We start from the raw sequence: 72,089 nt of genomic DNA, 5'->3' as shown, positions 1-72,089 counted from the left end.
GCGAAGGGCAGCGCTGCAAGTCTTCTCGCTACGTTGCCCTATACTACTGTGAAAGGGTTTGGAATGCATGGTATTTATGAAATACTATGCATTTCTGTCCTTTTCCCTTATGTTGGTGCACAAATTGCTGCACAGCACCAATATAGGCAGGATGTTTTTGTACAGGAAGGCACACCTTCCTTCACAAAAGCAATCCTGAGTGACCTTTTCCTCTTTCTATGTGAGCTGCAGAATGCAGCACACATGGAAAGAGAAACAAACGAGGAGAAATGAAAACACTTTTTTCTTGTTACACCTCCACTGTGGAGGCATCCGTTTTTGGAGCTGCCCCAGGTTTACTTCATTTTGTAAATATGGGTCAGCATCAAAATACATGGGTATTGCGTGGGAACCCCACGCAAAGCCCATGGAACTCCTCCTTGACGCAGAGTAAGGCAACACAGTTACTTGCGCTGCTATGTCTTTCTCCATATCAATAAAGCCATGCAGGGTGACTTTTCACCGCCTTATAGGTATGGTTGAGACGCTTGCGCCGCCGGAGCGTCAAAAAAGTGATGCTCTGGCGATGCAAGCCTCTCATAAATAAGCCCCAAAATATTCTATACGTTTTTTTAGATCTTTCACCATCAGATATCTTCCTATAAAATATTGGGCAGCATAATGAAAAATACATTCAAAAAGTTGTTACTCAGTGGGAAATTTTCTGTAGTACCTTGTGAAACCTCTATTAGTTAATGCATTACAGAGGTCTGTGTGTAACCAGAGAGCCACAGAATTAAATCTTGATTGATGCAGTGGAGAATAGTGGCGTGTATTTTTAGTCCTGTGTCAAAGCTGATGACAGAAAACACTGTGAATATGCAAGTCATTATTTTATACTTGCATTACACACAGTGTAAGATAGTGCTACAAAACGTGCAAATAGTTTTACAATAAAATAGTGCTTCAAAAATGTAGATTATAGTAATACCAGATTGTATGTATTGAAATATATTTTTTTACATAACTGTTCCTTCAACACCTCTTTAGGGATACTGGAGGCTGTGTAAATGCAGTTAAAATTAAAAGCAAGCACTTCACAGCCCAGATGTTATCTCTTTGCACTACCACTCAAAAAACAAATCTTTGTCATCACAAAGCTTGGAGTTATTTAACCAATTAAAGCCAGAACCAGCTCCCAAATACCCTTTACCCTTACATATTCACTGATAGCCACATTTGCATTTCATTCAGGCAAGCAGGCATGAAAGATTTTCACAGCACTAAAGACTCAAGGATAAAACTTCAGCTGATAACGATCTGAATTAGCTGTCTCAAATGCAAAAATTTTGGATTGCAGGCACAGGTGAAGCTGTGAAATGCACGACCCCTTTTCCAGGACTCCATGGCCCCACTGGGGGTCGCGCCCCACAGATTGAAGACCTCTGCTCTAGAGAGATAAGTGAGGTCAGGAAGAAAGAGGGGAATAGACCATAATAACACTCAAACAACAGAACTCCCCTATGACCTATATTTCTTTCAGAATTAGATTAAATCTAGTGTGGGTTTATACACAATACATGAAAGAAACTTCACAATTATATGATTCCAATTGTATTGTTTATTTTTACTTTCATTCTTAGTTGTTATGCATGATTACTTTTTTTTTCTCCATAACATCTGTCAGCATAGCATAAACTATGGACCCTGTAGGGGAAATGAATATCCACAACACTGTTCCACAAGCAGTCTTACTCATTCATACCAAGCAAGCTACCACAGACAATCCAAGTCACTATGCACAACTGGGTGTGGGGTAGAGGTAAAGCTATTCAAAGTCTCCAAGACCAGGTTAAATGACCATATGCAACAAGGTCTAGACAAATGAGGTCGACGCGCGTTTTGGTGGACTAAAACACGATGGGGACCACCTTTTTCAGGACCTGTCCCAGTTAGTAAAGATTTTCACAATAGCAAGACACAAAAAAGGGGTACATGAGGGCAAAAATGAATACTTTTTAATGACCCATACGTAATGACTTTTTATATATACAATCGATTGGACCAATTTTTAAGAAAAAACAAAGGGATCAGAAGATTTAGGAAAGGTTTTTATCAAAGAAAAACATACATGTGCCCAGTGATACTACTTAGTTCATAGGATCTAAGAAGTTCTGAGATGGCAAAAGACTTTTGGTTAAAGGAAATCTGTCCTAAGTGGGTGTATAAGTCAGGTCCGCGGGTCCTCTCTTACTTACTGAGAGAGGTTCTCTGTAGTAGAAAAATAGATGAACAAGATTTATCTTATTCCCACAACCTCCCATGCCGGTGGTCATGGATCTAATAAAGGTGTGAAGGGGTGCACTCGTGCTATACATGCAAAGTGAACTTGCCACGTGTGTATGCGTGTCTATCCCCAATACTTAATTCTATAGTAACTTAGAACTAGACTTACAGGAGGTATAACACAGACTTGTATAGAAAGCACAAATGTGTGCGAAGCGTAGGGCAAGTTCCATTAGCAGCACTGGTCCACTTGGTGTGCTGATCTTGTCAAAAATTCAAAAGAGAACGAAGGTATTTAGTATTAGTAAATGAATACTATTTCTGAGAGTTACGTACTTAAAAGTTATTTAGGCGAACCGCCTATAGACAAATTAAAACACAATGTCTACTGGAATGGATATACTAATTCCAAAATAGTGTTATATTGGGGACAAGACCCCTGATACTTACTATAGTCTACGAAATGGAGATTGTGCATCTATGTTTGAACAAATACGGGGTACTCTTAACAAAGATGAAGGAACTGACTTCCAAAGAATACAGCGCAGTATATATGTAGCTGCTTGAGTAGGATGAGTGTTCCTGTCAGAAAAATATTTAAAAGAAAAGATGGTATTATGTTAATTTGTCTACACGGCAGCGACAATATGACAAGAAAGACTGCAGTTACCCAATTCCACTAAGAGACCTAGGGGTTGCAGCGGGTGCACTCTCCTAAAATGTGTGATCACAATTTATGGCTCGGTGGTGATTCTGCCTGCGTGCAGGTCTTGTGCTACATCTCCTTCTACCTCTTCTCCTCTGGATAAGGAGAGTAGAAGATTAGATTCTACGGGCCGTAAAGTCTGCAATACTGCAGCTACATCTATGAAGGCGGTCGGCGCAACAGCCCTCTTGAGCAGATACGACAGAGCCCTGTGGGACTCCATCCTTCAGCCTCAATTTTGCAGACCACCTCCCAAGGGATCAACGGAAGGATTTTATGGAGATCATTCAAGAAGGTGCCATGGTCTCTAATCAGATAATTAGTGAGGCGAGGTTTTCCTCTGTCTTATCAGCTCATGGTTACTGCCATGGAGTAACCTTGAGACGACATACCTGGCTTCGACTAACATCACTTAAACTGGACGCTCAGCTCCACATACAAAACTTGCCATTTTCGGGTCCCATGCTATTCAGCTTCCGTTATGATGACGAAATGGCAAGGATGAAGACTGCAGTGGACACTTTGAAAGCCGTTGGCCTTGAAGTCAAAGGATCAGCGCAGATCATTCCATCCTTTCCACAGTCTGTTTTCTTCACAGAGTTCAAACCACTCAATGGCTGCCTGGAAGATCTCCGCAGCAGTATCCAAGACCATACCAACCTCGGCGCAAACAGCAGAGAGGACATGCAGCCCAACAGTCTAATCAGGATGGCCAAAAACAAACAGCCTTAAAACACTGATCCTCCCCCCGCGCCCCTTCCGTTACCTATTCTGGTAGGGGGAAGCATCTCAAATTACCCGGCCGAGTGGCAACGCGTTACGACAGATGCCTGGGTCTTGAATATTGTACAGAATGAGTATTGTCTCATGTTTACTACCCCACCACCGTCCATACCACCAAGGTCATCCGCCTCTTACCTTGACCTTCTAAAGCAGGAAGTCCCCATCCTGTGGCAGCAGAAGGCGGTGGAACCTGTTCCCCTCAGTCAATTGGGAGAGGGCATTTATTCCGGGTACTTCCTCGTGCCAAAGGAGGACAAACAAGAGTTCCGACCCATTCTCAATCTTAGGCTTGCCAACAAATTGGATTCAAAAGGAAAAGTTCAGAATGCTGGCCTTACACCAAATATACCCCCAGCTTCGCCAGCAAACCACTACCAGTACACTGTTGTACCATTTGGTCACAAGTCAGCACCCAGAACGTTCTTCAAGTGCATGGCTGTGGTGGCAGCACATCTTCGAAATCACCGGATCTTTGTCTTCCCATACTTGGACAACTGGCTGATCAGGGCATCCACTTTCCAGAAGCCCAACTGCAATTCAAATGAAGTTGTAATCTTCATTGGTTGGATCTTCAAGTCAATTTTCACAAGTCCACATCATCACCAGTCCAGAAGTTGACCTACTTAGGAGCTACCATCGACACTTCATGCAAAAGTGTGACCTTCGGAGGAACAACACATCCACTCTCCAGAAGGTTCACACTCTCAAAATAATGTGTCGTCCAGCAGTGCACACAATCTCTTCACTTCTGGGCTTGATGGCCTCCTGCATCTTTCTCACTCCCAATGCTCGCCTCCAAATGCGCCTTCTCCAGGAGGGTCTAGAGGACCAGTGGGACCAGCTCAGAGGAATCTGGGAAGATCGGATCACTCTGTCCCTTTATGGCATCATATCACTCAAGTGGTGCTGTTCTCCAAGCAATTTCCTACAAGGGATGACATTTCATCAACAGGTTCCAACACAGACCATCATGACGGATGCCTCTCTGCTTGGATGGGGAGCTCACATGGTTCACTTGCAGATACAAGGCTTATGGTCTCCGAAGGAAAGGACATACCACATCAACCTCCTCGAACTCTGAGCAGTTCATCTAGCGCTCAAGGCGTTTCACCCATCTTTCATCCCTGACACCCAGCTTGTTCAGATGGACAATGCAACCACCATGTACTACCTGAATAGTACATAAGCAACCCTCCCACCTCCCTGGTGGATTAGACAAACGTTCTCATGCTTCTATATAAATCGGCTAGTACCGCCCGTCAAAAGAACTGAGGTAACTGCCTCTGGCTGAGTATGATGGAATACTGGCGGTCCCAGGATTCTTAAAGACAGACTCCTTTTTAAAAAAAAGTTTTTATAATGGCAGCCTATGGACTACACTGTCCTGCACTCCTTCATCCTTTTCTTACCGAACAAAAGGGTTTATGTAGGATTTTTTCTGTGTCTTAAAAAATCTTCATACATTAAATGCATGTCTCCTTGGACTTTTTCCTTTGTTTCAACAAGATAAAGGATTTTGACCACTGTAGCCTAATCCTATAGACTGTATAATAACATTCTTAAGTGACTATGCAGGCCTTCCTGAAGAAAGGCGAACTTGAGCTCTTTAGAAGATACAATGGAAAAAGTGCCCCAGGGTCCCTGCAGGCGGGCAGGACTATTCATTGCTTATGACTATCATGAAAATAACCCTACGAGAGAACTGGAGTTACAGGTAAGAAACTATACCTTCTGTCTCAATGGTCCAAATATGTTATATCGCCACTTGGCAGCAGTACATGAATGTATTTGGGGATATGAAATAGTACTTATGGGCTAGTAGGTGGTGAGCCAGTAGGCTGCTTTAGGGTTTCCATGGGTGCTTCGGCCTACACAGTCAAACTAAATATTCCTCTTCTGTCTGACCCCCAAACCTCTCATGATGGGCTTGTTTAATTTAAAATGGGATTATCGTCTGTAGGGTTAACTCAGTGACTTTTCCCCCACACTCCTTTTCATACAACACTGAGCAGGACCATAGGGTGGAAGAGGGTAAGCGCAGCAACACAGAGTGGGATGAAAGTGGGGGGGACTGCCTGCAAAGACATGCACTCTTACAGTGGAAGGACACTGGGCGCTACACTGAAGCAGTACTTGGGCCATGCTCCAGGCAAGGGACAATAACACGAAGAGGAAGTGCAGATGGCCCTTACTGATCCAAGAGAAGCAAGGAAATGAGTGACGATGAAGCCAACCAAGGGTAAGCAGTGGGTGGGTTCTTTTAAGTACACAAAAGGTCTCACAAGTGGCAGTGCATGCGCTGTCAGATGACACCTAAAAAGTCAGCAACTATTACTCACTGCTTGTGTTAAATATGGCTGTGGAACCCAGCATATCAAAGCTTACCCTAAGTGAAGAACCCTCGAAGGTTGCACATTGTTGATGAGTCTGAGGCTAATTGCCTGTCTCACACCAACTGTAAATTTCCGACTGCAGATTAGAATGTACCACTTTTGTGAAATACCTAGAAAACACCAAATTCTGATGGCTACATTTAGCATTTTTCGATTAAATGTAGATGCCAGATTGGAGCTGAAGTTTTCATTGCTGTTGCTTTTATGCTCTTGCAGATAGGGCCATTGAATCTGTGACGTTGCACTGCTTCAGGACATGACAGTGTGAGCTGCATATAGTTTCCACCCTTGTGCACGAATGTCAGTTCCTTTCGTCCACATCCTTCAGCTTGGATCTAGAGCTGTGCTCCCTACTTTGTTGGATATTACAGGCACCAAAATCTTTTTTCTTCAGACAGTGTGCCAGGGAAAATATCCCCCTGAAATAGACTTCAAACTGTGCTGCAAGTGCAGGAAGCAGATGTTGATTGTACTACTGAATATCGACACCAAAACTATTGTGGCATACTAATAGCAAACATAAAATATTGTGGGACAAATTATCAAAAGGTAAATGCATATAGGTTAGTATAGATTTACTATTCCTAGCTCAACATGTACGTACCTTGAAGATATATGTACGTACCTTGAAGATATATGTACTATGTTGGTACATATGTGGAGTGAGGTATAGAAGAGACCGCGAAGAAGTCTCTTGGAGTCTAAACTCTGTGTATGTTGTAAAATAGAATTGTGGTAACTGTCGGAGATTGGTGTGCAACGGTATCCTTTTGCTGTGGAAAGTCAGGTATAGAAAATCTAGACTGACTTACCTGTCAATATTTTATTTTCTAACATCTGTATTATTGACTCAATATTCAGCTCTAAATTGCACTTCCACCAGTGGGTGCAGCCACATCGCTGACTGACCTTTTGGTGCCTTTGCCCCTTCTCTTTTGTAACGCATGCCTCAATACTGGCCCCATAGGCATTACCAGTGCTGAACACCCTATCATAGACTCCATTGGTGCCAGCACCGCTTCCCGTCCTAATGCCCATCTCTGATTCAAAACCAACTTTGGCATGTGCTAGGACTCTCATTATAAGATAAGGCTCACCCCTCAACTCTGAAGGAGTCACCAGCTGCTCCCTTGATGCCATTACTAAAGGAGGCTTTAAGCTCCTTTCGGGTCAGACTGTTAAGTTAAGCCTTTCAAAAATGTCCCATGTGACGAGAAAGTGGATAACTTGTGCCCCCTCAAAATACTGATGCTGGCCTTTACCAGGATTGAAGAATCCCAGTGGACTTAACACTTCCTCTGAGACAGAACTGGAATCCCCATTGGGACCCAGTTGTGGAGGACAGTGCCTTCTTTGGGTAGTAGAGTGCAGAGAATGGACTACAGCTACCTACAATAGAAACACTTTTTTTCAAAGTTCTTTTTATTAAGCATTTTAACCAAATACAGGATTGCTGCATTTCACATTAATAAAGAAAGAGTACCATATCACCTGATTAGAGGTCAATACAAAGAAATTACAATTTCTAGCAATGAGGAGATCGGCCCAACCGCTTCTGTACATGCCCGCTCATCCCGTTTTGCAAGATACATTTATCAAACAGTCCCCAAACATTATGCACCCCATCCCTCCCTCCCCCAAATAAAAGAACATAGAGGACGAAAAGTAGAACTTGCGAGTATTGGTCTCTAAGTCTAATATGTGTCCATCATCATTCTGTGCGTTACAGGTGATTGGCTGGTCCTGCCAGGTGTTCCTACGACTCAACTGAAACAGGTGCACATCACGTAGTGAATTTGAGCAGACCCTTTGTCAGATAGGCGACAAGCAGACCCCATTTATATTCGAAGTTCTAATACTGATCCCTAAATATATCCGCCATCCTTTCCATGGTCAGAATCTTCCAGAGGCGAGAATGCCACTGTGAAAGCGACGGCGCTGTGTTTTTTTTTTTCCAGGCTGCTCCAATCGCTATCTTGGCTGCTCCCAATCAATCTGCCCATAATGGCCCTATCCACTTTGGTGCTCTTGCTCTGGACCGCTCAAACCTAGCAGAGCACCCTCCATTGTGGTTGGAGTAGGATAAACAAGCATATACCTCATATGTGATAGGATTTCCTCCCAAAAGGGCCGTATCGTAGGGCAATCCCACCAAATATGACAGAAATCCCCTCAGAGACCGCACCCCCTGCAGCACAAATCTGATGTCTCTGGGAAGATCTTTTGGAGTTTGGTAGGCTATAGCTACCAATCAAAGAGAATCTTGTAGTGTGCTTCCCTCAGATCTAGTGAATGGTTGTCTTAGGCCATGTCTCTCCACAGTTGCTTCCACTCTACCTCTGAGATATCTCTCCCTGCCCACTGGTCCCATGTCTGCATGTATCTGGGTCTCGGTGCGTGTGTGGTAGTGAGAAGAAGATTGTATAGAAAGGAAATCACTCCCCTTGTTGAACCCACTCTCTGTACGAATGTCTCTATTGGTGTCTTCTCTCACGTAGCAACCTCCAGGACCTGTGGTTGTAGTGCCCAGTGTTTAAGTTGAAGGTAATGGAAGTGTTCACTTGGTGGAACGTTAAAATCCCTCTGGCAACTGTCAAACGTTAGGCTATCATAGTTATGAAATAGGTCTGAGAGCATCAGGCACCCTCCTTTCCAGACATCAAATGGTCCCTCGTGGAGAGCCGGGGGGAATTCCGAATTAAAATGGATCGGGGTGTAGGGCGAGAAGAATGAGGACCAATCCTTTCCCCTGGACACTTTATCCCAGACCTTGAGTGTGGTGCGTGTGGGGGTGCTAAGGTATGCGTTTGATGGTCTAGCTGTCCTAGGCTTTCAAATCACATCCCAGATCTTTCAATCCCCTATTGCCCTGTCCACGTGTTACCAATTCTTTTCGGATTCTCTCTTGGACTATTCTGTCAGAATTCTTAACTGAGCGGCTTTAAAATATAGCTCAAAGTCTGAAAGTGCCACCCCTCCCTCGCTTCGGGGACGTCGTAGTGTGTGTAAAACGTATAATGAGTGCGTAATCTGGGTAGGAACCCCCTCTCCAAGTCTATTGGTAATGCCTGGAACAGATAGAACAGATTAGGTAGGACAGTCATTTTTATACGTGGATGCGTCCCAACCATGATGTAAAAAGAGTCTTCCAATGTTTGAGGTCCAGTTGGATCTGAAGCAAAAGTGGGGAAAGTTAGCTTTATACAAGCCTTTCAGTCTAGGAGTTAAATGGATGCCCAGGTAATTTAATGAATGCTTGGCCCATTGCAGCGAGGTGAGCTCCCTCAACCTAGTGGTTTCATCCTCCGAGTGTGATGTTCAGGATGAATGACTTTGTCATGTTTATTTTAAAGCCTGACACCGCCTCAAAATCCGACGGTTCCCTATGTAGTGTATGTAGTGATTGTGCGGGGGGTGAGGGATAACACATCAACAGCGAAGAGTGATATCTTATGTGTCTCGCCCTCAAAGTGAATACCTCAAGTATCTGCCGCTGCCCGTATTCGAAGCGCCAATGGTTCTATGCTCAAAGGAAAAAGTAGAGCTGAGAGCTGACAGCCCTGTCTTGTCCCCCTCTCTAGGGAGAAGAGGGCAGAGCTACTCCCGTTGACCTGTGCTCTGGTATTCTAGTGTGAGAAAGAGAAATGCCCAATCCACCCTGTCAAATGCTTTCTCAGCATCCAGACCCACCACAACTGCTGGTATCTTAAATTTGGATGCTTTCTCAATCAAATGAATGGAGGGTCCTACGGATGTTGCTGTGAGTCTGTCTGCCCTTTATGAAGCCGGATTGATCGGGGTGGATTAACCTTGGCAACAGGTCCTCTAACTTTCCCGTCAAAATCGAGGAGTATAATTTAGTGTCCAGGTTCAGGAGCACTATGGGACTATTTGAGGCGCAATTTTGCAGATATTTTCCACGTCTGTGGATGACCAAAATAATGGCCTCCGCCATTGATTGCGCGGTAACCGAGCCCTCCGCCATTGCATTAAATACTTTTGTAAGCTGTGAGGTGATGTCCGACGTAAATGTTTTGTAAAAGTTGTCCATCAGGCCCCGGTGATTTATTAGGTTTAAGTGCTGCAATCGCCTTTGCCACCTCTTCCTCTGTGATGGGGACATTAAGATTTTCATTCCAGGTCTTTGGGACCTGTGGAAGCCTAAGCTACTGTAAGTAGCGGTGTTGTGCCGCCACATCGAGTTGCTGTCTAGCGTACAGATCTATGTAGAAGTCGCAAAACGTTTTTGCCTTGTCCCCGTCGGCGTTCCTTAGGATTCCCCTTCAGTTCACAATACCCCCATGTACTCTTTTTCTCTCTTTTCTCATAACTGTCATGCGAGATGAGAGCCTATCTTGTTGCCCTGCTCATAGGAAACATGGCGCATCTGCAAAAGGGTATACTCTGCTCTATTAGCATAGATAGCTTTCACTTTCCCCCTTAAGGCACTCAGTTTGCGTAGCAGCGAGCAAGAAGGGTTCTGTTTGTGTTCCTTCTCAGCAACCTCCAGCTCCACCTCCAGGGCTTCCCTCTCCTTCGCTCTGTTTGTTTAGAGCTGAGTTAAGCTCCATACATTTCCCCCCATGACCACCTTGAATGCATCTCAATTATTCAAGGGAAAAAGTATCCTGTGGTTGCTTTATACGAAATAATTCCGTGATAGTCCTTCGCAGTTCATCCTGCATTAGTTTGTCTCTCATCAGGGAGACTGGAAAGTAACATCTTTGTGTCTTGGAAGCGCCCTTTTCCCAATTTAAACTAATCGCGACTAAGCTGTGATCAGATATGGAGATCGGCAGGATTTTTGCATCTTGGAGGGAACCCAATAGCCCTTGGCTTATAAAAATATAATCCAATCTCAAATAGGTTTGATGAACGTGAGAGAAAAATTAATAATCTTTGCTGTCAGGGTGTACTTGCCGACCTGCATCTAATAAACCCATAGAGTGTATGCAGTGTTTAACAGATTTGGGAAAACTGCTTGTGGGAGCTCTATGTGGATGGGTGCTATGTATGTCTGCATGCCAAGTGAGGTTGAAGTCCCCCGTCAATATTGTCCGACCCTCAGCAAACCCACCCAACATATTGAGTAGGGAAGACCAGAACACCTGCTGACCTGTATAAGGGGCATATGCCGATATGAAAGTACACAACCTTCCCCACAAAAATCCCTTCACCATGATAATCCTCCCCTCCTTGTCTGACTTTGACTTCAGGGTGATATTTCGAAGTGTTGTGAAATAGTAAAGCTACTACCCTGTGTTTCGTCGTCGCTGAGGATCTGTAGATTAAAGTATAACTTTTATGGCGCAGCATTGGCTCCTCCTCCAGCTTTAGTTGTTTCCTGTAGGGCCACCACCTCAAAGGAGTGATCTGAAAGATATTTCCAAACTTTTTGGCGTTTGAAGGGTGAATTTAAGCTCTTTACATTCCAGAAAGCTATTGCAATTGGCATAGTCCCAACTTAACCCCCACCCGCGTAAGCTGCATCTGAAGCCAGAAAATTACTATCCCTCCAAATTCGACTACTAAGGTAATAAACATTGCTTCTTTGGATGTGGAAAAGCTTTTTGAACCAATAACAATCAATGCGTGTCCAATGTCCCTAGAAGACCAGATTACGACTTCCGCAAACCCCTTTCCCCCAACACTTAACATAGTAACCAAAACCTGCGCCAGGCAGCTCGAGCTCCCTCGGCCAAAAAGTCTTGGAAGATAGGTTTCATAATATAGGGCTTCCGGCCCAGGTCCTGGGCCCCAGCTGTTTCTCAAAAATAGTTATTGATCGCCAAAACTTCTTATAAAACTACAGAGTACGAGTATAGGTGCTTGTAGAAACATCAACACGATACCTGTCTTCTCATTGACCTCTGGGTGAGGTCTCCGTTCTATAGAGAGTATGCGCCATATCGGACTCTCTTCCTCAGATCCTTACCACCAGGAGTTCCAGATTAGATTATTCTAGTCTTTGGAGTGACAACCCTTAGAACTCGCATTCCATTGCAAAGACTTGTTGCTTCCTTTCCCACTGGGAGGATATCCCATGTGATCTTGGAGGGGATAAACTGGCCTATAAAATAGCACATAGAGTGTATCTAAATAATTATAACATTGCCAGGAGATCGCTTCTACGTACGCGAATCTCCAAAGCAAAGAACTCCTCTAAAGAGCTCTTTAAGATCATCAAGGAGTTTACCAATCCCAGAGCTAACAAGTCCTCCCTCCCATCTACACAAGGGCTACGTGATGATCTAGCCAAGCATTTTAAACAAAAGATTGATAAAATCTATGTTAGACGGACCGGCCGAGGACAAGGGGAGAGGTCTCCGGGGAGAGCCGTCTCCAGCGATCGTACAGATGCGTAACTTCCCCCCCCCCCCACGGATATACACCACACAAGGATAGGATTTAACGTTCTTTATAAGCGATCTCTTAAGGTACGGTGGAATAGTACAAGGAGGTCTGGACCCAGGGGTCCCCTCGATTCTAGTCTCTTGGTTTGGGAAAGGGGGGTAGCGGGACAGTCTGGTTACCAATCTGGTAGCTGAGATGGTCTGATGGATAGCTCACAATCCTCGAGCTCGATGTTCTAGCTTTGGACGGGCCGCGGCAGCGCCAGCAGGTCCCGGTGAAGGTGGTCGTTACACGGTCCGCGGCCGCGCCAGCAGGTCCCGATGAAGGTGGTCGTTACACGGTCCGCGGCAGCGCCAGCAGGTCCCGATGAAGGTGGTCGTTACACGGTCCGCGGCAGCGCCAGCAGGTCCCGACGAGGATGGAGGATGTAGAAGGCCGCGGCAGCGCCAGCAGGCAGGACGATAGTTCACTAGGCAGGACTACGGCAGCGCCGGTAGTCCGTCAAGGTTGAGTTCTCTCGGTGTCTCTCGACTCCAGGATACAACTGCCTTCCTGTTCTGGAGCTGCCCTAGTTATAGGTCTGGCGCCCTTTGATGTCCGGACCCTCGCGCTTGGAGGTCGGAAGGTCCGGGATGAGGGAGTCCAGACACCCAGCAGGGGGGTGGAGCCAGCACCCGGGGGAGCTGGAGGGCGATCGGCACCTGGCGGGGGAGAGCCATCGACAGTTCTTTCTCCCATTGACCTGCCAAGTGGTCCGTTCACCTCCTGGGTGGATGGTGGTGCCGGGATGTCGGGGCCTGGCCAGGCCCAGGGTTAGGGTCGAGCTGAGGCCACGCGGCCTCGTGGTGCAGTGTCCAAGATGGCGGCTGATCCGGCCGGGGGAGCCGGTAGTGGTTCGGCCCCATGATACATGGATGTCCGGGGGCAGGAGTTCCGTCGGGAGACGGGGTGCGGGTTGCTTTTGTGGGTAACACCTGGGGGTCCGGGGCTTGGGCCCTGTCATGCGGGGAGGGATCACGCCCTTCATGTGGCCTGTCCAACTTGCGTCCCCCCCCAGCTGAAGGCGGGGAGAGTCACCCATCCTCTTGGGGACTCTCCTCGTCGAGGCGGAAAAAGCGTGACAGACCATCTGCGTTGGCGTGGTCTTGGCCCGGTCGATGTTCCACAGTGAAGTCCATCCCCTGCAGGGAGATGGACCAGCGCAATAGTTTTGGGTTTTCCCCCCGCATCTGCATTAGCCACTGCAGGGGTCGATGATCGGTTTGCACCCGGAAGTGGGTACCGAAGAGATAGGGCCGGAGCTTTTTGAGGGCCCACACCACTGCGAAGGCCTCCCTCTCGATTGTGCTCCAGCGCTGTTCTCGGGCCAGGAGGCGTCTGCTGATGAAGGCCACCGGCTGGTCAAGACCCTCGGGGTTCAGCTGGGAGAGAACCGCCCCGATGCCGTGGTCGGAGGCGTCCGTTTGCACAATGAATTCCAGACTGTAATCGGGGGCCTGGAGCACAGGGGCAGTGCACAGGGCGGCTTTCAGCTTCTCGAAGGCCGCTTGACAGTCGGGGGTCCAGTTAATCCTCTTCGGGTGGTTTTTGGACGTGAGGCCCGTGAGGGGCCCCACAATGCTGCCATAGTCCCTCACGAACCGCCGGTAGTAGCCGGTGAGTCCCAAGAAGGCTCGGACCTCAGTCTGCGTGACTGGGGGTTGCCAGGACTGGATGGCAGCGATTTTGAGTTGCAGAGGGGCCACCAGACCGCTCCCCACCTGGTGTCCGAGGTAGGTCACGGACCCCTGACCAATTTGGCACTTGCCGGCCTTGATTGTGAGGCCGGCCCGCTGGAGGGCCTGCAGGAGCTCTCGGAGGTGGTGGAGGTGGTCGGACCAGTGGCGGCTGTACACGGCGATATCGTCCAGGTAGGCGGCGCTGAACTCTTCGAGCCCCGCCAAGACCTGGTTCACTAGTCGCTGAAAAGTAGCTGGGGCATTCTTCATGCCGAAGGGCATGACTTTGAAGTGGTAGTGGCCATCGGGGGTAGAAAAGGCGGACCGTTCTTGGGCTCGGGGTGTGAGACCGATCTGCCAGTAGCCCGCTGTCAGGTCGAAGATGCTGAGGTAGTGGGCAGCCCCCATGCGGTCGATCAATTCATCCGCTCGGGTGATGGGATGAGCGTCGGTCCTGGTGACAGCATTCAAGCCCCGATAGTCGACGCAGAATCGGAGTTCAGGAGTGGTGCCGGGGGTAGCAGCTTTGGGGACCAGCACGACCGGGCTGGCCCAGGGGCTGTCCGAGGGCTCGATGACCCCGAGCGTGAGCATCTTGGACACTTCCTCTTGGATGCAGGCCCGCACCCGATCTGGTACGCGGTATGCCCGGTGTCTGATAGGGGGACTGTCCCCAGTGTCCACGTCGTGCAAGCACCAGGGGGTGACCCCTGGGATGATGGGAAAACAAAGTAGCGAACTGCAGCAGGAGGTCCCGGCAGCCTTGGCGCTGCTCTGGGGTGAGGGCCTCGGAGAGCCGGACCCCGTCCACGGAACCATCTTTCTCCTGAGTCTTCAGGAGATCAGGGAGAGGCTCGGAGTCTTCTTCCGCCCCACTGTCTGTAGCCATCAGGAGGCTGAGTTCCGAGCGCACAAAGTGGGGTTTGAGTCTGTTGGTGTGGGGGACCCGGAGGGGGTTCCGGGGAGACTCCATATCGATGAGATAGGTGACGGGGCTCTTGCGTTCGACCACTTTGAAGGGCCCCGTCCACTTGTCCTGCAAGGCACATGGTTCGGTGGGGGACATCACCCACACTTGTTGACCAGGTTCGAATTCGACGGAGGAGGCATTTTGATCGTACCATTTTTTCATGTCCTCCTGACTGGCCTCAAGATTCGCTTTTGCCATTTCCCTGAATCGCCGGGTCTGATTGCGTAGTGCCAGGAGGTACTTGAAGACGTCTGGAGGGGTCTTTAGGGGGGCCATCTCCCAACCTTCTTTGACTAGGCTGAGGGGCCCTCGCACAGGGTGCCCGTACAAGAGTTCGAAAGGGCTAAAACCGAGGGACTTCTGGGGAACTTCTCGATAGGCGAAGAGGAGGCACGGAAGTAGTACATCCCACTGGCGACGGAGGGGCTCTTCCAATCCCCCAATCATTCCCTTGAGCGTGCGGTTGAATCGTTCAACTAGTCCGTTTCCTTGAGGATGATAGGGGGTCGTGAATCGGTAGGTGACCCCGCACTGTTGCCAGAGGGACTTCATATATTTCGAAATAAAGTTTGTGCCTCGGTCGCTGACGACTTCTCGGGGGAAGCCCACCCGGGAGAAGATCCCCATTAAGGCCCGGCCGACCACCGGAGCTGTTACAGTTCGCAGGGGCACAGCCTCGGGGTAGCGGGTGGCGTGGTCCACCAGCACCAGGATGAACCGATGTCCTTGTGCTGTGCGGGGGTCCAGGGGCCCCACAATGTCTATCCCCACCCTCTCGAACGGGGTGGTGACAACTGGGAAGGGTTGCAGAGGTGCTTTGAGCTTGCGGCCGCTCTTCCCGCTGGCCTGGCACGTGGGGCAGGACCGGCAGTGGTTGAGGACGTCGTTTCGCATCCTCGGCCAGAAAAAGTGGGTCACCAGGCGACTGTAGGTTTTGTCCTGGCCCAGGTGTCCAGCCAGAGGGACATCGTGGGCCAAATTCAACAGGAAGTCTCTGAAACGGAGGGGCACCACCAGCACTCGACTGGCACCTAACTCCGCGATTCTCTGTTCACTGTATAGCAGGTCGTTATCCCAATAGACCCAATGGGCTCCAGTGGTGTCCCCTGCGCTCTGGGCGACGGCTTGCTGGCGGTGTCCCTCGAGGGAGGGACAGGTCTTCTGCTCTTGGCGGAACTGTTCCTGGGTGGGCCCCCCCTCTTGACGCCACTGAGCCAGGCCGGGAAGGTCCTGGGGCTGGGCGACCCCTTCGGGGGTTTGCTCTGGGGGGTCGGTGTAGTCGGTGTCCTCTACTGGAGCGATCGGGGGAGGAGGTGCAGGCCATTCTGGTTCTTCTGGTTGGGGGATGGCACGGGCGGCCATGGACCGGGTGGTTACGCACGCCCAGTCCGGGAGGCCCAGCATCCCCAGGTGCTCTCTTCTTTCGACGGCGGCCCACGGGGAACCCTCAAGATCATTCCCCAGGAGACAGTCCACGGGGGCATCATCCCGGACCGTCACCTTCAACATGCCGGAGACCCCTCCCCATTCGAAGGGGACGCAGGCCATCCGACATAGACTCTCGGAATTGTCGGCTGAGCGGACGGGGCAGAGAATGTTCGGCAGGATCTGCTCTGGTTTTACCAGGTGACAGCGGACGGCCGTCACACTGGCCCCTGTGTCGTGTAGGGCTTCGGCCCGGCGCCCATTAATGTTCACCCACTGGCTATATTTTCTGGTGTTGGCGGGTAGGGGGGCCCGCGGGACCATGTCTTTTCCCCCTAGGCACGCTAGAACCATGGTGGCCGGTTCCCACTCTTGTTGTGCCTGCTCGTATTCTTCTTGTTCTTCGGAGATTTGTTCTCCCCCCAGGGCGGCGGCCGCTACCTGGCGGGGTTATGGAGTTTGGTTCTGTGGACAGTTCGGGTCATTGGCGTAGTGGCCGACTCGCTGGCATCGGTGACACGTGACGTTGGCTCGGAACCCCGGGCGCATCGGGGGGTTCCCCCGGCTGGCCGGGGGCGGGGTGCTGGCAGTGGGAGCAGCCGGGACGGTGTCTCTCCCTCGCCCCTGGCCTCCTCCTCCTCCTCGGGGACGGTGCCGACCTTGGTTGTTCCGGTCCTGCTCGTGTGGCCCTCTCCGGCCCACTCGGGTGCTTTCCCACCGGTCAGCTTCGGCAGCGAGTTGCCGTGGGTCAGTCAATTTACTGTCGAGGAGGTGCTGCCTGAGCTCGACGAAGCAGTTGTTAGATAGGTGCTCCCACACCATGAGATTAAAAAGTTGCTCGTAGGTCGTTACGTGGCTTCCCTTGATCCAACCCTCGAAGGCTCGGCTGAAATAGTTGACATATTCCACCCAAGTTGTACCCGGGATCCGGGTGCAGTCCCGAAACCTCTGGCGGTACATTTCGGGTGTGAGCCCATATCGGGTGAGGAGGGCAGCCTTCATGTGGTCATAGGATGACATCTGATGGTCTGGGAGCTGTAGCAGGGCATCGCGGCCTTCGTTGACGAACCTCCCCCATAGGCCGGCTCCCCAGTCACTTCGATCGATCCGGTGGGAGGTCATGGCGATCTCGTAGGCCTTGAACCACTGTTGTATGTCGTCCTCTCGGACATACTCTCGGACGACATCCTTGGGGATGTGGACTTTCTTTTCTGTCGCCCTCCGGTTCTTTGTTCTGCTTCCGTAGTTCTATTTCTGCCAGTTTGCGCTCGTGTTCGTATGTTAATCTTTTTTCTTCGAGCTCTCTCTGCCTCTGTTTTTCTTCCCGTTCTTCTCGGAGCCGCAGATGTTCTAGGTTCAGTTTTTGCTCGGCTAATTTTAGTTCACCGTCCATTTTGAGTCGTGCCATTTCTAACTCATGTAGTCTGTTTTTTTCTCTTTCTTGGATCTCTTCCTGCGAGAGGCCCGTTCCTCGCTCCTCGGGAGCCGTGGCGTTCCTTTCCGATGCTGCACCGTTTTGGTCTGGGGATCTGGCGACCCCGGTTTCTGCCCACGACTCAATGGCGTGCTTAAAATCGTCTTTGGTACTCAGGCCAGTGGTAGCAATGCCTAGTTCCATGCAGAATTGTTTCAATTCACGATGGCTGTACTCTTCCAATTTATCCATCTGGAATTTCTCGGTGGATCCGCTCTCTTTGGTTGACATCGTGTTTTTGTCGTGGGGTGAGCTACTCTCTGTACGATTACGCGTTGATTCGGATCGCGCCGCTGGCCACCAATGTTAGACGGACCGGGAGGGTCGGCCGAGGACAAGGGGAGAGGTCTCCGGGGAGAGCCGTCTCCAGCGATAGCCGTCTCCAACGATCGTACAGATGCGTAACTTCCCCCCCCCCACGGATATACACCACACAAGGATAGGATTTAACGTTCTTTATAAGCGATCTCTTAAGGTACGGTGGAATAGTACAAGGAGGTCTGGACCCAGGGGTCCCCTCGATTCTAGTCTCTTGGTTTGGGAAAGGGGGGTAGCGGGACAGTCTGGTTACCAATCTGGTAGCTGAGATGGTCTGATGGATAGCTCACAATCCTCGAGCTCGATGTTCTAGCTTTGGACGGGCCGCGGCAGCGCCAGCAGGTCCCGGTGAAGGTGGTCGTTACACGGTCCGCGGCAGCGCCAGCAGGTCCCGATGAAGGTGGTCAATACACGGTCCGCGGCAGCGCCAGCAGGTCCCGATGAAGGTGGTCGTTACACGGTCCGCGGCAGCGCCAGCAGGTCCCGACGAGGATGGAGGATGTAGAAGGCCGCGGCAGCGCCAGCAGGCAGGACGATAGTTCACAAGGCAGGACTACGGCAGCGCCGGTAGTCCGTCAAGGTTGAGTTCTCTCGGTGTCTCTCGACTCCAGGATACAACTGCCTTCCTGTTCTGGAGCTGCCCTAGTTATAGGTCTGGCGCCCTTTGATGTCCGGACCCTCGCGCTTGGAGGTCGGAAGGTCCGGGATGAGGGAGTCCAGACACCCAGCAGGGGGGTGGAGCCAGCGCCCGGGGGAGCTGGAGGGCGATCGGCACCTGGCGGGGGAGAGCCATCGACAGTTCTTTCTCCCATTGACCTGCCAAGTGGTCCGTTCACCTCCTGGGTGGATGGTGGTGCCGGGATGTCGGGGCCTGGCCAGGCCCAGGGTTAGGGTCGAGCTGAGGCCACGCGGCCTCGTGGTGCAGTGTCCAAGATGGCGGCTGATCCGGCCGGGGGAGCCGGTAGTGGTTCGGCCCCATGATACATGGATGTCCGGGGGCAGGAGTTCCGTCGGGAGACGGGGTGCGGGTTGCTTTTGTGGGTAACACCTGGGGGTCCGGGGCTTGGGCCCTGTCATGCGGGGAGGGAGCACGCCCTTCATGTGGTCTGTCCAACAATCTATAACTCCTTTGACTCGGAAGAGGCGCTTAGGGTGGGAACACCGCCCCCGGAAGACCCTCTCTTTCCCAGCCTAGAGTCTTTCTCAGTCATCACCTCTGAGCATGTACTGTCATTGTTTGCGCACACTAATTCAGGCTCCCCGTCAGACTTGGCCCCCCCTTTTATTATTTCAGATCTTGCACCGGCCTTGTCTTACCCGATTATGGAAATCTGTAACTTATCATTAGCTACATCCACATTTCCTTTTAAGTGGAAGAAGACGCAACTTAAGCCACTGCTGAAGAAAGCATCAGCCGATCCTTCAGATCTACAAAATGATAGACCCATCTCGCTTCTCCCATGTTGCTAAAAAATTATGGAAACTCTGATTAATAAACAACTCTCGGGCTATCTGGAACAAAATGACCTGCTTGATCCTTCTCAGTCAGGTTTCCGTGCTTGTTATAGCATGGAGTCTGCATTGACTGAGGTAACAGACTCGATAAGGATGTTACTGGACAAGGGAACCCCACGATGTTAGTTCTTCTTGATCTGTCGGCAGCATTTGACACCATCTTTCATAGAATCCTTTTGGATAAGCTACAAGAGATTGGTGTCAGATAAATTGCCTTAAAATGGTTGCAAAGCTTTCTGACCGACAGAACACAATGTGTCCAACTGGACACATTTGTCACAGACCACGGTAGTGGACAAGGGGGTTCCGCAGGGTTCCATCTTAAGTCCCACCTTGTTCAATATCTATGTGTCTTCCCTGGCTTTTATTATTAGATCTTGCGGGTTCGATACGATCTCGTATGCGGACGACACTCCGGTGATAGTCCCCATAGAGAAGGATCCCGCTTTGACCAGAAAGAAATTTAAGAACTGTATGCTAAAAATAGCCACTTGGATGAGCAAGAATTTCCTACAGCTTAACTCCACTAAAACAGAGATTCTGCTGTTTGGTAAAGCAGAGGACTTATGGACCTCTGATTGGTGGCCTGTGGAACTCTGGGAAGCCTCTACACCCAAAAAGTGGGCGAAGAATCTGGGCATCGTAATTGATGACAGACTTTCTATGGAGGAGCATGTAAAAAACAACTCTGGCACGTGCTTCGGTATGATGCGAATGGTGAGAAAAATCTTCCCTTGGATTCCTCTGTCTGCCAGAAAAGTCCTTATACAGGCGCTTCAAATCAGTAGACTAGACTATGGAAATTCCCTACTGGTAGGGATTAGGGTGGATTTATTATCAAGGTTGCAAGTTGTCCAAAACACAGCAGCGCGCCTAGCCCTCAATAAAACCGCACAAACTCAGTCACTACCCCTTTTAGAAAAAGATCAGTCTTTAAACTCCTATGTCTAGTGTTTAAATCACTTCAGGGGATGGGTCCGGCCTATCCAATGAAAAAATGAGAACCTTACATTCCGGTGCGCCAACTGAGATCGAGCAGTCGAATCTGCTCTGCACTCGGAGAATCAGGAAAGCCAAAATGGGCGGGTGTGCTTTTTCTCATTTAGCCCCCACCCACTGGAACAGACTGCCAGAGTATATGCGAGCTTGTTCCAATCTGGCACAATTTAAGAAACTGCTGTTTTAACGAGCACTCCTTAACATGATGTCTGCTACCCAGGCGCCGAGATAACCCCTGGGGATGATTCGCTGCACCTTACAAATAATAATAATAAATACTATTAATAATCTCTTTGCCCTGGAGGGAGCCCCACGAGCCTCAGACCTTCCTCCAGCTCCGTAACATGCTTCATTTTATTGTTTAATTAGAAGGTCAGACCAAAAGGGTAAGTCCATCTGTATTTAATTTTGTCCGCTCTTTGTTTTGTAGGGAGGGGTCGAAATTGCTGCCGCTGAAGAAGAGTCGTGGGTGCCAGGTCCTGATAGAGGGTACTGTGAAAACCCTGGAATGAGATCTTGTCCTTTTTCCTGGCCACCTGCAGGATAGCCTCCTTTACTTTAAAGGAGAGAAGTTTCACCAGGATGACGCCCTACACCTGGCTGGGGCCCCCTCAATGAGCCCGCTCGATCTTTTTCTTCATCTCATTCGCCCCCAGGATTTCTGGAAAGAGACCCACGAGAAACGCCTCCTTGTCTGGCCCCTCTGCCTCCTTCTCAAGGTCCTTAATCCTGATGTTACCTCTTCGTGCTCTGTTTTCAAGATCCTCGGTCTTTAGCAGTGCTGACTGTAACTGGGATTGAAGGTACCGGCATTCTAACATGGGAGGCAGACATTTTTTTATCCAGTTGTTGAGCTTGCACAGACACTTCTATAACTCGCGATTCCAGGTCCTGTTGGAGCATTCCCATCTGCTCCGAGAGATCTTCTTTCAGTTGATCCATTGAGGCTTTGATAGCCACTTTAATCTCTGCACGGAACTCCGCCTTGAAATCCCTGAGGGAAGCAATTAGGTCCTCCTTGGTGAGAGCCACGGTTGTGGCGTCGTCAGCCTGATCTTGCAGTGATGTTTTCTCGGAGGCTGTGAAATAGCTGGTAACCTTAGCAGGGCCTTTTTTTGGTGGCATGGGTGCAGCCCCCTCACTTCTGCCCTCTGCGGACGAAGGAGCCTGCACCCCTTGTTCGTGGCTTTGCCCAAGCATCGCTCCCTCCCGCGTGGCGCTCCAACAATTCCCTGGGGGGTGCTGCCTCCTCTCCAAAAGAATTATGCTTGTGCCCCTCACCAGAACTGTATCACAGGGTCAGCAACTGCAGCATCAACAGAGAGGACCACTCTTTTCCATTGGGGGGGGGGGGGGGGGGTAAAGGCCTCAAATCATCTGCGAGCATCATCACTGGTCACTCCAAGGGGCAGACTCCCAGTGGGGCCATTCATTTCACTCCTGTAGGCAGCTTTACATGTAAGCGGTGGGCGCCAAGTTTGTCAGGCAAATCGTGTCTGAGTGCCCCTGCTGCACTTCTCAGTCTCCCAAGCCTCATTTATTGGCGTTCTACCCCCTAGGCTGTCCTCTTCACTTAAAGGGGGCCGCTCGTGCTGGCAGACTGCAAGCACCTACCCGCAGCGGTCACCAATGCAGTCATGCCGCCGCCTGCACCTCCGGATTCCTCAGTTTTTCCTCGTCGACCGCAACTGCTATTTCAGACCTGCAGAAGGGGCCCTCAACGCAGGTCGGGGGAGCCGGCTGCCACCACGGCAAGTATTAACGGGCGCCCACGCTATTTGGTGGATCGCGCAGCTCCACTTCGTGTGCTCCGCATTCACCCGATGCCTCAGTTCCGCTACCGCTCAACCTCTCGATCAGGTATCCCAGCCTGCATGGCTCCCCCTCTCATTCAGCTCCAGGTTAGGGTCGACAACGTGCTGTGAAAGCACTTTGAACAGCTGTTGAGCGCTGGAGCCAAGGTGAATCTCGTCCACCCGGCCATCTTGCCTTGCCACGCCCCCCATAGAACACTTTTTGAAAAGTCAGCCACCTCTGAGCCTATGCTGTCCTTCAGTGAAGCCCTGTAGGAAGCTTCAATGGCAACTTGGTCTAAGCTGTGTTCGCCCCCCACCTGTTAGTCACCCTGCAGCTAGGTGTCATAGGCCTGCCTCTGGTTATTCAGCCTTCCAGTTACATCATCCAACATGATCAGGCATCTACTAGAAAAAATAAATACAAACGCTTTCGACTCTCTAGACAGAGAAACAAAACTCGTCAACACTTACCAAAAAAGTAATTTCTTCAGCCAGCGTGACCTTGCGGACCCTGAACTCTGGCTGCCTGTTTAGACCATACCTGCATGCCCAGTGAGATCATGCTGGCCATCCCTAACAAATTTTAAAACATCTTTGCTCACACAATCCAAGATTGGCAAAATGCAGCCAAAGAAATTTTGCGAGCTGGTCTAGACATGAGTGATTGTGTCAACGATCCATGGGTATCAATGTAGTGATCCAGCGCCATGCATGCACGCTATAGGATGCGCTAGGTACATGCAGGGAACCCTGAGGGACATGCCGTTTGATGCTTCAAGGCCAGCTGGCCTACGGCACATTCACCTCTGTCATATCTGTTCTACTGGCAGTACCAAAAGTTCAGAAGATGGGAGAGGAGCCAAGATGGCGACCGGGACGGCAGCGTAGGCTCCCGGCTCCGTGAACCTCCACATCCCGCACAGATATCCTGCATGTGATCCTCAGCCTGCGCTACATGCCCGTGTTGATGATTGAGAGCGGCAACCGATCGTGTGATCCTGAAGTTTCTGGCGGCGGTACCGCCTGAGAAATGTTCGTTTGAAGTTTGCGGCCTGTGCAGCCCTGGAGCCGGGACCTCGGGTGGACAACATGGCCGGGCGGCAGTTCAACAACAGCGGCCATTGGTGACCGGGTGGAGTCGGAATACCGAAGCGGAGCGAATATTGGCCTGAATCTCGCTGTGGTCGCTCCTACCATCGAGCGTGGCGTAACGGGTGCATACCCGGGGTGACGATTCCAGGGTCTTTCGGCGATTGCCTGGGCCCTCGCCAGTGAACTGATCGGACGCGGCCTGTGGCTCGTCCCGATTTGCGCGGGCTGCTCCCGGTTTTCGCGGGCACTGGCCCAGGAGGAGAACGACTGTTACCTGTGACCACACACTGGATGCATATTTTGCCTGCCTCCGGAACCCTGTTTGCAGTGACATGGAACTTGATGCGCTTGTGCCTGAGTCCCGGTTCCCATCTGGGGTGGCCCTGCCTTGCGGCCATCTTGATGGGATGGACTCTATCATCCTGTACATTGGGTCACAGCAAGATTGGGAGTGTGTGGCGCAGAGGAGCGTAGCGGAGCGAGCGCAGGGGGCTGTGCTGGGGTACGGTGACCTTCTCGACGCTCTCGGAGCCCTTCATTCCACCCTGGTTCACGGCGCCCGGGTATTGGGGAGGAAGCTGGATGGTATTGCGTCAGCGTCGGAACAGTTGCGGTCTGCCTGTCCCCAGGTACACAAGGATCTGCTTCACCCTACACAGGAGGAAAGTAACGTGACCGCCTCTGTGAATAAGGGACAGCTGGAAATTTCGGACACTGTGGCAGCGTGTGGTCGGCTGGCTGTGGGGTCGGCCTGTTCCGGAGATTTTGGACTTGAGCAGAAGGTGGTGACTTTGTCCCATGCGCGGCCTCCGGCGACCCAGGCGATTTTCCCGCAGCGCTCGCCTGCTCTGGCTGATTCCTCCTTCCTGGACCTTGTGTGCGGCGCAGGCCCTGGGGCAGTACTGGGAAAGGTGATCTTCCATGACGATGACTGTGTTGGTGTTCAGAGACATCCTCCCTACATGTGTGTGTCCCTTCCTGGTCTTCTTTGGACGCTCCTCTTCCTTGTAACTTTGGACATGATACTGGGTCGCTGGGTATGCATTGGTGGATTCGCAAAGCGTGGCCAAGGATAAGGCTGATCCTTCAGAGGTTGTCATTTAATAGGCGGGCGGGCTTGGGGGTTGTGTGCTCTCACGGCATAACTGATAGTGTAGTCTGTGAATAATGCTCCCCATTTCTCTTAGACATGGTCGAATTTTTGTTGTTTACTGTTTGTTTTGGGGAGGAATATATTGTGCGGGTGGGAGAAGCCAGGGGCATGGTTGAAGGCCCTCCTCCAGTTTATTACTACTCTCTCCCCTTCTCTGTTAGGGGGGGTTTCCTCTCTTTCCCCTTTTTCTCTGTTTCTTCTATATTTCGGGTCTGGTTCTGGGGCGACAGGCACACTGCGGGGGGGGGGGGCCGTAGTCATCTGCAGAGGTGCAGGGTGGGGGGCTGGGGGAGGGGCTTCTTTAGTGCTTTACTTTGTTCCTATGGCCTCCTTTTTCTTCTCTTATTCTTCTTTGTCTTTCTTTTCTGGGGTCAGTACGGTAGGTTTCCTTCGTTGCCAATCATTGGTTTTTATTTGTGCATCAATTTCCGTGATGTCTTCTGGGTCCTAGGGCAGGGGACTGCAGGCGCAAACGGCTCGTGACATTCCTCCACATCCTGAACCTCCTGTTTAAGCGCCATTGACTTGATAGATTGCTGTTCATTGTTGACGTTCACTACTCTGCCTGCCATTTTTCGCTGCTGAGAACTTGATTGGCACCTGATCCTTCTATCCCTTATTGTAAAATGAAAACCTTTTATATCCTGGTTTCCCCTTTGGGCTGTTCGCTGGACTAGAGTATACTAGCATGGAGAATCTGCTTCCCGAGGTGCTGCGTGTGATTAAGATTTGCTTGCTGTTACTTTAACTGCTTAGCGGCCGGCCCCGAGGGTTGTAGGCCCATACTTGTCTTTGGTTGCAATGTCAATAAAGGTTTTTCAAAAAAAAAAAAAAAGTTCAGAAGATATTTCTGGTGTCTCCCCTACCATAAGCGACAACTCTCGCAACCTGTGCAGACAGTCCAACCCTTTTGCACCTCGTGTTACTCTAGCTGATTCTTAGTGCCCAAAAAAAGATAGGAAATGTTACTCAGGCCAAAGTTAAATCTTCATCCTCTGAACACCTTCCTGTGAAAGGACAATTTCAAGATACTGACTTTGGCCCCGATCCTGTCCACCCTGTATCCAGGGGATTGGATGGTGTCCTTGGACTTTCAGGATTCATACTTCAAAGTGCCCATCCTGCAGTCTCACAGAAGCTACGTTCAGTTGGTGGTCGAGTCGCAACATTTACAATTTGATGTTCTACCCTTTGGTCTCTCCTCTGTCCCGCAAGTGTTTACGAAGGTGATGGCAATGGATGCAGCACTTCTTCACAGGTTGGAGATGCATGTATTCCTGTTCCTTGATGACTGACTGCTGAAAGTGTGCTCGCTGCAGGGAGTTGTGGACAACCTCCAACAATAGTAACCCTTCCATCATCCTGGCGTTTTCTTTCAATGAACAGAAGTCCCACCTGATGCTCAAGCGGGCGATTCCCTTCTTAGAGGCCATCTTGTGTACAGTGGTGTTCAAGCCCTTGCCACTCCCGCAGCGAGTCCGAGACATTCAGGGTATGATCACGATATTTCGGGCTCAATCCTGGGTTCAGACGCCAGTTCTGAGGCCTATTAGACTTGTGAACTCATGCATACTACTGATCCCAGGTGTGCACGATGGCACATACTAGTCGTAGAGTAGAACATCTGCCTCCAATCGACTCAACACCAGGTTTATGCTTCAGACCGTGTCTGCATTTCAAAGGCGACCGCCTGGGACCTTCGGTGTTAGCAGGTGGACACAAACCTGTTCTGTCGACAGTGGTGACAGTTGCATAATCTCTGGCTTGGGGCCACCATCTGGGAGAAGTGGAAATTAGGGGCCTCTGTTCTCCAGTGGAGCGGAAGCTCAATATCATCTTAAAGCTTTGTGCCATTCCCTTGGCTCTGAAGGCCTTCCTCCAGGGCTACCAGGTGTTTTTTGCTGGGGTGGCAGGGTGGGGTCCAGGTTTGCTGCTGAGGGGCTGCTTTTGTTGCTGGGGAGCTGCCGGCGCTTCGAAATAAACAATGCAAAACAAATAGTTTTAAAGCATTCTTCTTTAAACATTTGTTTTGCATTGTTTATTAAGGAAAGCCAGTCCTTCCTTCCATCTATCAAGGGGAGGTTGGTTGAGGTCTTTTTGGATAACATGGTGTACTGCAACAAGCAGGGCGATGTGGACCCTGGATCGGAAGGCACTGGCACTTATAGAATTGGGTAAGCCTGAAGGAGATCTTGCTGATAGCCAATCATTTGGCAAGGTCACTGAATGTCAGGGTGGACCAGCTGAGCAAATTCAGCTGATAGACGTGTGTTTTCACCTTGAGCTGGCTCAATGCTTCTTCACCCTGTGGGGCGTGGCTTCATCTTTATGCTGCTGCCTAAGTGTGCAGTGAAACAATCCGTATGAAGTAGCCTTTACACTAGAAGGCTCCCTTTGAGACACATTCTTTCCGCAGTGGGGGGTGAAGGTCTCCTATGCGCCTTTCTACAGCTACGTCTCCTGTCCAGAGTTCAGACAAGCGGGAAAGACATATAATTTTAGTAGCTACAGATTAGGCGGCCAGTTGAATGTGCTGTCCCAATCTGTTGAGCCTGAGCATTTACTCTTCGTTCAATCTACCTTTTTGGGAGGACCTCCTGTCACAGAAACAGGGCACCCAGATCTCCACTACCCATACTTTCATGCACAGAAATTTAGTTGCTTCAACTGGGTAGTTTCTGATTACCTGCTGAAGAGAAGGATGTTATTCATGATGCTAGATTATCATCTTTTAAATCTATATATTCTCCATGAAATAATGCCACAACAGTTAAGACCACAAAAGGGACCATTTGGTACTGCAGGACTTCTTGGTGCGAATACATTCCTTAGACTGTCCACCTTTTTGAGGTACTGCCTTGGTAGGTGTTTAGAAGGTGAGGAATCTGCGGGTAGAATCATCCATCAGAAGAACAAATTGCTTATCTTTGGTAGTGCTGTTTCTGGTGGAACTCTATTTGAGTGCAGGCTTCATTGTTCTCCCTGCTCCCCATTCTATAGAGTTGATTGCTATGACTCTAAGAAATTCTTGAGTTAAGCTGGGCACACTGTCCTCTCCAGTCTTTTATAATAAATCTGTGTCTGAGGGCACAGCAGAATTGGAAATAAACGGACGGTGGGCAGGATTGGCAATGTCTCTTCAGGAGGTGGTGCAAGATCAGCGTGGAGTCCTAGGGCACCACCTGCCAGCACGTAGAAGCAGTTGCTATGAAAAATGTCAGCTCCATCCTGCGCCCGGCGATATTCAAAAGGTGAGGATTCTGCTACCAAAAGTTAGTTACTTGTTCATTTCTGAGTAAATTGTGGTTCATTTAATCGCAACAGATATTCACATTTCGTTTGGCTGCAAAATTCTACAACCCACATGAAATCTTACTACTGACAGCCAGGCTAGCTTTTGCTAATTTAGCATACTTTTTAGGTCTGGCCTAGCTATTGCGTTTACGCAATCGCTATGCGAGACTCTAGTAAGAGGGGCATTTCAAAGTGCTCCCAAAAGTGGATTGCATGGCGAGCACGCGCACAATCACGTGCATCGTGCCGCCATGCAATCCGTTTGGGGAAGCGCTTCAGCCCACTGGCGCGTGCACGTGTAGCCACAGCCTCGGCATCATACTTCAAAGGGTCCGCTCCGCCGCCTGGAATGCGCTCCCCCGCCACAGCATGCTGAGAGATTGTTTCCAAATGGCACCTCTCACAACTGTCCCTCCCCCACCACAGGGCTAGTCTCACGGACGAATTGCCATCCATCGATTTCACTTTCATGCCCGTGTTCTCTTTGCCTTTCAGCACACATCCCGCCCTCCCCCCTCCGTGTTTTCTTGCAGCTTTGCCCAGATCTGAGTCTCAAACAACCAAAATAATAAGTTTGCCCTGCACGCTTTCTGCGCTTACAAAGTTAACATATGCCGCGCTCATTCCCTTTTCATCCTTCTAAGGTCGATAACATTAGCTCCATTCATTCTGCGTCTAAGGATTTAAATAACCATATGTTTTCTTGCAACTTTAGGCACTTCACACACACAGCCCCACTGCTCACGCACACAGGCATCAAGGCAGCAACAGAATGCTCTGAGCCCCACCAGTGTTTGCCACACACACATGCCTCTTGTATATTGTGTTTTCTTCCAGCTTTGGCCCGTGTTCTCTTTGCCTTTCAGCACTCAGATTCCCCGTAACCACCATTTAACTAACATCCTGCCACACTCATTCCATTTTCATCCTCGCTTTCACCTTCATGCCCGTGTTCTCTTTGCCTTTCAGCACACAGCTTCTCCGTAGCCACCATTTAACGACCATCCTGCCATAAACACCATTTAACTACCATCCTTTTAGTTAAAATAAAAGAATTGCCTCTAAGGGTTTAAGGAACCATAGAAATACAAGGCAAGGCAACATACACTCCGAATGCCACTCAGAGCCACATAATTACATGCCACATAACTACAATGCACTCAATACAACAGACACTCCAAAAACCAATCATGGTGTGCCACATAGTTACACACCACATAATTACACAGCGCTCAATGCCACATACACTTCAAATACCACTCAGCGCCACATAATTACACACCACATAATTACACTACACTCAATGCCACATGCACTCGAAATAACACTCAGTGCCAATTAATTACAATGCGAACAATGCAAGATACACTCAAAATAACACTCAATGCCACATAATTACACGCCACTAAAATTAACATACACTCCACACAAAACCACTCAGTGCCACATAATTATATTCTACATAATTACACTCTATCTATCGCCCTCACTCTCTATCTAATCTATCTATCTAATCTAATCTATCTAATCTAATCTATCTAATCTAATCTAATCTATCTAATCTAATCTAATCAATCTAATCTATCTAATCTATCTATCGCATCACCACAGCATCACTTAGCACCACCACAGCATCACTCAAGGGCACCACTACATCACTATGCGCTACCACAGCATCAATTAACGCCACAGCATCACTCGACACCACCACAACATCACTCGACACCACTACAACATCACTCGACACCACCACAACATCACTCGACACCACCACAACATCACTCGACACCACCACAGTATCAATCTGTACAACCATTCAACAACAACTGGCTCTAATATGTTCTCTCAATATTTAGGCTTTATTACAAAGGCACAAAAAAATGATAATATTTAACTTCTGTTCTTGGATTTTAGGCGCAATTAAATACACTAAACCTAATCTTCACAAGAGTTATTAACAAAAGTTTAAACGATTGCCATTATAATTTACATTAACTTTTATTTAAGTATTAATTATTTGCAAAAATTAAAAGCCATTGTTATTTGTAATATCAATACATCTAAGTCACGTAAATACAACACATATTGCATTACAAATGCTATAGGTGTCACATTTGCAACAGTTAAAACTATTGACATTGTACATGAGAAAGCTAGTAATTTCAATATTTTCAGTACCAACACATAAATAAAACATTAGTCAATTTACAATACAAAAAGCTCAAACTTTCCTAATGCGAGACCTATTGCATTGCAAATGCTTGTTAAACAAGCATGCAGCAACATAATTTTTTTTTGTAAAATTCATAAAAAGGGAGTTTTTCCAAATTACTGGGTGCGTTGTGTTACACAGTTTTGAAATTGCCGCTATAAGGAGATGGTGTGCATTGAGACTGCCCTGTTCACTGAAGCAAGAAAAATGAACTCTAATAACGTCCACAGATAAGGCATAATGGAACCCTGATAGTGTTTACTTCCTTTGAGGAGCAAAGTAATTTTCCCAGTCTTTAAAGGCTGTAGCCTATCTAGTTACATTGCGCTCTGTATTTGCTTAATGGCCCTTTAAAATGAAGGGGCTTATTTACAAGCCCCTTGCGCTGTCGGTGCGTCACGTTGTGTGATTTACCAACGGCTCAACCTGCTGCGTGAAATTTACAAGCACTCGTAAAGCCACTCTGTTGCGTGTTAGAGGTGTGACATGGGTGTTGTGGGTGTTCCCACGCAACACCCATGCCCACTGATGCATTTCCAGATTTACGAGCAATCATAAACCTGGAAGTGCGTCAGGATGCTACGCGAGGTGCAACGAGGAGAAATGCTTTAATTTCTTTTTTTTTTTTTCTCTTTCAATGCGTGCTGCATTCTACAGCAGGCATTGGAAGAGGAAATCACCTCAAGTGATTGTTTTTGTGCAGGAAGGTGCCCTTTCTGCACAAAAAAAATCTCCTCACGACGCAGGCATCCTTGCACCATAGCAGCAGGGAAAGGCACAGAGATGCAATATGTTGCTGTAAATATGTTGCATCCCTGTACCTCGAAATTAACGCAGCGTCACATAGCAAAATAACTTTGCTGCGTTAGTTTCCCATAAATAAGCCCATCAGTGATGTTCCTATCCGTTTTTTTACACGTGTGACTCAATATGAAAAGTATTTACAATGTGTCCAATATTGCCTACGTAGTAGGCCACAAAAATGCATTTGGCGCTAAAAGCAATTGTTTTTTCAAAAGAATGTTTTTAAATAATGTATATTATATAACCGTTCTGTAGAATCTTGTGTGTGAACAGGACTAGTAAGTTTTCATGACTAAGATTCCCCTCATGCAGCGCTAAGGTTACAGTTAATGTTTGCTTTCCATCCACACGACTGCACAAGTATCATTGTGCAGTGCACTTACCAAAGTAATATGAGAAGAGGAGGCCACCCATGTCCTTAAACAGCTCACAATCTTACCCAATCTACTCTATTTGAAGGCAAGTGAGAAGTCCACGATGAACAATGCTGTAGCACCACCCCATGACACATGCCTTTTTGAGTTTCAATTGTTAGTGCTGTCAAATTTGGATTATAGCCCACTGTGCAGTATGAGCTATTAACCCCTGGGAAAACCTCTTCTCGGCTCAACAAAGCTATCAAAATAAATTTGCTGAGTCATTCTTTGAAGCTCTTATGAATGTGGGTTGAAATTGAAAACTTCCATTGTTCATTGATTGTAATAACTCCTCTTGTGTCCTTGAAGATAGGGTCTTGAATCGCATCCCACCAACTAGTAAAGGATTTTGAAGGTAGTCTGGAAGTGCTATCTCAATCTACCCATCTATCATCACCAAGTTTATGAATTTGCGTACATAATGAGAGTACCATTCTACCAACCTCACCACTGACTGGTGAGTGATCAGTACTTATTTAATTTATTTCACTTATATCCTATGAGCTACTAAGGTATAACTTTTCCTCCTGATACCTGTTTTTTGAGGTCTTGGAATACTAATTGGGGGGGGTAGACTGTCACCAAACTAGGAATTCAGGGCCATGTGAAGAAAAATAGTTTAAATAGGTAGCAGTGGCACAGTGCTGAAGGCTTTTTTCCGAGAAATATGGCCATTTTATATTTAAGCAACTTAATAACATTAATGCCAGAAGACAACACAGTAAGATTCCTAAACCAATGTAGTTAAAAGGAAAAATATTAAGAAATCGAAGATCCTGAATTTTTTTACTTTTAAATCTGTTCACTAGAAGATAACCACTTCTACACTTTAGCGAGGAGCTCCTTTGTCCTGGTGCTTTTCTCGCTTTAAGTTGGCACTTTGCCAATTGTTTTCTACCGTAACATCCACTTACACCATTCCCTGTCAGCATTGTTAATTTTTGGAATGGGGACCTCTTCCTTCCTTCTCTTCCTCCAGACCCATTGCTCTTGACCTCTATAAGAGGCAGTAGTATTCCGCTAGTGTCATAGCTATTTCCCCATCTTTATGTAACACAACTCCACTCTAATATTTAATCTGCGCTGTACATCCACTACTGTCATGTTTACTCCGCTGTGTGAGTAGTTGTAGGAGAGTAGGGTCTGCTATCCTATGGTCACCCCAAATTTTTGCTTTTTGCTTCACTGGTTTTTGACATATTGAGGCTGTGGGCCTGCCAATCAGACCCCCAGCCTGCTGTTCTCTCTACTAAATTTACACTATGCACCCTAGGTGCATAACCAATTGGAAGTGGATCACCCTGTGAGCCCCTGTACCAGTGTACACTAGGTACCCAGGGCATTGGTGTATCCAAGGCCTGCCAGGGGCTGCAGCATGTATTATGCCACCCCAGGCTTGGCCTAACAAATTTGACACAACTGGCTGATCACTCAGCTGGGGTAAGTTGGTGTAACCACCTCTTACTTAGGTGTAGTATACCTATACCCAACCTTAAATGGGACACATGTTAACCTATAAGTCACTCCTATGGCAGGCCTTAACAATCCTGAAGGCAGAGTGCTTGGTTCCATGTGAGATGGTGCTCTGGCATGAGCTGAGCCTGTCTGCAGTGGTCGGAGCCACTTCCTTCTACTGTTTCCAGATATCGTCATACCATATACTCTTACGTGCATTATGAACCTCGCGGTTAAATGCTATCTTTGGTTTGGCTTTATCAAAACATGTCGAGTAAGGTGTCATACGAATTGGAATACTAACCCCTCGCCAATTCTGGCGACGGGGTTAGCATTCCACCCTTCTAGAGGGACACGACATGTACAGTACCTGAAACCCGGGTAAAATCAGACATAGCCTCAGCTCCACAAAATGGATGCTGCCACCACAGACACAAGTCTGCCCTCCTGCTGCTGGGAGTCCTTCCAGCTTGGGAGGTGGGGACAAAGGGTTTCCTGCCAGGGGAGGTGCATGCACCACCCCAGACAGGATTTTGTGTATTGGTCAGGTAGGGCTTGAAAGAAACCAGACATGACTGAGGCTCACAAGGAGCCTCGGTGCATATGCCAGTTCAAACCGGCCCTGGGGCACACCAGTCCCGGGCCTGGGGCGAGCTGGACAAAGGATTGGGGGTGTAACCACCCCCTTCCTGGTCCCACCCTTAGGGAGGGACCTAGCAGGTAGTCCGGCCCCTAGAATCCGAATAAAGGTAGGAGCTGTGTCCTAAGACTTTAGACATCCTGGAATCAACTTAACTACAAGAAGAAGACGGGAACTTCGACGCTCTGCCGCACAGAGGACTGAAGCCAATCTCCCCTGTGGTCAGGGAGTGACCACCTTGCTAACGCAAGCACCATCCAGCGAATCAACGTCTGCTTTGCCGCCGCCTCCCGCCGGAGCCCAGAGACTGACAAGACCTGGACCTCCAGACCTCTCACCGCCCGATCCACAGTCCCTGAAAAGAAGGAACCCGTGGAGGCAACGAGACACGTGGAGCCAGCCATCTTGAAAAGACCACGACAAGCTGCAAGCGTGACAACCGAGGCTCCCTCCAAGTTGTGCTTTGGGATCTGAGAAGCCCAACACCCGAGCAGCATCTGCACCAAAGGTGAGCCCTCCAGCATCTCCACGATCTGCGTGGGGCCCTTCTGCAGTTTGCCACTCGACGCGCCTAACCGGTTGCTGGCCCGTTGGCTAGTGGCCATCTTGGCGACGAACTTCAAGAACTACACCGCTGGTCTGGTTGCTCCAGACTGTCCCTTGCTCCCCTCCAAAGGAGCAGTCCCTCTGACCTTGCTGGTCAGAACCATCAGCTTATTTCGTTTTCCACAACAATTGCTTTTGCCAAGGCTTGTTTGCTTCGATCAAGTCGCCGACAGCGAGAGCCTGCGTGGGACAGCTCGTGAACCGACTCCTGGACGTCGTCGACCTTCAGGGACCACGTGGCTGCAGAGACAAGCTGCACCTTTCCTCCTGTTTGCACCCGACGTCGCCTGGTACCCACCTGGTGCCACGCTGGTCACTGGCTAGTGACTGTGAACACTTTCCCCTCTGCTTACAGGTCTTCTACAACACCGATCCACTCTGGGATCCACCGCATCTCTTCCGGACTGACCGCCTGCAGCAACTTTGTCTTCAGGCTCCCTTGAACAGATAGAAGAAACCCGACGCACTTCGAGACCTATGCACCCGCTTCCTGTGGGTGAGGTAAAGCTGGCACTCCGGTGCCCAAGTGTAGAGTAACATCTCTAGTGTCTGTGTTTCCAATCTTGAGTTCATAGTCCATCCGGAAGATCCTTTTTGCAGTAACTTTGTAACTTTTACGCACCCATTGAAAACCTATGGGAGCCCGCGTGTGACTATTTGCTCTGCACACGCAACCCGTGGACCTCCTGGTCACTAACTAAAGTTAGCTCCTTGTAGGCCCAGCGATTCTAGAGGTCCTAGGCCTTTTCCCTTTTCTGTTCGTGGTACTTATACCACTATTTTAGTATATGGTTCAAGTGGCCACCAGGGCCTATCCATATAAAGTGCAACTTCTGTGTATTCTAACGTATTCTTGTTTAACGATTTGTGCTCCTGTGCTCATAAAGAGTCTAGGGGATACTTTGAGAAATAAATACATATATATTTTCAATATATATCTGTGTGGTGTCCTTTCATTGGTATAAAGGGGGGTTACATTTGGTAAAACAGCCTGCTTAACACGTTTCACGAGTTTAGCCTCAAAGACTGCTTAGCCTACGCTACCACTAGGGCAGCTGGTCCGAAAAGGTTGACTTACAACCACACCATAAGGGTTGCTTGGCATGGTACAAGGTGGTCACTTTAACTAGTGAACATCATATACCAGGCCAACTTCTCACATTGGTGAGCAGCGGTTGGATTTGAGCTTGCTGTGTTTTACCTCTGTAATCTCTTTGTTACCAATTGAAAGATCATACAGGTACCTTTAGGTACATATAAAACAAGAATAGATATACTTAAGTTCTACTGAACTTAGTTGTTGTAGAGCAAAGGGAGTAGCACACCCTGACTACAACTACTAGATAGGTTTAGTAGGTAAACCCAAGTGTAGGTAGATTGCAACACATCCACCCACACTTAAGAGCAATGGCTGGGGCAGAGGGGTCCAATGTACCCATCTCTGTTGAGAGTGACCCCCAGAGGGATCCATCCATCTTTGCTACCCTAAATCAAAATGAGCTCAGGCAGTTGGCAAATATCAGGGGCCTTAAACAGCCCAAGAATCCTACTTCTGCTGAACTCAGAGAGCTTTTACAGGCTGATGAAGATCAGAAAGCTCTCAGGAAAGCCTCCCAGTTAGGCCCCTTAGGGACTGGAATAGGAGGCCCCCCTTCTGAAAATGCTACTGAGGTACCCCTTTCCAATAGTCACCCCTTAGATGAGATTCATACTACAGAGGATGAAAGTGAGAAGGGTACTGATACAGAAGGTAGTGAGGATGAAGGGAGAACTAGCCCAGTGCCAAGTGTTATACGTGGCCCAGCTAACTTAAGGCTACTGGGGACTGACAATGGGATCACCCCATTGGATCTCCCTAGTGGACTTAACCAGGGGCTTGGGAGGCAAAGGAATCACTCAGGTGAATCTAATGCTTCTCATGCCTCCAGAGGCTCTCAAGGTCACTCCAGGAGAAGGATGACCACCCCTCAGAGGAGGGAGCATGAGGCCTAAATGCAAGAAGGCCAGCTGAGGATCAGGAAGCAGGAGCTAGAAGTAGCTCTGATGGAAGAGAAACTGAGCAAGGCTAGGCAGCATAAAGAGAGTGGGTCTATACCCACTGGTGGCAGCATTGTCCCTAAGGACAAAGATAGGGTCTTTGATAATAGGAACCTGTCTAAGGTTGTGCCCCCCTACAAAAGTGGCTATGACATCCACAAATGGATGACTGCTCTTGAGAGAGCCTGCAAAGTGCAGCAGGTTCCTGAAGACCAGTGGGCAGCAATCCTCTGGCTCTCCTTTGAAGGAAGAGGCAGAGACAGACTCCTCACTGTTAGGGAGGAGGATGTCAGAAACTACAGAGTCCTGAAGAGTGTCCTAGTTGATGGATTAGGCTTAATCACTGAACAGTACAGGTTAATGTTCAGAGACACCCAGAAGACACAGACCCAGGACTGGTCTGAATACATTGAATGTGCCACTAAGGCTTTGGAGGGTTGGTTGCTGGGAAGTAAGGTATCTGATTATACAGGATTGTACAATTTGATGATGAGAGAACAGATTTTAAATAACTGTCAAAACCAGCAACTGCATCAACACTTGGTTGACTCTGATCTGACCTCTCCCCAAGAATTGGGAAAGAAGGCAGACAAATGGGTCAGAACCAGGGTTAAGCAAAAGAACCAGAACCAGGGCCAAGGGGGTGATCAGAAGAAAACAGACCAAAAGGGTGGAGATCAGAAATCTAAAGACCAGAAGTCTTCAACAGGGCCCCAAACTACTGCTAAAGAGGGTGGGTCCCAGCCTAAAGGGAAGAAGAAAGAAGGTCAAAAGAAACCCTGGTGCAATTCTTGCAAGAATACAACTCACTGGACTAGTGATTGTAAGAAGGGTGGAGCCCCCAACACTGTTGCCCCTAAGGCACCTGCTCCCAGTACTACTGTTAGCAGTGTTGGTCCCCAGACAAAGGGTGTAGTGGGAATCACTATGGGAACTGAAGGAGATTCTGACTTAGACAGAACCCTGACACAGGCAGTCCTGATCTGTGATGGGGACATAGATTTGTCCCTGATTGTGAGCCCCAGTAACCTGGGCAAGTACAGACAGACTCCTTTAATTAATGAAAAAGTGGCTCAAGCCTACAGGGACACATGTGCCAGTGTCACTATGGTGACACCAGGCTTTGTGGACCCTGGACAGTACATACCAGGTGAGAATTACCTGGTGACCAATGCCAGCAATGCCACTACTTCACATAGTGTGGCAGTTGTTAACTTCTCATGGGGAGGGGTAACTGGCCTCAAAAGGGTTGTGGTTAGTGCAGACCTCCCAGTAGAATGTTTGTTGGGCAATGACCTAGAGAGTTCTCTATGGTCTGAAGTGGAGTACAGGACACATGCAGAGATGTTAGGTATATCACCACATGTCCTTGCTGTGACCAGGTCACAGGCCAAAAAGTGCCTTACTGAACCTCAGGTCTTGGATCCTGGAACAATGGACCAAGCACCTACCAAGAAGAAGAACAGGAGGGTCAAGGCTGTGCCTTCCCCCCTGCCTCAGAGTGATGATCAACCTTCCCAGGAAGCTGATCTAGAGAACCCTGAAGGAACTGTCCCTGAAGAGCTTGAACCTGATCAGGTTGAGTTTCTGGGGACAGGGGGACCTTCAAGGGCTGACTTGAGGCAGGCTCAGTTATCCTGTCCCTCTCTTGAACCCCTCAGACAGCTGGCTGCTGCTGAGGCTGCTGGGAATGCTCAAGGTACCCATAAAGTGTATTGGGATGAAGGGCTCCTTTATTCAGAGGCTAGAGACCCCAAGCCTGGTGCAACCAGGAGGTTGGTTATACCTCTGCAATTTAGGGGCTTCCTTCTTACCTTGGCCCATGATATTCCTTTAGCAGGACACTTAGGCCAGAACAAGACTTGGGACAGGCTTGTCCCTCACTTTCACTGGCCTCACATGAATGAAGATACCAAGGAGTTTTGTCGCTCCTGTGTGACCTGCCAAGCCAGTGGCAAATCAGGTGGCACAACAAAGGCCCCCCTGATACCACTACCTGTGGTGGGGGTCCCCTTTGAAAGAGTGGGAATAGATATAGTGGGTCCCATGGATCCTCCCACTGCATCTGGGCACAGATTTATACTGGTGGTAGTGGATCATGCCACCAGGTATCCAGAGGCAATTCCCCTTAGGACCACTACAGCACCTGTTGTGGCCAGGGCCCTGCTGGGAGTATTCTCCAGAGTGGGGTTTCCTAAGGAGGTGGTTTCTGACAGAGGTACCAACTTCATGTCAGGATATTTGACAGCTATGTGGAAGGAATGTGGTGTCAACTACAAGTTCACCACCCCTTATCACCCACAATGCAATGGGCTTGTTGAGAGATTCAACAAGACCCTAAAGGGTATGATCAAAGGATTACCTGAAAAGCTCAGGCGAAGATGGGACATCCTTCTACCCTGCCTTCTGTTTGCTTACAGAGAGGTCCCACAAAAGGGGGTTGGCTACAGCCCCTTTGAATTGTTGTTTGGGCACCCTGTAAGAGGCCCACTGTGTTTGGTGAAGGAAGGATGGGAGTTACCTCTCAAAAAGCCTAAGCAAGACATAGTGGACTATGTACTTGGTCTCCGCTCCAGGATGGCTGAGTATATGGAGAAGGCATCCAAAAACCTTGAGGCAAGCCAGGCCTTACAGAAAGCTTGGCATGGCCAAAAGGCTGTCTTGGTTGAGTTTCAGCCAGGACAGAAGGTATGGGTGTTGGAGCCAGTGGCCCCAGCAGCACTCCAAGACAAATGGTCTGGACCCCATACAATCCTGGAAAAGAAGGGAGAGGTTACCTACTTGGTGGACCTAGGAACTCCCAGGAGTCCCCACAAGGTACTCCATGTTAACAGGTTAAAAGCATATGTTGACAGGGCAGACATGGGCTTGCTCATCGCTACAGATGAGGGACAGGAGGAAGAGAGTGACCCTCTCCCAGACCTGTTGTCTCAGAACCCTGAGGATGGTTCAGTTGAAGGAGTGACCCTTGGAGGCAACCTCACTGATCATCAGCAGACTGAATGTAGACAAGTTCTACAATCATTTCAACACATGTTTTCCTTGATACCTAGCCAAACTGACTGGTGTACCCATGTGGTGGACACTGGTGACAGTCTGCCTGTAAAGAACAAGCTTTACAGACAACCTGACCACGTCAGGGACTGTATAAAGGCTGAGGTACACAAAATGCTGGAATTGGGTGTCATTGAACCCTCAGAGAGCCCCTGGGCTAGCCCAGTGGTTCTGGTCCCCAAACCTCACACCAAAGATGGCAAGAGAGAGATGAGGTTCTGTGTGGATTACAGAGGACTCAATGCTGTCACCAGGACAGATGCACATCCTATTCCAAGGGCAAATGAGCTCATAGACAAACTAGCTTCTGCTAAGTTTTTGAGCACATTTGACTTGACAGCTGGCTATTGGCAAATCAGATTAGCTGAGGAGTCTAAGGCCAAAACAGCATTCTCAACCCCAGGTGGGCACTACCAATTTGTGGTGATGCCCTTTGGTCTGAAGAATGCACCTGCCACCTTCCAAAGGTTGGTGAATCAAGTCCTTACTGGGTTGGATGACTTTTGTGCAGCATATCTTGATGACATTGCTGTCTTTAGCTCCACCTGGGAGGATCACCTGATCCACCTGAAGAAGGCTCTTGAGGCTCTGCAAAGGGCAGGCCTCACTATCAAGGCTACTAAGTGCCAGATAGGGCAGAGTAAGGTTGTGTATTTGGGCCACCTTGTAGGTGGAGGCCAAGTTCAACCACTGGAGAGTAAGATGCAATCCATCAAGGACTGGTCTCCTCCAACCACCCAGACTCAAGTTCGAGCTTTCTTGGGCTTGACTGGGTACTACAGGAAGTTTGTTAAGAACTATGGGTCCATTGTGACTCCTCTTAATGATCTGACATCCAAGAAGATGCCCAAAAAGGTTCAGTGGACAGTAAGCTGTCAAAAGGCATTTGATGACCTGAAGGAGGCCATGTGCTCTGCACCTATCCTGAAAAGTCCTGACTACTCCAAAGAGTTTATTGTCCAAACAGATGCTTCTGAGTTGGGTATGGGAGCTGTGCTGTCACAACTTAATGTAGATGGTCAAGACCAACCCATTGCTTTTATTAGCAGATGGTTGACCCCCAGAGAGAAGAATTGGTCAGCTATTGAGAGGGAGGCCTTTGCTGTGGTGTGGGCCCTGAAGAAGCTGAGGCCATACTTGTTTGGCACTCACTTCAAGATTCAGACCGACCATAAGCCCCTCTCGTGGCTAAATCAGATGAAGGGTGAAAACCCCAAACTGCTTAGGTGGTCCATTTCCCTACAGGGGATGGACTTTACAGTGGAGCACCGGCCAGGTACTGACCATGGGAATGCAGATGGTCTCTCCAGGTACTTCCACTTAGGACATGAAGACGAGACTGGTCAAGGCTAGTTTAATGTCCCTGCGTTTGGGGGGGGGGGGGTTGTGTAGGAGAGTAGGGTCTGCTATCCTATGGTCACCCCAAATTTTTGCTTTTTGCTTCACTGGTTTTTGACATATTGAGGCTGTGGGCCTGCCAATCAGACCCCCAGCCTGCTGTTCTCTCTACTAAATTTACACTATGCACCCTAGGTGCATAACCAATTGGAAGTGGATCACCCTGTGAGCCCCTGTACCAGTGTACACTAGGTACCCAGGGCATTGGTGTATCCAAGGCCTGCCAGGGGCTGCAGCATGTATTATGCCACCCCAGGCTTGGCCTAACAAATTTGACACAACTGGCTGATCACTCAGCTGGGGTAAGTTGGTGTAACCACCTCTTACTTAGGTGTAGTATACCTATACCTAACCTTAAATGGGACACATGTTAACCTATAAGTCACTCCTATGGCAGGCCTTAACAATCCTGAAGGCAGAGTGCTTGGTTCCATGTGAGATGGTGCTCTGGCATGAGCTGAGCCTGTCTGCAGTGGTCGGAGCCACTTCCTTCTACTGTTTCCAGATATCGTCATACCATATACTCTTAAGTGCATTATGAACCTCGCGGTTAAATGCTATCTTTGGTTTGGCTTTATCAAAACATGTCGAGTAAGGTGTCATACGAATTGGAATACTAACCCCTCGCCAATTCTGGTGACGGGGTTAGCATTCCACCCTTCTAGAGGGACACGACATGTACAGTACCTGAAACCCGGGTAAAATCAGACATAGCCTCAGCTCCACAAAATGGATGCTGCCACCACAGACACAAGTCTGCCCTCCTGCTGCTGGGAGTCCTTCTAGCTTGGGAGGTGGGAACAAAGGGTTTCCTGCCAGGGGAGGTGCATGCACCACCCCAGAAAGGATTTTGTGTATTGGTCAGGTAGGGCTTGAAAGAAACCAGACATGCCTGAGGCTCACAAGGAGCCTCGGTGCATATGCCAGTTCAAACCGGTCCTGGGGCACACCAGTCCCGGGCCTGGGGCGAGCTGGACAAAGGATTGGGGGTGTAACCACCCCCCTTCCTGGTCCCACCCTTAGGGAGGGACCTAGCAGGTAGTCCGGCCCCTAGAATCCGAATAAAGGTAGGAGCTGTGTCCTAAGACTTTAGACATCCTGGAATCAACTTAACTACAAGAAGAAGACGGGAACTTCGACGCTCTGCCGCACAGAGGACTGAAGCCAATCTCCCCTGTGGTCAGGGAGTGACCACCTTGCTAACGCAAGCACCATCCAGCGAATCAACGTCTGCTTTGCCGCCGCCTCCCGCCGGAGCCCGAGCCCAGAGACTGACAAGACCTGGACCTCCAGACCTCTCACCGCCCGATCCACAGTCCCTGAAAAGAAGGAACCCGTGGAGGCAACGAGACACGTGGAGCCAGCCATCTTGAAAAGACCACGACAAGCTGCAAGCGCGACAACTGAGGCTCCCTCCAAGTTGTGCTTTGGGATCTGAGAAGCCCAACACCCGAGCAGCATCTGCACCAAAGGTGAGCCCTCCAGCATCTCCACGATCTGCGTGGGGCCCTTCTGCAGTTTGCCACTCGACGCGCCTAACCGGTTGCTGGCCCGTTGGCTAGTGGCCATCTTGGCGACGAACTTCAAGAACTACACCACTGGTCTGGTTGCTCCAGACTGGCCCTTGCTCCCCTCCAAAGGAGCAGTCCCTCTGACCTTGCTGGTCAGAACCAGCAGCTTATTTCGTTTTCCACAACAATTGCTTTTGCCCAGGCTTGTTTGCTTCGATCAAGTCGCCGACAGCGCCGACAGCGAGAACCTGCGTGGGACAGCTCGTGAACCGACTCCTGGACGTCGTTGACCTTCAGGGACCACGTGGCTGCAGAGACAAGCTGCACCTTTCCTCCTGTTTGCACCCGACGTCGCCTGGTACCCACCTGGTGCCACGCTGGTCACTGGCTAGTGACTGTGAACACTGTCCCCTCTGCTTACAGGTCTTCTACAACTCCGATCCACTCTGGGATCCACCGCATCTCTTCCGGACCGACCGCCTGCAGCATCTTTGTCTTCAGGCTCCCTTGAACAGATAGAAGAAACCCGACGCACTTCGAGACCTATGCACCCGCTTCCTGTGGGTGAGGTAAAGCTGGCACTCCGGTCCCCAAGTGTAGAGTAACATCTCTAGTGTCTGTGTTTCCAATCTTGAGTTCATAGTCCATCCGGAAGATCCTTTTTGCAGTAACTTTGTAACTTTTACGCACCCATTGAAAACCTATGGGAGCCCGCGTGTGACTATTTGCTCTGCACACGCAACCCGTGGACCTCCTGGTCACTAACTAAAGTTAGCTCCTTGTAGGCCCAGCGATTCTAGAGGCCCTAGGCCTTTTCCCTTTTCTGTTTGTGGTACTTATACCACTATTTTAGTATATGGTTCAAGTGGCCACCAGGGCCTATCCATATAAAGTGCAACTTCTGTGTATTCTAACGTATTCTTGTTTAACGATTTGTGCTCCTGTGCTCATAAAGAGTCTAGGGGATACTTTGAGAAATAAATACATATATATTTTCAATATATATCTGTGTGGTGTCCTTTCATTGGTATAAAGGGGGGTTACATTTGGTAAAACAGCCTGCTTAACACGTTTCACGAGTTTAGCCTCAAAGACTGCTTAGCCTACGCTACCACTAGGGCAGCTGGTCCGAAAAGGTTGACTTACAACCACACCCCTGCCCCTAACATAGCTGCTTCAATTTGGGAACGTCATTTTAGTGATCTCTATGGCGCAAGCAACCTTGATAGTCTGTCTATTGATACTCCAGATCTTTTACTAGCCCCAGGGTGCTATGCCTCATCTGAACTTTTCACTTTGGCTGAGGTGGAAATAGCAATTGGAAAAATGCTCCCAAATAAGGCTCCAGGCTTGGACAAATTGCCAGGGGACTTATTTAGGGCTCAACCAAAGATATGGGCACCGTACTTGGTTGTCCTGTTTAATCGTATCCTACAGGGGGGCGAAGTACCTTACACCTGGCTTGGGGCCGAAATAGTACCCGTTTTTAAAAAGGGCTGTCCATTAACCCCCTCCAATTATAGGCCGATTAGCCTTATCGACACCTCACAAAAATTAATGGGGAGGGTTCTTTTGGACAGGGTCATGGGATGGATTGAGGAGAATGGGATTCTTTCCACATTTCAGGGAGGCTTTAGGGCTGGTACCTCTACCCTAGATCAGATTTTTCGCCTGCAGGTCTTGTATTGGAAAACAGCTCTGGTTGAGGGTGGCAGCCTCTACCTAGTGTTTGTGGACCTGCGGGCGGCATTCGATCTAGTCCCACGAACTAAACTGTGGCAAGTATTGGCAGAACTGGGCCTTCCACCTTACTTATTGGCCGTCCTAATTAGGCTCCATAACAACAATTTTGCCCAAGTAAGGTGTGGCAAGTATGGTGAGCTTACTGAACGCTTCCCTGTTCAAAAAGGCGTTCGCCAAGGGTGTGTCCTGGCCCCGACATTATTCAGCCTTTATATAAATGGTCTTGTCGACCACCTAAACCGTGTGGTAGACAATGACGCTCCTAAATTGGTGTCAGGTCGTGTGCCCGCATTGATGTTTGCAGACGATACTCTGTTATTGTCAAAAACGTCATCGGGCATACAAAACATACTGAATGGTTTTGCGAGGTTTTGTGAGCTAAGAGGACTTGAAATAAATCTGGGGAAAACAAAATATATGATTTTTAACCCCCCTAAGCGGGTGCGTCCTAACCCAGTTTTATTTGATATTCCCCTTGAAAGGGTTAAAACTTTTGTTTATCTGGGCGTTACATTAACGGAGAACTTTAGCTGGAATTCCCAAATTGCTAAGTCTACGCTCAAACTTGCCCAATTGACAGGGGGTTTAAATAAAGTTTTTAAAAAATCAACTTTTAAACCTGTCTCCCCTGCCCTTGAAATTTATTGTCGACAGGCAAGAGTGGCAGTAATTTATGGGGCTGAACTTTGGGGGCATAAGCAGACAGTGTCTCTCCTCAAGGTTGAGCAGTCTTTCCTAAGATCCCTTTTGGGGCTTCCTTCTAGCACTCCGCTGATCCCCCTTAGGCTTGATCTTGGACTAGTCCCAATAGAGGAGATCATCAGTGCGAGACCAATTTTGTATTGGAAGAGGCTGTGGTCAGTGCCTGAATTGACCTCTTATAGGTCAGAATTCGCAAAGATTTGGCCTGCTCTTAAATATAAAGAGATCCCCTGGCTTACACATATTAATGAAGGTTGTATCCAATTAGGACTTCCAGATCTGTGGGCAAACCCGGAAGCAAGTTGCCCTGGGATAACAAGGAAAAAACTTCTTGCTCTGATATCCATGAAGAATTTTTCTTCCTTTTCGAGCTCTTCAGCCTTGGGTAGGTTGTCCCTAGAATTCCTCATGGTTAAGCAAGACTCCAAACTAGAGGAATTCATGGATCAAATAGAACCCCCATTGGCACGAAAATTGTATATCCAGCTAAGATTTGGTACTTTACCGGTTCGGTCCTTTTCGTCTAAGTGGCAGACTCAAAATCAGGAAAGCTGTCCTGCTTGCAATTATAAAACAGAGTCTGTTGCACATGTACTGCTCTTCTGTCCAGCCTATCACGCAATCAGGAAATGTTGGTTGACTCCTATTTGTAGGAATTTGGGATTTCGCCACTTTAAGCAGGCTTGCAGGTCACTAATCTATGACACTCATCCCAACATTGTCTTTGCTGTATCCCGCTATTTGCACAGTATGTGGCGTAGGAGACAAACCTTCTTAACTTAACTATCTTTGTATGATAACCTCAAGTTTAATTCTTTTTAACTTTTTTAACTTTATATGTATATTTATTGTTTTATCATGTCTTTGTAATTGTTGATGTATGCATGTGCACTTTTATGGTCGGTCGACCGAAATAAAGTTATCACAGACAGGCTCAGGCAGTTGGCAAATATCAGGGGCCTTAAACAGCCCAAGAATCCTACTTCTGCTGAACTCAGAGAGCTTTTACAGGCTGATGAAGATCAGAAAGCTCTCAGGAAAGCCTCCCAGTTAGGCCCCTTAGGGACTGGAACAGGAGGCCCCCCTTCTGAAAATGCTACTGAGGTACCCCTTTCCAATAGTCACCCCTTAGATGAGATTCATACTACAGAGGATGAAAGTGAGAAGGGTACTGATACAGAAGGTAGTGAGGATGAAGGGAGAACTAGCCCAGTGCCAAGTGTTATACGTGGCCCAGCTAACTTAAGGCTACTGGGGACTGACAATGGGATCACCCCATTGGATCTCCCTAGTGGACTTAACCAGGGGCTTGGGAGGCAAAGGAATCACTCAGGTGAATCTAATGCTTCTCATGCCTCCAGAGGCTCTCAAGGTCACTCCAGGAGAAGGATGACCACCCCTCAGAGGAGGGAGCATGAGGCCAGAATGCAAGAAGCCCAGCTGAGGATCAGGAAGCAGGAGCTAGAAGTAGCTCTGATGGAAGAGAAACTGAGCAAGGCTAGGCAGCATAAAGAGAGTGGGTCTATACCCACTGGTGGCAGCATTGTCCCTAAGGACAAAGATAGGGTCTTTGATAATAGGAACCTGTCTAAGGTTGTGCCCCCCTACAAAAGTGGCTATGACATCCACAAATGGATGACTGCTCTTGAGAGAGCCTGCAAAGTGCAGCAGGTTCCTGAAGACCAGTGGGCAGCAATCCTCTGGCTCTCCTTTGAAGGAAGAGGCAGAGACAGACTCCTCACTGTTAGGGAGGAGGATGTCAGAAACTACAGAGTCCTGAAGAGTGTCCTAGTTGATGGGTTAGGCTTAACCACTGAACAGTACAGGTTAATGTTCAGAGACACCCAGAAGACACAGACCCAGGACTGGTCTGAATACATTGAATGTGCCACTAAGGCTTTGGAGGGTTGGTTGCTGGGAAGTAAGGTATCTGATTATACAGGATTGTACAATTTGATGATGAGAGAACAGATTTTAAATAACTGTCAAAACCAGCAACTGCATCAACACTTGGTTGACTCTGATCTGACCTCTCCCCAAGAATTGGGAAAGAAGGCAGACAAATGGGTCAGAACCAGGGTTAAGCAAAAGAACCAGAACCAGGGCCAAGGGGGTGATCAGAAGAAAACAGACCAAAAGGGTGGAGATCAGAAATCTAAAGACCAGAAGTCTTCAACAGGGCCCCAAACTACTGCTAAAGAGGGTGGGTCCCAGCCTAAACGGAAGAAGAAAGAAGGTCAAAAGAAACCCTGGTGCAATTCTTGCAAGAATACAACTCACTGGACTAGTGATTGTAAGAAGGGTGGAGCCCCCAACACTGTTGCCCCTAAGGCACCTGCTCCCAGTACTACTGTTAGCAGTGTTGGTCCCCAGACAAAGGGTGTAGTGGGAATCACTATGGGAACTGAAGGAGATTCTGACTTAGACAGAACCCTGACACAGGCAGTCCTGATCTGTGATGGGGACATAGATTTGTCCCTGACTGTGAGCCCCAGTAACCTGGGCAAGTACAGACAGACTCCTTTAATTAATGAAAAAGTGGCTCAAGCCTACAGGGACACATGTGCCAGTGTCACTATGGTGACACCAGGCTTTGTGGACCCTGGACAGTACATACCAGGTGAGAATTACCTGGTGACCAATGCCAGCAATGCCACTACTTCACATAGTGTGGCAGTTGTTAACTTCTCATGGGGAGGGGTAACTGGCCTCAAAAGGGTTGTGGTTAGTGCAGACCTCCCAGTAGAATGTTTGTTGGGCAATGACCTAGAGAGTTCTCTATGGTCTGAAGTGGAGTACAGGACACATGCAGAGATGTTAGGTATATCACCACATGTCCTTGCTGTGACCAGGTCACAGGCCAAAAAGTGCCTTACTGAACCTCAGGTCTTGGATCCTGGAACAATGGACCAAGCACCTACCAAGAAGAAGAACAGGAGGGTCAAGGCTGTGCCTTCCCCCCTGCCTCAGAGTGATGATCAACCTTCCCAGGAAGCTGATCTAGAGAACCCTGAAGGAACTGTCCCTGAAGAGCTTGAACCTGATCAGGTTGAGTTTCTGGGGACAGGGGGACCTTCAAGGGCTGACTTGAGGCAGGCTCAGTTATCCTGTCCCTCTCTTGAACCCCTCAGACAGCTGGCTGCTGCTGAGGCTGCTGGGAATGCTCAAGGTACCCATAAAGTGTATTGGGATGAAGGGCTCCTTTATTCAGAGGCTAGAGACCCCAAGCCTGGTGCAACCAGGAGGTTGGTTATACCTCTGCAATTTAGGGGCTTCCTTCTTACCTTGGCCCATGATATTCCTTTAGCAGGACACTTAGGCCAGAACAAGACTTGGGACAGGCTTGTCCCTCACTTTCACTGGCCTCACATGAATGAAGATACCAAGGAGTTTTGTCGCTCCTGTGTGACCTGCCAAGCCAGTGGCAAATCAGGTGGCACAACAAAGGCCCCCCTGATACCAATACCTGTGGTGGGGGTCCCCTTTGAAAGAGTGGGAATAGATATAGTGGGTCCCATGGATCCTCCCACTGCATCTGGGCACAGATTTATACTGGTGGTAGTGGATCATGCCGCCAGGTATCCAGAGGCAATTCCCCTTAGGACCACTACAGCACCTGTTGTGGCCAGGGCCCTGCTGGGAGTATTCTCCAGAGTGGAGTTTCCTAAGGAGGTGGTTTCTGACAGAGGTACCAACTTCATGTCAGGATACTTGACAGCTATGTGGAAGGAATGTGGTGTCAACTACAAGTTCACCACCCCTTATCACCCACAATGCAATGGGCTTGTTGAGAGATTCAACAAGACCCTAAAGGGTATGATCAAAGGATTACCTGAAAAGCTCAGGCGAAGATGGGACATCCTTCTACCCTGCCTTCTGTTTGCTTACAGAGAGGTCCCACAAAAGGGGGTTGGCTACAGCCCCTTTGAATTGTTGTTTGGGCACCCTGTAAGAGGCCCACTGTGTTTGGTGAAGGAAGGATGGGAGTTACCTCTCAAAAAGCCTAAGCAAGACATAGTGGACTCCAGGATGGCTGAGTATATGGAGAAGGCATCCAAAAACCTTGAGGCAAGCCAGGCCTTACAGAAAGCTTGGCATGGCCAAAAGGCTGTCTTGGTTGAGTTTCAGCCAGGACAGAAGGTATGGGTGTTGGAGCCAGTGGCCCCAGCAGCACTCCAAGACAAATGGTCTGGACCCCATACAATCCTGGAAAAGAAGGGAGAGGTTACCTACTTGGTGGACCTAGGAACTCCCAGGAGTCCCCACAGGGTACTCCATGTTAACAGGTTAAAAGCATATGTTGACAGGGCAGACATGGGCTTGCTCATGGCTACAGATGAGGGACAGGAGGAAGAGAGTGACCCTCTCCCAGACCTGTTGTCTCAGAACCCTGAGGATGGTTCAGTTGAAGGAGTGACCCTTGGAGGCAACCTCACTGATCATCAGCAGACTGAATGTAGACAAGTTCTACAATCATTTCAACATATGTTGTCCTTGATACCTAGCCAAACTGACTGGTGTACCCATGTGGTGGACACTGGTGACAGTCTGCCTGTAAAGAACAAGCTTTACAGACAACCTGACCACGTCAGGGACTGTATAAAGGCTGAGGTACACAAAATGCTGGAATTGGGTGTCATTGAACCCTCAGAGAGCCCCTGGGCTAGCCCAGTGGTTCTGGTCCCCAAACCTCACACCAAAGATGGCAAGAGAGAGATGAGGTTCTGTGTGGATTACAGAGGACTCAATGCTGTCACCAGGACAGATGCACATCCTATTCCAAGGGCAGATGAGCTCATAGACAAACTAGCTTCTGCTAAGTTTTTGAGCACATTTGACTTGACAGCTGGCTATTGGCAAATCAGATTAGCTGAGGAGTCTAAGGCCAAAACAGCATTCTCAACCCCAGGTGGGCACTACCAATTTGTGGTGATGCCCTTTGGTCTGAAGAATGCACCTGCCACCTTCCAAAGGTTGGTGAATCAAGTCCTTACTGGGTTGGATGACTTTTGTGCAGCATATCTTGATGACATTGCTGTCTTTAGCTCCACCTGGGAGGATCACCTGATCCACCTGAAGAAGGCTCTTGAGGCTCTGCAAAGGGCAGGCCTCACTATCAAGGCTACTAAGTGCCAGATAGGGCAGAGTAAGGTTGTGTATTTGGGCCACCTTGTAGGTGGAGGCCAAGTTCAACCACTGGAGAGTAAGATACAATCCATCAAGGACTGGTCTCCTCCAACCACCCAGACTCAAGTTCGAGCTTTCTTGGGCTTGACTGGGTACTACAGGAAGTTTGTTAAGAACTATGGGTCCATTGTGACTCCTCTTAATGATCTGACATCCAAGAAGATGCCCAAAAAGGTTCAGTGGACAGTAAGCTGTCAAAAGGCATTTGATGACCTGAAGGAGGCCATGTGCTCTGCACCTATCCTGAAAAGTCCTGACTACTCCAAAGAGTTTATTGTCCAAACAGATGCTTCTGAGTTGGGTATGGGAGCTGTGCTGTCACAACTTAATGTAGATGGTCAAGACCAACCCATTGCTTTTATTAGCAGAAGGTTGACCCCCAGAGAGAAGAATTGGTCAGCTATTGAGAGGGAGGCCTTTGCTGTGGTGTGGGCCCTGAAGAAGCTGAGGCCATACTTGTTTGGCACTCACTTCAAGATTCAGACCGACCATAAGCCCCTCTCGTGGCTAAATCAGATGAAGGGTGAAAACCCCAAACTGCTTAGGTGGTCCATTTCCCTACAGGGGATGGACTTTACAGTGGAGCACCGGCCAGGTACTGACCATGGGAATGCAGATGGTCTCTCCAGGTACTTCCACTTAGGACATGAAGACGAGACTGGTCAAGGCTAGTTTAATGTCCCTGCGTTTGGGGGGGGTGGTTGTGTAGGAGAGTAGGGTCTGCTATCCTATGGTCACCCCAAATTTTTGCTTTTTGCTTCACTGGTTTTTGACATATTGAGGCTGTGGGCCTGCCAATCAGACCCCCAGCCTGCTGTTCTCTCTACTAAATTTACACTATGCACCCTAGGTGCATAACCAATTGGAAGTGGATCACCCTGTGAGCCCCTGTACCAGTGTACACTAGGTACCCAGGGCATTGGTGTATCCAAGGCCTGCCAGGGGCTGCAGCATGTATTATGCCACCCCAGGCTTGGCCTAACAAATTTGACTCAACTGGCTGATCACTCAGCTGGGGTAAGTTGGTGTAACCACCTCTTACTTAGGTGTAGTATACCTATACCTAACCTTAAATGGGACACATGTTAACCTATAAGTCACTCCTATGGCAGGCCTTAACAATCCTGAAGGCAGAGTGCTTGGTTCCATGTGAGATGGTGCTCTGGGATGAGCTGAGCCTGTCTGCAGTGGTCGGAGCCACTTCCTTCTACTGTTTCCAGATATCGTCATACCATATACTCTTAAGTGCATTATGAACCTCGCGGTTAAATGCTATCTTTGGTTTGGCTTTATCAAAACATGTCGAGTAAGGTGTCATACGAATTGGAATACTAACCCCTCGCCAATTCTGGTGACGGGGTTAGCATTCCACCCTTCTAGAGGGACACGACATATACAGTACCTGAAACCCGGGTAAAATCAGACATAGCCTCAGCTCCACAAAATGGATGCTGCCACCACAGACACAAGTCTGCCCTCCTGCTGCTGGGAGTCCTTCCAGCTTGGGAGGTGGGAACAAAGGGTTTCCTGCCAGGGGAGGTGCATGCACCACCCCAGACAGGATTTTGTGTGTTGGTCAGGTAGGGCTTGAAAGAAACCAGACATGCCTGAGGCTCACAAGGAGCCTCGGTGCATATGCCAGTTCAAACCGGTCCTGGGGCACACCAGTCCCGGGCCTGGGGCGAGCTGGACAAAGGATTGGGGGTGTAACCACCCCCCTTCCTGGTCCCACCCTTAGGGAGGGACCTAGCAGGTAGTCCGGCCCCTAGAATCCGAATAAAGGTAGGAGCTGTGTCCTAAGACTTTAGACATCCTGGAATCAACTTAACTACAAGAAGAAGACGGGAACTTCGACGCTCTGCCGCACAGAGGACTGAAGCCAATCTCCCCTGTGGTCAGGGAGTGACCACCTTGCTAACTCAAGCACCATCCAGCGAATCAACGTCTGCTTTGCCGCCGCCTCCCGCCGGAGCCCGAGCCCAGAGACTGACAAGACCTGGACCTCCAGACCTCTCACCGCCCGATCCACAGTCCCTGAAAAGAAGGAACCAGTGGAGGCAACGAGACACGTGGAGCCAGCCATCTTGAAAAGACCACGACAAGCTGCAAGCGCGACAACTGAGGCTCCCTCCAAGTTGTGCTTTGGGATCTGAGAAGCCCAACACCCGAGCAGCATCTGCACCAAAGGTGAGCCCTCCAGCATCTCCACGATCTGCGTGGGGCCCTTCTGCAGTTTGCCACTCGACGCGCCTAACCGGTTGCTGGCCCGTTGGCTAGTGGCCATCTTGGCGACGAACTTCAAGAACTACACCGCTGGTCTGGTTGCTCCAGACTGGCCCTTGCTCCCCTCCAAAGGAGTAGTCACTCTGACCTTACTGGTCAGAACGAGCAGCTTATTTCGTTTTCCACAACAATTGCTTTTGCCCAGGCTTGTTTGCTTCGATCAAGTCGCCGACAGCGCCGACAGCGAGAGCCTGCGTGGGACAGCTCGTGAACCGACTCCTGGACGTCGTCGACCTTCAGGGACCACGTGGCTGCAGAGACAAGCTGCACCTTTCCTCCTGTTTGCACCCGACGTCGCCTGGTACCCACCTGGTGCCACGCTGGTCACTGGCTAGTGACTGTGAACACTGTCCCCTCTGCTTACAGGTCTTCTACAACTCCGATCCACTCTGGGATCCACCGCATCTCTTCCGGACCGACCGCCTGCAGCATCTTTGTCTTCAGGCTCCCTTGAACAGATAGAAGAAACCCGACGCACTTCGAGACCTATGCACCCGCTTCCTGTGGGTGAGGTAAAGCTGGCACTCCGTTGCCCAAGTGTAGAGTAACATCTCTAGTGTCTGTGTTTCCAATCTTGAGTTCATAGTCCATCCGGAAGATCCTTTTTGCAGTAACTTTGTAACTTTTACGCACCCATTGAAAACCTATGGGAGCCCGCGTGTGACTATTTGCTCTGCACACGCAACCCGTGGACCTCCTGGTCACTAACTAAAGTTAGCTCCTTGTAGGCCCAGCGATTCTTGAGGCCCTAGGCCTTTTCCCTTTTCTGTTTGTGGTACTTATACCACTATTTTAGTATATGGTTCAAGTGGCCACCAGGGCCTATCCATATAAAGTGCAACTTCTGTGTATTCTAACGTATTCTTGTTTAACGATTTGTGCTCCTGTGCTCATAAAGAGTCTAGGGGATACTTTGAGAAATAAATACATATATATTTTCAATATATATCTGTGTGGTGTCCTTTCATTGGTATAAAGGGGGGTTACATTTGGTAAAACAGCCTGCTTAACACGTTTCACGAGTTTAGCCTCAAAGACTGCTTAGCCTACGCTACCACTAGGGCAGCTGGTCCGAAAAGGTTGACTTACAACCACACCATAAGGGTTGCTTGGCATGGTACAAGGTGGTCACTTTAACTAGTGAACATCATATACCAGGCCAACTTCTCACATTGGTGAGCAGCGGTTGGATTTGAGCTTGCTGTGTTTTACCTCTGTAATCTCTTTGTTACCAATTGAAAGATCATACAGGTACCTTTAGGTACATATAAAACAAGAATAGATATACTTAAGTTCTACTGAACTTAGTTGTTGTAGAGCAAAGGGAGTAGCACACCCTGACTACAACTACTAGATAGGTTTAGTAGGTAAACCCAAGTGTAGGTAGATTGCAACACATCCACCCACACTTAAGAGCAATGGCTGGGGCAGAGGGGTCCAATGTACCCATCTCTGTTGAGAGTGACCCCCAGAGGGCACCATCCATCTTTGCTACCCTAAATCAAAATGAGCTCAGGCAGTTGGCAAATATCAGGGGCCTTAAACAGCCCAAGAATCCTACTTCTGCTGAACTCAGAGAGCTTTTACAGGCTGATGAAGATCAGAAAGCTCTCAGGAAAGCCTCCCAGTTAGGCCCCTTAGGGACTGGAACAGGAGGCCCCCCTTCTGAAAATGCTACTGAGGTACCCCTTTCCAATAGTCACCCCTTAGATGAGATTCATACTACAGAGGATGAAAGTGAGAAGGGTACTGATACAGAAGGTAGTGAGGATGAAGGGAGAACTAGCCCAGTGCCAAGTGTTATACGTGGCCCAGCTAACTTAAGGCTACTGGGGACTGACAATGGGATCACCCCATTGGATCTCCCTAGTGGACTTAACCAGGGGCTTGGGAGGCAAAGGAATCACTCAGGTGAATCTAATGCTTCTCATGCCTCCAGAGGCTCTCAAGGTCACTCCAGGAGAAGGATGACCACCCCTCAGAGGAGGGAGCATGAGGCCAGAATGCAAGAAGCCCAGCTGAGGATCAGGAAGCAGGAGCTAGAAGTAGCTCTGATGGAAGAGAAACTGAGCAAGGCTAGGCAGCATAAAGAGAGTGGGTCTATACCCACTGGTGGCAGCATTGTCCCTAAGGACAAAGATAGGGTCTTTGATAATAGGAACCTGTCTAAGGTTGTGCCCCCCTACAAAAGTGGCTATGACATCCACAAATGGATGACTGCTCTTGAGAGAGCCTGCAAAGTGCAGCAGGTTCCTGAAGACCAGTGGGCAGCAATCCTCTGGCTCTCCTTTGAAGGAAGAGGCAGAGACAGACTCCTCACTGTTAGGGAGGAGGATGTCAGAAACTACAGAGTCCTGAAGAGTGTCCTAGTTGATGGGTTAGGCTTAACCACTGAACAGTACAGGTTAATGTTCAGAGACACCCAGAAGACACAGACCCAGGACTGGTCTGAATACATTGAATGTGCCACTAAGGCTTTGGAGGGTTGGTTGCTGGGAAGTAAGGTATCTGATTATACAGGATTGTACAATTTGATGATGAGAGAACAGATTTTAAATAACTGTCAAAACCAGCAACTGCATCAACACTTGGTTGACTCTGATCTGACCTCTCCCCAAGAATTGGGAAAGAAGGCAGACAAATGGGTCAGAACCAGGGTTAAGCAAAAGAACCAGAACCAGGGCCAAGGGGGTGATCAGAAGAAAACAGACCAAAAGGGTGGAGATCAGAAATCTAAAGACCAGAAGTCTTCAACAGGGCCCCAAACTACTGCTAAAGAGGGTGGGTCCCAGCCTAAAGGGAAGAAGAAAGAAGGTCAAAAGAAACCCTGGTGCAATTCTTGCAAGAATACAACTCACTGGACTAGTGATTGTAAGAAGGGTGGAGCCCCCAACACTGTTGCCCCTAAGGCACCTGCTCCCAGTACTACTGTTAGCAGTGTTGGTCCCCAGACAAAGGGTGTAGTGGGAATCACTATGGGAACTGAAGGAGATTCTGACTTAGACAGAACCCTGACACAGGCAGTCCTGATCTGTGATGGGGACATAGATTTGTCCCTGACTGTGAGCCCCAGTAACCTGGGCAAGTACAGACAGACTCCTTTAATTAATGAAAAAGTGGCTCAAGCCTACAGGGACACATGTGCCAGTGTCACTATGGTGACACCAGGCTTTGTGGACCCTGGACAGTACATACCAGGTGAGAATTACCTGGTGACCAATGCCAGCAATGCCACTACTTCACATAGTGTGGCAGTTGTTAAATTCTCATGGGGAGGGGTAACTGGCCTCAAAAGGGTTGTGGTTAGTGCAGACCTCCCAGTAGAATGTTTGTTGGGCAATGACCTAGAGAGTTCTCTATGGTCTGAAGTGGAGTACAGGACACATGCAGAGATGTTAGGTATATCACCACATGTCCTTGCTGTGACCAGGTCACAGGCCAAAAAGTGCCTTACTGAACCTCAGGTCTTGGATCCTGGAACAATGGACCAAGCACCTACCAAGAAGAAGAACAGGAGGGTCAAGGCTGTGCCTTCCCCCCTGCCTCAGAGTGATGATCAACCTTCCCAGGAAGCTGATCTAGAGAACCCTGAAGGAACTGTCCCTGAAGAGCTTGAACCTGATCAGGTTGAGTTTCTGGGGACAGGGGGACCTTCAAGGGCTGACTTGAGGCAGGCTCAGTTATCCTGTCCCTCTCTTAAACCCCTCAGACAGCTGGCTGCTGCTGAGGCTGCTGGGAATGCTCAAGGTACCCATAAAGTGTATTGGGATGAAGGGCTCCTTTATTCAGAGGCTAGAGACCCCAAGCCTGGTGCAACCAGGAGGTTGGTTATACCTCTGCAATTTAGGGGCTTCCTTCTTACCTTGGCCCATGATATTCCTTTAGCAGGACACTTAGGCCAGAACAAGACTTGGGACAGGCTTGTCCCTCACTTTCACTGGCCTCACATGAATGAAGATACCAAGGAGTTTTGTCGCTCCTGTGTGACCTGCCAAGCCAGTGGCAAATCAGGTGGCACAACAAAGACCCCCCTGATACCACTACCTGTGGTGGGGGTCCCCTTTGAAAGAGTGGGAATAGATATAGTGGGTCCCATGGATCCTCCCACTGCATCTGGGCACAGATTTATACTGGTGGTAGTGAATCATGCCACCAGGTATCCAGAGGCAATTCCCCTTAGGACCACTACAGCACCTGTTGTGGCCAGGGCCCTGCTGGGAGTATTCTCCAGAGTGGGGTTTCCTAAGGAGGTGGTTTCTGACAGAGGTACCAACTTCATGTCAGGATACTTGACAGCTATGTGGAAGGAATGTGGTGTCAACTACAAGTTCACCACCCCTTATCACCCACAATGCAATGGGCTTGTTGAGAGATTCAACAAGACCCTAAAGGGTATGATCAAAGGATTACCTGAAAAGCTCAGGCGAAGATGGGACATCCTTCTACCCTGCCTTCTGTTTGCTTACAGAGAGGTCCCACAAAAGGGGGTTGGGTACAGCCCCTTTGAATTGTTGTTTGGGCACCCTGTAAGAGGCCCACTGTGTTTGGTGAAGGAATGTTGGGAGTTACCTCTCAAAAAGCCTAAGCAAGACATAGTGGACTATGTACTTGGTCTCCGCTCCAGGATGGCTGAGTATATGGAGAAGGCATCCAAAAACCTTGAGGCAAGCCAGGCCTTACAGAAAGCTTGGCATGGCCAAAAGGCTGTCTTGGTTGAGTTTCAGCCAGGACAGAAGGTATGGGTGTTGGAGCCAGTGGCCCCAGCAGCACTCCAAGACAAATGGTCTGGACCCCATACAATCCTGGAAAAGAAGGGAGAGGTTACCTACTTGGTGGACCTAGGAACTCCCAGGAGTCCCCACAGGGTACTCCATGTTAACAGGTTAAAAGCATATGTTGACAGGGCAGACATGGGCTTGCTCATGGCTACAGATGAGGGACAGGAGGAAGAGAGTGACCCTCTCCCAGACCTGTTGTCTCAGAACCCTGAGGATGGTTCAGTTGAAGGAGTGACCCTTGGAGGCAACCTCACTGATCATCAGCAGACTGAATGTAGACAAGTTCTACAATCATTTCAACACATGTTGTCCTTGATACCTAGCCAAACTGACTGGTGTACCCATGTGGTGGACACTGGTGACAGTCTGCCTGTAAAGAACAAGCTTTACAGACAACCTGACCACGTCAGGGACTGTATAAAGGCTGAGGTACACAAAATGCTGGAATTGGGTGTCATTGAACCCTCAGAGAGCCCCTGGGCTAGCCCAGTGGTTCTGGTCCCCAAACCTCACACCAAAGATGGCAAGAGAGAGATGAGGTTCTGTGTGGATTACAGAGGACTCAATGCTGTCACCAGGACAGATGCACATCCTATTCCAAGGGCAGATGAGCTCATAGACAAACTAGCTTCTGCTAAGTTTTTGAGCACATTTGACTTGACAGCTGGCTATTGGCAAATCAGATTAGCTGAGGAGTCTAAGGCCAAAACAGCATTCTCAACCCCAGGTGGGCACTACCAATTTGTGGTGATGCCCTTTGGTCTGAAGAATGCACCTGCCACCTTCCAAAGGTTGGTGAATCAAGTCCTTACTGGGTTGGATGACTTTTGTGCAGCATATCTTGATGACATTGCTGTCTTTAGCTCCACCTGGAAGGATCACCTGATCCACCTGAAGAAGGCTCTTGAGGCTCTGCAAAGGGCAGGCCTCACTATCAAGGCTACTAAGTGCCAGATAGGGCAGAGTAAGGTTGTGTATTTGGGCCACCTTGTAGGTGGAGGCCAAGTTCAACCACTGGAGAGTAAGATACAATCCATCAAGGACTGGTCTCCTCCAACCACCCAGACTCAAGTTCGAGCTTTCTTGGGCTTGACTGGGTACTACAGGAAGTTTGTTAAGAACTATGGGTCCATTGTGACTCCTCTTAATGATCTGACATCCAAGAAGATGCCCAAAAAGGTTCAGTGGACAGTAAGCTGTCAAAAGGCATTTGATGACCTGAAGGAGGCCATGTGCTCTGCACCTATCCTGAAAAGTCCTGACTACTCCAAAGAGTTTATTGTCCAAACAGATGCTTCTGAGTTGGGTATGGGAGCTGTGCTGTCACAACTTAATGTAGATGGTCAAGACCAACCCATTGCTTTTATTAGCAGAAGGTTGACCCCCAGAGAGAAGAATTGGTCAGCTATTGAGAGGGAGGCCTTTGCTGTGGTGTGGGCCCTGAAGAAGCTGAGGCCATACTTGTTTGGCACTCACTTCAAGATTCAGACCGACCATAAGCCCCTCTCGTGGCTAAATCAGATGAAGGGTGAAAACCCCAAACTGCTTAGGTGGTCCATTTCCCTACAGGGGATGGACTTTACAGTGGAGCACCGGCCAGGTACTGACCATGGGAATGCAGATGGTCTCTCCAGGTACTTCCACTTAGGACATGAAGACGAGACTGGTCAAGGCTAGTTTAATGTCCCTGCGTTTGGGGGGGGGGGTTGTGTAGGAGAGTAGGGTCTGCTATCCTATGGTCACCCCAAATTTTTGCTTTTTGCTTCACTGGTTTTTGACATATTGAGGCTGTGGGCCTGCCAATCAGACCCCCAGCCTGCTGTTCTCTCTACTAAATTTACACTATGCACCCTAGGTGCATAACCAATTGGAAGTGGATCACCCTGTGAGCCCCTGTACCAGTGTACACTAGGTACCCAGGGCATTGGTGTATCCAAGGCCTGCCAGGGGCTGCAGCATGTATTATGCCACCCCAGGCTTGGCCTAACAAATTTGACACAACTGGCTGATCACTCAGCTGGGGTAAGTTGGTGTAACCACCTCTTACTTAGGTGTAGTATACCTATACCTAACCTTAAATGGGACACATGTTAACCTATAAGTCACTCCTATGGCAGGCCTTAACAATCCTGAAGGCAGAGTGCTTGGTTCCATGTGAGATGGTGCTCTGGCATGAGCTGAGCCTGTCTGCAGTGGTCGGAGCCACTTCCTTCTACTGTTTCCAGATATCGTCATACCATATACTCTTAAGTGCATTATGAACCTCGCGGTTAAATGCTATCTTTGGTTTGGCTTTATCAAAACATGTCGAGTAAGGTGTCATACGAATTGGAATACTAACCCCTCGCCGATTCTGGTGACGGGGTTAGCATTCCACCCTTCTAGAGGGACACGACATGTACAGTACCTGAAACCCGGGTAAAATCAGACATAGCCTCAGCTCCACAAAATGGATGCTGCCACCACAGACACAAGTCTGCCCTCCTGCTGCTGGGAGTCCTTCCAGCTTGGGAGGTGGGAACAAAGGGTTTCCTGCCAGGGGAGGTGCATGCACCACCCCAGACAGGATTTTGTGTATTGGTCAGGTAGGGCTTGAAAGAAACCAGACATGCCTGAGGCTCACAAGGAGCCTCGGTGCATATGCCAGTTCAAACCGGTCCTGGGGCACACCAGTCCCGGGCCTGGGGCGAGCTGGACAAAGGATTGGGGGTGTAACCACCCCCCTTCCTGGTCCCACCCTTAGGGAGGGACCTAGCAGGTAGTCCGGCCCCTAGAATCCGAATAAAGGTAGGAGCTGTGTCCTAAGACTTTAGACATCCTGGAATCAACTTAACTACAAGAAGAAGACGGGAACTTCGACGCTCTGCCGCACAGAGGACTGAAGCCAATCTCCCCTGTGGTCAGGGAGTGACCACCTTGCTAACGCAAGCACCATCCAGCGAATCAACGTCTGCTTTGCCGCCGCCTCCCGCCGGAGCCCGAGCCCAGAGACTGACAAGACCTGGACCTCCAGACCTCTCACCGCCCGATCCACAGTCCCTGAAAAGAAGGAACCCGTGGAGGCAACGAGACACGTGGAGCCAGCCATCTTGAAAAGACCACGACAAGCTGCAAGCGCGACAACTGAGGCTCCCTCCAAGTTGTGCTTTGGGATCTGAGAAGCCCAACACCCGAGCAGCATCTGCACCAAAGGTGAGCCCTCCAGCATCTCCACGATCTGCGTGGGGCCCTTCTGCAGTTTGCCACTCGACGCGCCTAACCGGTTGCTGGCCCGTTGGCTAGTGGCCATCTTGGCGACGAACTTCAAGAACTACACCGCTGGTCTGGTTGCTCCAGACTGGCCCTTGCTCCCCTCCAAAGGAGCAGTCCCTCTGACCTTGCTGGTCAGAACCAGCAGCTTATTTCGTTTTCCACAACAATTGCTTTTGCCCAGGCTTGTTTGCTTCGATCAAGTCGCCGACAGCGCCGACAGCGAGAGCCTGCTTGGGACAGCTCGTGAACCGACTCCTGGACGTCGTCGACCTTCAGGGACCACGTGGCTGCAGAGACAAGCTGCACCTTTCCTCCTGTTTGCACCCGACGTCGCCTGGTACCCACCTGGTGCCACGCTGGTCACTGGCTAGTGACTGTGAACACTGTCCCCTCTGCTTACAGGTCTTCTACAACTCCGATCCACTCTGGGATCCACCGCATCTCTTCCGGACCGACCGCCTGCAGCATCTTTGTCTTCAGGCTCCCTTGAACAGATAGAAGAAACCCGACGCACTTCGAGACCTATGCACCCGCTTCCTGTGGGTGAGGTAAAGCTGGCACTCCGGTGCCCAAGTGTAGAGTAACATCTCTAGTGTCTGTGTTTCCAATCTTGAGTTCATAGTCCATCCGGAAGATCCTTTTTGCAGTAACTTTGTAACTTTTACGCACCCATTGAAAACCTATGGGAGCCCGCGTGTGACTATTTGCTCTGCACACGCAACCCGTGGACCTCCTGGTCACTAACTAAAGTGAGCTCCTTGTAGGCCCAGCGATTCTAGAGGCCCTAGGCCTTTTCCCTTTTCTGTTCGTGGTACTTATACCACTATTTTAGTATATGGTTCAAGTGGCCACCAGGGCCTATCCATATAAAGTGCAACTTCTGTGTATTCTAACGTATTCTTGTTTAACGATTTGTGCTCCTGTGCTCATAAAGAGTCTAGGGGATACTTTGAGAAATAAATACATATATATTTTCAATATATATCTGTGTGGTGTCCTTTCATTGGTATAAAGGGGGGTTACATTTGGTAAAACAGCCTGCTTAACACGTTTCACGAGTTTAGCCTCAAAGACTGCTTAGCCTACGCTACCACTAGGGCAGCTGGTCCGAAAAGGTTGACTTACAACCACACCATAAGGGTTGCTTGGCATGGTACAAGGTGGTCACTTTAACTAGTGAACATCATATACCAGGCCAACTTCTCACATTGGTGAGCAGCGGTTGGATTTGAGCTTGCTGTGTTTTACCTCTGTAATCTCTTTGTTACCAATTGAAAGATCATACAGGTACCTTTAGGTACATATAAAACAAGAATAGATATACTTAAGTTCTACTGAACTTAGTTGTTGTAGAGCAAACGGAGTAGCACACCCTGACTACAACTACTAGATAGGTTTAGTAGGTAAACCCAAGTGTAGGTAGATTGCAACACATCCACCCACACTTAAGAGCAATGGCTGGGGCAGAGGGGTCCAATGTACCCATCTCTGTTGAGAGTGACCCCCAGAGGGCACCATCCATCTTTGCTACCCTAAATCAAAATGAGCTCAGGCAGTTGGCAAATATCAGGGGCCTTAAACAGCCCAAGAATCCTACTTCTGCTGAACTCAGAGAGCTTTTACAGGCTGATGAAGATCAGAAAGCTCTCAGGAAAGCCTCCCAGTTAGGCCCCTTAGGGACTGGAACAGGAGGCTCCCCTTCTGAAAATGCTACTGAGGTACCCCTTTCCAATAGTCACCCCTTAGATGAGATTCATACTACAGAGGATGAAAGTGAGAAGGGTACTGATACAGAAGGTAGTGAGGATGAAGGGAGAACTAGCCCAGTGCCAAGTGTTATACGTGGCCCAGCTAACTTAAGGCTACTGGGGACTGACAATGGGATCACCCCATTGGATCTCCCTAGTGGACTTAACCAGGGGCTTGGGAGGCAAAGGAATCACTCAGGTGAATCTAATGCTTCTCATGCCTCCAGAGGCTCTCAAGGTCACTCCAGGAGAAGGATGACCACCCCTCAGAGGAGGGAGCATGAGGCCAGAATGCAAGAAGCCCAGCTGAGGATCAGGAAGCAGGAGCTAGAAGTAGCTCTGATGGAAGAGAAACTGAGCAAGGCTAGGCAGCATAAAGAGAGTGGGTCTATACCCACTGGTGGCAGCATTGTCCCTAAGGACAACGATAGGGTCTTTGATAATAGGAACCTGTCTAAGGTTGTGCCCCCCTACAAAAGTGGCTATGACATCCACAAATGGATGACTGCTCTTGAGAGAGCCTGCAAAGTGAAGCAGGTTCCTGAAGACCAGTGGGCAGCAATCCTCTGGCTCTCCTTTGAAGGAAGAGGCAGAGACAGACTCCTCACTGTTAGGGAGGAGGATGTCAGAAACTACAGAGTCCTGAAGAGTGTCCTAGTTGATGGGTTAGGCTTAACCACTGAACAGTACAGGTTAATGTTCAGAGACACCCAGAAGACACAGACCCAGGACTGGTCTGAATACATTGAATGTGCCACTAAGGCTTTGGAGGGTTGGTTGCTGGGAAGTAAGGTATCTGATTATACAGGATTGTACAATTTGATGATGAGAGAACAGATTTTAAATAACTGTCAAAACCAGCAACTGCATCAACACTTGGTTGACTCTGATCTGACCTCTCCCCAAGAATTGGGAAAGAAGGCAGACAAATGGGTCAGAACCAGGGTTAAGCAAAAGAACCAGAACCAGAACCAGGGCCAAGGGGGTGATCAGAAGAAAACAGACCAAAAGGGTGGAGATCAGAAATCTAAAGACCAGAGGTCTTCAACAGGGCCCCAAACTACTGCTAAAGAGGGTGGGTCCCAGCCTAAAGGGAAGAAGAAAGAAGGTCAAAAGAAACCCTGGTGCAATTCTTGCAAGAATACAACTCACTGGACTAGTGATTGTAAGAAGGGTGGAGCCCCCAACACTGTTGCCCCTAAGGCACCTGCTCCCAGTACTACTGTTAGCAGTGTTGGTCCCCAGACAAAGGGTGTAGTGGGAATCACTATGGGAACTGAAGGAGATTCTGACTTAGACAGAACCCTGACACAGGCAGTCCTGATCTGTGATGGGGACATAGATTTGTCCCTGACTGTGAGCCCCAGTAACCTGGGCAAGTACAGACAGACTCCTTTAATTAATGAAAAAGTGGCTCAAGCCTACAGGGACACATGTGCCAGTGTCACTATGGTGACACCAGGCTTTGTGGACCCTGGACAGTACATACCAGGTGAGAATTACCTGGTGACCAATGCCAGCAATGCCACTACTTCACATAGTGTGGCAGTTGTTAACTTCTCATGGGGAGGGGTAACTGGCCTCAAAAGGGTTGTGGTTAGTGCAGACCTCCCAGTAGAATGTTTGTTGGGCAATGACCTATAGAGTTCTCTATGGTCTGAAGTGGAGTACAGGACACATGCAGAGATGTTAGGTATATCACCACATGTCCTTGCTGTGACCAGGTCACAGGCCAAAAAGTGCCTTACTGAACCTCAGGTCTTGGATCCTGGAACAATGGACCAAGCACCTACCAAGAAGAAGAACAGGAGGGTCAAGGCTGTGCCTTCCCCCCTGCCTCAGAGTGATGATCAACCTTCCCAGGAAGCTGATCTAGAGAACCCTGAAGGAACTGTCCCTGAAGAGCTTGAACCTGATCAGGTTGAGTTTCTGGGGACAGGGGGACCTTCAAGGGCTGACTTGAGGCAGGCTCAGTTATCCTGTCCCTCTCTTGAACCCCTCAGACAGCTGGCTGCTGCTGAGGCTGCTGGAAATGCTCAAGGTACCCATAAAGTGTATTGGGATGAAGGGCTCCTTTATTCAGAGGCTAGAGACCCCAAGCCTGGTGCAACCAGGAGGTTGGTTATACCTCTGCAATTTAGGGGCTTCCTTCTTACCTTGGCCCATGATATTCCTTTAGCAGGACACTTAGGCCAGAACAAGACTTGGGACAGGCTTGTCCCTCACTTTCACTGGCCTCACATGAATGAAGATACCAAGGAGTTTTGTCGCTCCTGTGTGACCTGCCAAGCCAGTGGCAAATCAGGTGGCACAACAAAGGCCCCCCTGATACCACTACCTGTGGTGGGGGTCCCCTTTGAAAGAGTGGGAATAGATATAGTGGGTCCCATGGATCCTCCCACTGCATCTGGGCACAGATTTATACTGGTGGTAGTGGATCATGCCACCAGGTATCCAGAGGCAATTCCCCTTAGGACCACTACAGCACCTGTTGTGGCCAGGGCCCTGCTGGGAGTATTCTCCAGAGTGGGGTTTCCTAAGGAGGTGGTTTCTGACAGAGGTACCAACTTCATGTCAGGATACTTGACAGCTATGTGGAAGGAATGTGGTGTCAACTACAAGTTCACCACCCCTTATCACCCACAATGCAATGGGCTTGTTGAGAGATTCAACAAGACCCTAAAGGGTATGATCAAAGGATTACCTGAAAAGCTCAGGCGAAGATGGGACATCCTTCTACCCTGCCTTCTGTTTGCTTACAGAGAGGTCCCACAAAAGGGGGTTGGCTACAGCCCCTTTGAATTGTTGTTTGGGCACCCTGTAAGAGGCCCACTGTGTTTGGTGAAGGAAGGATGGGAGTTACCTCTCAAAAAGCCTAAGCAAGACATAGTGGACTATGTACTTGGTCTCCGCTCCAGGATGGCTGAGTATATGGAGAAGGCATCCAAAAACCTTGAGGCAAGCCAGGCCTTACAGAAAGCTTGGCATGGCCAAAAGGCTGTCTTGGTTGAGTTTCAGCCAGGACAGAAGGTATGGGTGTTGGAGCCAGTGGCCCCAGCAGCACTCCAAGACAAATGGTCTGGACCCCATACAATCCTGGAAAAGAAGGGAGAGGTTACCTACTTGGTGGACCTAGGAACTCCCAGGAGTCCCCACAGGGTACTCCATGTTAACAGGTTAAAAGCATATGTTGACAGGGCAGACATGGGCTTGCTCATGGCTACAGATGAGGGACAGGAGGAAGAGAGTGACCCTCTCCCAGACCTGTTGTCTCAGAACCCTGAGGATGGTTCAGTTGAAGGAGTGACCCTTGGAGGCAACCTCACTGATCATCAGCAGACTGAATGTAGACAAGTTCTACAATCATTTCAACACATGTTTTCCTTGATACCTAGCCAAACTGACTGGTGTACCCATGTGGTGGACACTGGTGACAGTCTGCCTGTAAAGAACAAGCTTTACAGACAACCTGACCACGTCAGGGACTGTATAAAGGCTGAGGTACACAAAATGCTGGAATTGGGTGTCATTGAACCCTCAGAGAGCCCCTGGGCTAGCCCAGTGGTTCTGGTCCCCAAACCTCACACCAAAGATGGCAAGAGAGAGATGAGGTTCTGTGTGGATTACAGAGGACTCAATGCTGTCACCAGGACAGATGCACATCCTATTCCAAGGGCAGATGAGCTCATAGACAAACTAGCTTCTGCTAAGTTTTTGAGCACATTTGACTTGACAGCTGGCTATTGGCAAATCAGATTAGCTGAGGAGTCTAAGGCCAAAACAGCATTCTCAACCCCAGGTGGGCACTACCAATTTGTGGTGATGCCCTTTGGTCTGAAGAATGCACCTGCCACCTTCCAAAGGTTGGTGAATCAAGTCCTTACTGGGTTGGATGACTTTTGTGCAGCATATCTTGATGACATTGCTGTCTTTAGCTCCACCTGGGAGGATCACCTGATCCACCTGAAGAAGGCTCTTGAGGCTCTGCAAAGGGCAGGCCTCACTATCAAGGCTACTAAGTGCCAGATAGGGCAGAGTAAGGTTGTGTATTTGGGCCACCTTGTAGGTGGAGGCCAAGTTCAACCACTGGAGAGTAAGATACAATCCATCAAGGACTGGTCTCCTCCAACCACCCAGACTCAAGTTCGAGCTTTCTTGGGCTTGACTGGGTACTACAGGAAGTTTGTTAAGAACTATGGGTCCATTGTGACTCCTCTTAATGATCTGCCATCCAAGAAGATGCCCAAAAAGGTTCAGTGGACAGTAAGCTGTCAAAAGGCTTTTGATGACCTGAAGGAGGCCATGTGCTCTGCACCTATCCTGAAAAGTCCTGACTACTCCAAAGAGTTTATTGTCCAAACAGATGCTTCTGAGTTGGGTATGGGAGCTGTGCTGTCACAACTTAATGTAGATGGTCAAGACCAACCCATTGCTTTTATTAGCAGAAGGTTGACCCCCAGAGAGAAGAATTGGTCAGCTATTGAGAGGGAGGCCTTTGCTGTGGTGTGGGCCCTGAAGAAGCTGAGGCCATACTTGTTTGGCACTCACTTCAAGATTCAGACCGACCATAAGCCCCTCTCGTGGCTAAATCAGATGAAGGGTGAAAACCCCAAACTGCTTAGGTGGTCCATTTCCCTACAGGGGATGGACTTTACAGTGGAGCACCGGCCAGGTACTGACCATGGGACTGCAGATGGTCTCTCCAGGTACTTCCACTTAGGACATGAAGACGAGACTGGTCAAGGCTAGTTTAATGTCCCTGCGTTTGGGGGGGGGGGGGTTGTGTAGGAGAGTAGGGTCTGCTATCCTATGGTCACCCCAAATTTTTGCTTTTTGCTTCACTGGTTTTTGACATATTGAGGCTGTGGGCCTGCCAATCAGACCCCCAGCCTGCTGTTCTCTCTACTAAATTTACACTATGCACCCTAGGTGCATAACCAATTGGAAGTGGATCACCCTGTGAGCCCCTGTACCAGTGTACACTAGGTACCCAGGGCATTGGTGTATCCAAGGCCTGCCAGGGGCTGCAGCATGTATTATGCCACCCCAGGCTTGGCCTAACAAATTTGACACAACTGGCTGATCACTCAGCTGGGGTAAGTTGGTGTAACCACCTCTTACTTAGGTGTAGTATACCTATACCTAACCTTAAATGTTAACCTATAAGTCACTCCTATGGCAGGCCTTAACAATCCTGAAGGCAGAGTGCTTGGTTCCATGTGAGATGGTGCTCTGGCATGAGCTGAGCCTGTCTGCAGTGGTCGGAGCCACTTCCTTCTACTGTTTCCAGATATCGTCATACCATATACTCTTAAGTGCATTATGAACCTCGCGGTTAAATGCTATCTTTGGTTTGGCTTTATCAAAACATGTCGAGTAAGGTGTCATACGAATTGGAATACTAACCCCTCGCCAATTCTGGTGACGGGGTTAGCATTCCACCCTTCTAGAGGGACACGACATGTACAGTACCTGAAACCCGGGTAAAATCAGACATAGCCTCAGCTCCACAAAATGGATGCTGCCACCACAGACACAAGTCTGCCCTCCTGCTGCTGGGAGTCCTTCCAGCTTGGGAGGTGGGAACAAAGGGTTTCCTGCCAGGGGAGGTGCATGCACCACCCCAGACAGGATTTTGTGTATTGGTCAGGTAGGGCTTGAAAGAAACCAGACATGCCTGAGGCTCACAAGGAGCCTCGGTGCATATGCCAGTTCAAACCGGTCCTGGGGCACACCAGTCCCGGGCCTGGGGCGAGCTGGACAAAGGATTGGGGGTGTAACCACCCCCCTTCCTGGTCCCACCCTTAGGGAGGGACCTAGCAGGTAGTCCGGCCGCTAGAATCCGAATAAAGGTAGGAGCTGTGTCCTAAGACTTTAGACATCCTGGAATCAACTTAACTACAAGAAGAAGACGGGAACTTCGACGCTCTGCCGCACAGAGGACTGAAGGCAATCTCCCCTGTGGTCAGGGAGTGACCACCTTGCTAACGCAAGCACCATCCAGCGAATCAACGTCTGCTTTGCCGCCGCCTCCCGCCGGAGCCCGAGCCCGAGCCCAGAGACTGACAAGACCTGGACCTCCAGACCTCTCACCGCCCGATCCACAGTCCCTGAAAAGAAGGAACCCGTGGAGGCAACGAGACACGTGGAGCCAGCCATCTTGAAAAGACCACGACAAGCTGCAAGCGCGACAACTGAGGCTCCCTCCAAGTTGTGCTTTGGGATCTGAGAAGCCCAACACCCGAGCAGCATCTGCACCAAAGGTGAGCCCTCCAGCATCTCCACGATCTGCGTGGGGCCCTTCTGCAGTTTGCCACTCGACGCGCCTAACCGGTTGCTGGCCCGTTGGCTAGTGGCCATCTTGGCGACGAACTTCAAGAACTACACCGCTGGTCTGGTTGCTCCAGACTGGCCCTTGCTCCCCTCCAAAGGAGCAGTCCCTCTGACCTTGCTGGTCAGAACCAGCAGCTTATTTCGTTTTCCACAACAATTGCTTTTGCCCAGGCTTGTTTGCTTCGATCAAGTCGCCGACAGCGCCGACAGCGAGAGCCTGCGTGGGACAGCTCGTGAACCGACTCCTGGACGTCGTCGACCTTCAGGGACCACGTGGCTGCAGAGACAAGCTGCACCTTTCCTCCTGTTTGCACCCGACGTCGCCTGGTACCCACCTGGTGCCACGCTGGTCACTGGCTAGTGACTGTGAACACTGTCCCCTCTGCTTACAGGTCTTCTACAACTCCGATCCACTCTGGGATCCACCGCATCTCTTCCGGACCGACCGCCTGCAGCATATTTGTCTTCAGGCTCCCTTGAACAGATAGAAGAAACCCGATGCACTTCGAGACCTATGCACCCGCTTCCTGTGGGTGAGGTAAAGCTGGCACTCCGGTGCCCAAGTGTAGAGTAACATCTCTAGTGTCTGTGTTTCCAATCTTGAGTTCATAGTCCATCCGGAAGATCCTTTTTGCAGTAACTTTGTAACTTTTACGCACCCATTGAAAACCTATGGGAGCCCGCGTGTGACTATTTGCTCTGCACACGCAACCCGTGGACCTCATGGTCACTAACTAAAGTTAGCTCCTTGTAGGCCCAGCGATTCTAGAGGCCCTAGGCCTTTTCCCTTTTCTGTTCGTGGTACTTATACCACTATTTTAGTATATGGTTCAAGTGGCCACCAGGGCCTATCCATATAAAGTGCAACTTCTGTGTATTCTAACGTATTCTTGTTTAACGATTTGTGCTCCTGTGCTCATAAAGAGTCTAGGGGATACTTTGAGAAATAAATACATATATATTTTCAATATATATCTGTGTGGTGTCCTTTCATTGGTATAAAGGGGGGTTACATTTGGTAAAACAGCCTGCTTAACACGTTTCACGAGTTTAGCCTCAAAGACTGCTTAGCCTACGCTACCACTAGGGCAGCTGGTCCGAAAAGGTTGACTTACAACCACACCATAAGGGTTGCTTGGCATGGTACAAGGTGGTCACTTTAACTAGTGAACATCATATACCAGGCCAACTTCTCACATTGGTGAGCAGCGGTTGGATTTGAGCTTGCTGTGTTTTACCTCTGTAATCTCTTTGTTACCAATTGAAAGATCATACAGGTACCTTTAGGTACATATAAAACAAGAATAGATATACTTAAGTTCTACTGAACTTAGTTGTTGTAGAGCAAAGGGAGTAGCACACCCTGACTACAACTACTAGATAGGTTTAGTAGGTAAACCCAAGTGTAGGTAGATTGCAACACATCCACCCACACTTAAGAGCAATGGCTGGGGCAGAGGGGTCCAATGTACCCATCTCTGTTGAGAGTGACCCCCAGAGGGCACCATCCATCTTTGCTACCCTAAATCAAAATGAGCTCAGGCAGTTGGCAAATATCAGGGGCCTTAAACAGCCCAAGAATCCTACTTCTGCTGAACTCAGAGAGCTTTTACAGGCTGATGAAGATCAGAAAGCTCTCAGGAAAGCCTCCCAGTTAGGCCCCTTAGGGACTGGAACAGGAGGCCCCCCTTCTGAAAATGCTACTGAGGTACCCCTTTCCAATAGTCACCCCTTAGATGAGATTCATACTACAGAGGATGAAAGTGAGAAGGGTACTGATACAGAAGGTAGTGAGGATGAAGGGAGAACTAGCCCAGTGCCAAGTGTTATACGTGGCCCAGCTAACTTAAGGCTACTGGGGACTGACAATGGGATCACCCCATTGGATCTCCCTAGTGGACTTAACCAGGGGCTTGGGAGGCAAAGGAATCACTCAGGTGAATCTAATGCTTCTCATGCCTCCAGAGGCTCTCAAGGTCACTCCAGGAGAAGGATGACCACCCCTCAGAGGAGGGAGCATGAGGCCAGAATGCAAGAAGCCCAGCTGAGGATCAGGAAGCCGGAGCTAGAAGTAGCTCTGATGGAAGAGAAACTGAGCAAGGCTAGGCAGCATAAAGAGAGTGGGTCTATACCCACTGGTGGCAGCATTGTCCCTAAGGACAAAGATAGGGTCTTTGATAATAGGAACCTGTCTAAGGTTGTGCCCCCCTACAAAAGTGGCTATGACATCCACAAATGGATGACTGCTCTTGAGAGAGCCTGCAAAGTGCAGCAGGTTCCTGAAGACCAGTGGGCAGCAATCCTCTGGCTCTCCTTTGAAGGAAGAGGCAGAGACAGACTCCTCACTGTTAGGGAGGAGGATGTCAGAAACTACAGAGTCCTGAAGAGTGTCCTAGTTGATGGGTTAGGCTTAACCACTGAACAGTACAGGTTAATGTTCAGAGACACCCAGAAGACACAGACCCAGGACTGGTCTGAATACATTGAATGTGCCACTAAGGCTTTGGAGGGTTGGTTGCTGGGAAGTAAGGTATCTGATTATACAGGATTGTACAATTTGATGATGAGAGAACAGATTTTAAATAACTGTCAAAACCAGCAACTGCATCAACACTTGGTTGACTCTGATCTGACCTCTCCCCAAGAATTGGGAAAGAAGGCAGACAAATGGGTCAGAACCAGGGTTAAGCAAAAGAACCAGAACCAGGGCCAAGGGGGTGATCAGAAGAAAACAGACCAAAAGGGTGGAGATCAGAAATCTAAAGACCAGAAGTCTTCAACAGGGCCCCAAACTACTGCTAAAGAGGGTGGGTCCCAGCCTAAAGGGAAGAAGAAAGAAGGTCAAAAGAAACCCTGGTGCAATTCTTGCAAGAATACAACTCACTGGACTAGTGATTGTAAGAAGGGTGGAGCCCCCAACACTGTTGCCCCTAAGGCACCTGCTCCCAGTACTACTGTTAGCAGTGTTGGTCCCCAGACAAAGGGTGTAGTGGGAATCACTATGGGAACTGAAGGAGATTCTGACTTAGACAGAACCCTGACACAGGCAGTCCTGATCTGTGATGGGGACATAGATTTGTCCCTGACTGTGAGCCCCAGTAACCTGGGCAAGTACAGACAGACTCCTTTAATTAATGAAAAAGTGGCTCAAGCCTACAGGGACACATGTGCCAGTGTCACTATGGTGACACCAGGCTTTGTGGACCCTGGACAGTACATACCAGGTGAGAATTACCTGGTGACCAATGCCAGCAATGCCACTACTTCACATAGTGTGGCAGTTGTTAACTTCTCATGGGGAGGGGTAACTGGCCTCAAAAGGGTTGTGGTTAGTGCAGACCTCCCAGTAGAATGTTTGTTGGGCAATGACCTAGAGAGTTCTCTATGGTCTGAAGTGGAGTACAGGACACATGCAGAGATGTTAGGTATATCACCACATGTCCTTGCTGTGACCAGGTCACAGGCCAAAAAGTGCCTTACTGAACCTCAGGTCTTGGATCCTGGAACAATGGACCAAGCACCTACCAAGAAGAAGAACAGGAGGGTCAAGGCTGTGCCTTCCCCCCTGCCTCAGAGTGATGATCAACCTTCCCAGGAAGCTGATCTAGAGAACCCTGAAGGAACTGTCCCTGAAGAGCTTGAACCTGATCAGGTTGAGTTTCTGGGGATAGGGGG

Source organism: Triturus cristatus, chromosome 4_2 (assembly GCF_964204655.1).
Source record: "Triturus cristatus chromosome 4_2, aTriCri1.1, whole genome shotgun sequence".
NCBI classification, from domain to species: domain Eukaryota; kingdom Metazoa; phylum Chordata; class Amphibia; order Caudata; family Salamandridae; genus Triturus; species Triturus cristatus.
Note: the sequence above shows the minus strand (reverse complement) of the source record.